This window comes from Hibiscus syriacus, unplaced genomic scaffold, assembly GCF_006381635.1.
Source record: "Hibiscus syriacus cultivar Baekdansim isolate YM2019G1 unplaced genomic scaffold, ASM638163v2 tig00002237_pilon, whole genome shotgun sequence".
In the NCBI taxonomy this organism is placed as follows: domain Eukaryota; kingdom Viridiplantae; phylum Streptophyta; class Magnoliopsida; order Malvales; family Malvaceae; genus Hibiscus; species Hibiscus syriacus.
Window position 1 is genome coordinate 2,068,701 of NW_024061918.1, and position 72,089 is coordinate 2,140,789.

The 72,089-nt window shown below is 34.7% G+C and overlaps 1 protein-coding gene, 2 long non-coding RNA genes and 1 pseudogene across 4 annotated transcripts; 2 read left to right on the forward strand and 2 right to left on the reverse strand.

The window, feature by feature from the left end:
- The first annotated feature begins 3,407 nt into the window (after nucleotides 1–3,407).
- LOC120139139 lies at nucleotides 3,408–3,985 on the forward strand. Its single transcript, XR_005517597.1, has 3 exons — nucleotides 3,408–3,460; nucleotides 3,536–3,640; nucleotides 3,856–3,985. It is a non-coding gene; the product is annotated as an uncharacterized LOC120139139 (long non-coding RNA).
- Nucleotides 3,986–5,209: 1,224 nt separating this feature from the next.
- Nucleotides 5,210–38,058, forward strand: LOC120139145. 2 transcript variants are annotated; one of them, XM_039154470.1, is made up of 6 exons: nucleotides 5,210–5,213; nucleotides 12,621–12,631; nucleotides 20,013–20,015; nucleotides 25,037–25,856; nucleotides 25,953–26,037; nucleotides 38,047–38,058. In XM_039154470.1, the coding sequence occupies exons 4-5, from the start codon at nucleotides 25,041–25,043 to the stop codon at nucleotides 26,025–26,027; spliced, it is 891 nt and encodes a 296-aa protein (XP_039010401.1). In that variant the 5' UTR covers nucleotides 5,210–5,213; nucleotides 12,621–12,631; nucleotides 20,013–20,015; nucleotides 25,037–25,040; the 3' UTR covers nucleotides 26,028–26,037; nucleotides 38,047–38,058. The 2 variants fall into 2 exon arrangements, with proteins under 2 accessions (XP_039010401.1, XP_039010398.1); XM_039154467.1 differs by lacking the exons at nucleotides 5,210–5,213; nucleotides 12,621–12,631; nucleotides 20,013–20,015 and having other exon boundaries at nucleotides 24,972–25,856.
- Nucleotides 17,810–25,876, reverse strand: LOC120139160. Its single transcript, XR_005517598.1, has 3 exons — nucleotides 25,719–25,876; nucleotides 19,191–19,194; nucleotides 17,810–17,820 (listed from the first exon to the last, which is right to left on the reverse strand). It is a non-coding gene; the product is annotated as an uncharacterized LOC120139160 (long non-coding RNA).
- A 20,566-nt stretch (nucleotides 38,059–58,624) lies between the features above and the next one.
- LOC120140036 lies at nucleotides 58,625–59,182 on the reverse strand (annotated as a pseudogene).
- Between the last annotated feature and the right edge of the window lie 12,907 nt (nucleotides 59,183–72,089).

Consider the following 72,089-nt stretch of genomic DNA (forward strand, 5'->3'; position numbering starts at 1 on the left):
AAACTGTTTGTAAGTCATCTGGTATGTCCCACTCAGAAGGATGTGGAATAGGGTATATAATCTCGGCATAAGTCTGTCGATATACTTCTGTAGTGTAGCAATCCATAGCGTATGCGCTTGAATCATCTTGGTTTAGATGAAGAGCAACTTTTATAACATGGCCACACAGATAACCAGATGTTTGCCATTTCATACAACTACACGTCTTTGCATTTAGATTGACAAGCCCATTTAAGTTATTATCCAATAATTCAAACAAAGTGTTTGAACATGGTTCAACTCTCCATGACGTTGACTTCACAACACGTTTCGTTATCTTTTTTTCAGTCCATGGTATAACACGATGTTCCAATGTTCCTGTAAATTTAAATAAATAATACTTTGTAAAATATATGATAAGTTACGAATTTAAAGAAATAATACCTGTATGGTTTCTTTTCTTGTAGTACCACTGTTGAATAGAGGCTCGAAAAAACTCCATTAACATAGTAATGGGTAATTTCCGGGAATGACGACTTAAAGCGTTGATTGATTATGCACTATTAGACGTCATGAAACTATATCTTGCTCCAAGTTGATGTACTCTTGACCATCTTTCAAACCCGACATCTTCTAGTGTTTGAGCACACTGAGGCAAAACACGTCTTAAACAATTTATATGCTTATTAAAATCCACTTCCCGATAAGCTTTTACAGCCTTCCAGTATGTCCATTTGTGATTTTTTATACCAGCAGACCTTGATTTTAGATTTCTATACAAATGAACACCACAAAGTCCATGAAAAGCATCTGGGAAACACCTTCTAACAGTGTTGTCAATTGAGTTTGCCCTATCGGATATGATTGTCAGATTGCTAATAGGACTTATGCAATCCCTAAGATGCCCCATAAACCATGTCCATGAATCAGAGGTTTCAAATTTGCCAACCCCGTAATCTATTGGCAATATCGCATTGTTAGCATCCATGACTACTGCTAATAAGTTTACTCCAAGGTATCAACATTTCAAATATGCTCCGTCCACTATAATAACTGGGCGCATGCATGTAATAAATGAACGAATCTACAAAATAATATACACAAAAAAATAATCATTTAAATGTGAATGCATGTACCTAACAAAAATGAGTCAACAAAATATTGATTTACTAACCGCAGCACCAATGGCGATAAACAACAACTCAAAGCGTCCATCTCTATCTGTTTTGATATGAGTTACCGACCCAGGATTTTTCAGCTTTAAATTGTGACAATAAGCCGATAGTTGGGAAACGATGCTTCTGGCGACCCCCTCAACAATTCCAAGGAATAACATTTGGCTCTCCAAGCTTGAAAATATGAGATACTAATCTTGAACCGAGCATTCATGTCAGTCATAATTTCATGTCCCCGATATACCCTGTCATTCAAAACATTAACTCAGCCAGAAAACCACCCAACACCTTGTTTGCCTGTCTATGGTGAGGAAAAACTTGGGTTCTTGAACATGTATGTTTATCAATAAAGTCCTATGAGATACTAATCTTGAACCGAGCATTCATGTCAGTCATAATTTCATGTCCCCGATATACCCTGTCATTCAAAAACATTAACTCAGCCAGAAAACCACCCAACACCTTTTTGTTTGCCTGTCTATGGTGAGGAAAAACTTGGGTTCTTGAACATGTATGTTTATCAATAAAAGTCCTAACTTGAAACATTTCACAATCTTTTATCCTCTTTGCAGTCATACGCCACGTACAGTTTTTGTCAATCATACACCTTGTTTCGAAACGATCTTTGCTTGATTTGTTAACTTTTAGTTGATAGCCATCTTCCACACATTTCGTATACAAAGCTATCTTCAAGTCTTCCTTTGTATCAAAACAATCATCTTCCCCGATATACCCTGTCATTCAAAAACATTAACTCAGCCAGAAAACCACCCAACACCTTTTTGTTTGCCTGTCTATGGTGAGGAAAAACTTGGGTTCTTGAACATGTATGTTTATCAATAAAAGTCCTAACTTGAAACATTTCGCAATCTTTTATCCTCTTTACAGTCATATGCCACGTACAGTTTTTGTCAATCATACACTTTGTTTTGAAACGATCTTTGCTTGATTTGTTAACTTTTAGTTGATAGCCATCTTCCACACATTTCGTATACAAAGCTATCTTCAAGTCTTCCTTTGTATCAAAACAATCATCTTCCAATCATCTTCCTTTGTATTAAAATTGCTTATTTTGATGCTGATAATGAATTCTGTTCAAGTTCGGTTAAAGTAGAGATTGTTAAGCCAGAACCCGGGAAAGTTATATGCAGAAGCAAAATAGATTCAGGGAGGGGCTAACTCGGATATTTTAGAGTGGCCTGTCTGCTGATTGAATTTTTTCTTATTACCTTTAGGTGTGAAATAAGCGTCTATTAAAAAGGCAAGACTCAACATGAAGACCAGGTATACAATAGAATAGTCTGGTTCTTATCTTTCTTTGGAATGACATGGAATAATTTTGATTTGTTGCGTCTGATTGAGAAAAAAGAAGTTGCTGCCATATAAAGACAGATAGTTTTGTGCTGGATGCAAAAGCATGTTATGGGATCAAAATGAGCAGTTCTATTATATACAACCAGTTCTCTTTCTACCCAAATTGAGTACAGGACCAGTGCATTAAAAATGTCTTGAGTTGTTTTTTTTAAGTTAATGATCACTCTCTTGGAAAGAGGTGGGAGAAGGAAATAGAAGGAAGATTTAAGAGAGGTATTTATGGGCTTCGTTTGAAACTTGCCTTGGAGACTTCTCTTGATGGAAATTCTCCCCTCTATAAATATCTCTCCAGATCACCAACTTATGATCCCGTCTTTTATTTTCTTTTAAGGTTCCCCTCCAGATTACCAATTGAAACTATGAAGCCGTCAGTTTTAAGTTTTAACTGTTCTTTGTTATCTCTACATAGTTAGTTGATCCCCATGTAAGTTGAGTTCCCAAAGTGTTGCCAACTCCTCCACTTTCTTTCAAATCCCACTGAATATTTTTGTTCAACCTTGCATGACTGACTAAAATTTGAAGAATCTATATGCATTTATCGTTGATGACGGTATTTTTGTTCATAGATTTCCTTGATGATGTTAACTTAATATTGCATTCATTTTCCTACTACCATATTTCTTTAAGTTTACAATTTTTATTTTCTAACAGAAATTTGTCAAAACCTAATATTTTCTCTTTTTTCAACAAATGTTATAAGGCTGTTGAAGACTCGATGGATATGGAGATTGATTTGTCCAATCTAGGAAATGTTAATACAATTTTTGCAGCGTTATTCAGGTAGGCTTAATATAAATGTTAGAACTTGTTTGCATAATTTAGTTACTTCCAGGTTCCTGCTTCTAAAATATATATCTTCAGGAAGCTCTAAATGGAACTGTTACAGTTAGACCCCTTCCTATTGGAAGTTTGGAACATCAGTTAGTGGAAAGGTGTGTACTTCCTGTCTATTCAATGCACCGTACACTTCCAGATATTTTCCCAAGTTCTCATCCATTTTGCTGCAGGTAGAAAAGCAACGTGCCCACTTCTTTGGTGTAACAATAAACGATGAACAAGCTGAGTCTGGGATTGTTGTTAGGGTAACTTCAACAGCACAAAGCAAATTCAAGGTGCATTCTCTGTGAAATTTCTCTTTGAACTGAATGTCTTCTTTTCAAAATATAGTTTAGTTGTTCGCTAACCCATAACATCTCCTCTCTGAAGCTCTTCTATTGTATGTTTCTATGTGCACGTCCGTTATGCATGCTCATGTATGCATATCTTCTAAGTGAGCATTATTTCAAAATCCTATATTAACTCAGTGTTTCTTGTGTAAAACTTTCAGTTACTTTACTTTGAACAGGACGTCAATGGTGGCTACGGTTTGGCCTTACAGGTATTAAGCACTTGTCTTTGATTCTTGTCATCGCCGTTGTTTTATTTGCTTATAATTTTTGTATTAAATGATTGACTTTAATTTCTAGTCGTCAAGACATGATTATTTTTATTGCATTTATTTGTTGAATGATGGTAGTTGCTATACCATTCTATTAGCTTGGGTGGAAACATGGAGTTACAAAAAAATAAAGTGGGAAGCCTAGAGGAAACCTCATGAATGATTTTTAAAGAAATTTCTACCTATTGGCAATGCTATCATTCAGTGCATGATCACGATGAGTTTGGTCATACATAAATATTATATATCTAAAATTTTTCTATTCTTGGTCATGTTGGTATTAATTCTCTGCTTTTGTAGGAAATATCTCACTTCAAGTTCTTGTTGTCAAGACGTGAAGTTTTATTACATCTATTTGTTGTTCAATAGTCGTGGCTATATCATTCTATTAATATAGGTGGAAACATATAGTTAAAAAAATCATAAAGTGAGAAGGCTAGTGAAAACCTTATGAATGATTTTTAAAGAAATTTCTAGCTATTGGCGATTCTAACAATCAGTGCATGATCGTGATGATTTAAGTTTTGTCTGATTGATATATATATATCTGAAAATTTTCTATTTGTGGTCAGGTTGGAATTTGAGAAAACTTAAAATTAGTGGTCCTAGAGTCCTCTTTCACCCTTAAAAGGCCACCTTTGTTTTCTTTTTTTTCCCTATCCACCCTTAGTATTTCATGTGTGATCTACTACAGTGAATTATTTAGACATGCTGCTAATATTTAAACAACTTCTGTCGAAGGTCAAATTTGTCATCTTGGCTGTAAATAATAGTTGTTAGCAGTTGGATCGGTGGTCATGATAGTTCAATCTCTTGTTTTATTGACTACCTAATTCTCAGAAAATAAAATTTCAGACTTGCAAAATTCTGAAGTGTTGTTATTTTCTTTTTATATTATATTCATCAGTTACTTGTATATGATATCAATGATAACACTGGTATTATGTATTTATTCATGCCATTATTTTCTCTGAATTGGCTGGTATTCTTGACCTGTGTTGCTCTTGTTTTTCATTTTCCTTGAAATATATATATCTAAGACCTGTGTCAACAGATATTCGGACACTAGTGTGTGGATATTACCTTTTGAAGACCCTCCAAATATAAAAATAAAAATTTTAAACTTGTGTTGGACACATTATTTTCTTTGAAGATGACCCGACATCTATTAATGTGAGGTCAGCCATCAAGCTATCCACCGATAAAGTCATATTTTGGAACTTAGATAGGAACCAAGCTGCCATTTTGTATCTAATTAAAAAACATAGAAAAACAATATCTAACAACAACAACAACAACAAAACCCTATTCCCATATGCAATGGGGTAAGGGGAAGGTGGGGTGGTAGGCTGCCCCCAACGCCAGGTTGAGAGCAGCTTCCGTGGAAGACCTCCAGCAGTAAGAAAATTAAAAATAAAGATAAAATATAATGCATAGATAAATAAGTCAATAAATACATAGTTGAAATAGTTGAACAATTTTCATACGCTGTCTTCATATGTGCGTCTGTAATTTGAAGTAATCCCTGCGTGAAAATCTCTGCTTATAGACAGAAACGTAAGTCCCGGCTAAATTTAAAAGAGGAAACATGAAGAGAAGGATAAACAGAAGTCAGCGATAGCAAGCTGCGATAAAGAATAAAGTTAAAATGGTTAAAACCTAAACTAAGGTAACACTACTCCGCCACCCTAATTCTAAGCCTACATAAATTCCAATGACAGAAACATATAAAAAGTAGAATTCATGGAAATTACTACAAAAGCATTAAAAAAGAAGACTGAGATGCCCACACTACTCAGCTACCCTGGTCTTAAGTCTCCATACTTTCCTATCGGATGTCATGTCCTCGGTAAGGGCTAAATCCTTCAAATCAGATCTCAAGCAGTCTACCCACTTCCTCCTTGGTCGTCCTCTCCTTCTGGCACCGTCGACTGTTATCGACTCTACCCTCCTGACCGCATCCGACGGTTGTCGCCTAAGAACATGCCCAAATCACCGTAGTCTTCCCTTCCTCAATTTTTCGGATACAGGCACCACCCCCAAAGACAATTTCATTTCTCATCTTCCAAATTGACCAGAATATTGCCCCTGGAATAAAAGTCCAAACAGTCGAGTATGGCACCAGCTCAAACGAGGTTGCAATTAATGAAGCAAGACTTTTTGGGACAACAAAAGAAATATTCCACATCATCAAGAAGCTCATCCATATCCCCATGATACATTACATGACACAAACTAGTGGTAAACAGTTTCAGGATACATGCCACACAACAGATAATATTAGACCACGATTCCAAGTACCTTTTTCTTAATTAACTTCGTTTTAACTGCCAAATTTTTATTTACCACATGCCACACGAAATATTCCACCCGGGGTGGAGCAACCCCTAGTCAAACACTCCTCGATCAAGAAAAACTGACAATCGACTTATCAAACATTTGTCGAACGTAAGACTTCATTGAAAAACTTCCATCCCCTTTCCCTTTCCAAACATAGTTATCCTCCAACCCATTCGAGGAATGTAAATTACTTAACAAAGAATTAAGTTCAATTTATTATTCCATCTCCCATTCTGCAAGGTTTATTCTCATTTGGATATCCTAAAACCAACCAAAAGACACAATTCTTCCTAAAATCTACGATCATCCCATCCTTATTAGTCGATAGAATGAACAAGTGAGGAAAACGAAATTTCAGTGGAACACCATCCAACCAAGCATCGTGCCAGAACGAGATAGAATCACCATTGCCTACTCTGAGATTAAGGTTTCCCCTAAAATAGTACTCAAACTCGTCACTAGAAAAATAGTTTCTAAATATCCCTTTCCAAATCCAAGAAGCTCTTGATGAGACCAAATTATCCAAAGCAAAGGATCTTGGGTTTAGATTGTTAACACAACATATAACCTTCTTCCACAGTTTATTTCTCACTAACAAACTTGCACATCTGCTTCCACAAGAGAGCTCTATTCAAGAGGTCCAAATTAGTCATCCCAAGACCTCCAATCTCTTTCGATTTACACACCAAAGACCATTTCACCCAATGCATGCTCTTCCTCTCTTTCGAACCTCACCACAAAAAATCAACCATAATGGAATTCAACTTGTTCAACACACATGAAGGAATTTTGAACACAAACATAAAATAGATAGGCAAAGAACTAAGGACATATTTAATAAATACTACTCTCCTAATTAAGGACAAAGTCACAGATTTCCAGCCAACCAATTTCTTCTGAAACCTCAGAATGACAAGCTCCCACAACAACGTCGAGTTCCTCTTAGCTCTTAGAGAAAGTCTCAAATATTTCGAAGAAAACGACCCCACCGAGCATCCAATAATATGCGTCCATTCATTGAGGGTTTCTATTTCTAAATTAATCCTGTAGATCTTGCTCTTCACCAAATTCAAGTTCAACCCAGACATCATTTTAAAATATTAAGAACCCTATTGACATTCCTCAATTCCCCTATATAATCTTTACAAAATATTATTAGACCATCATCAAATTGTAGATATGACAGGATAATGGATCGCTCATGATAGCCAATCTCAAAACCTCGAAATAACCTAGAATCAACAACCTTTGATAATAATAAATTCAACAACTAGTCTGTTGAGTCAATCGAATTGATGAAATAGCCAATAGGGGTGAATTGGTAATTAAATTTTTTTATGGAAGCTTGAGAGAAAAATATAAAAATTGAACACAAGAATTTAGAGTGGTTCGACTTTATCAACCAAAGTTTACATCCACTACCTTAGCTAGCCACACTAAGGATTTCCACAAATTCACTAATTTGTATATACCTTTGAGGATAAGGTGTATCCTTATAACTCCCTTAAGAATTATATCTCAAATTCTTGAGACACTTTCTCAAAGAGAAAATTACTAATTGCAAACTAATAAAATCAGCACTAGGAATGTGTTTGCACAATTTAAGATCAAATAAGAACACTTGAGAAAGAATACAAATGAGTACAAAGAGTGTTCTTTGAAAGCAAAAGGAATATAGAAGAATGTTGATTTGATTTGCCTCAAATTTGTTGTTTTTGGCTTTCTCTTTTGTCTCTTATCCCTCAATCAATTCCAAACGTTTGAGTTATTGTGAGAGTGAATAGAGCTGTTGAGAGGTAGTTTCCCGCATTAAATGTTGTTAAGAAGATTGTAATATCGGGTACTCAGTTTCTCAGTATCGATACTCACTGAATTAAATACAAATATTTAACCATTGGGAAGCTATAGTATCGATACTGCCACAAAGGTATCAGTACTACTATATTCAGTAGTATCATTAGCTTAATTTGGTTGATTGATTTATGAAGATGTCATTTTTTCTTTGTTGAATTTGAAGCCTCAAGAAAAACGAAAGCTCCCCCCATCATGCTCATCTCAAATTCACATAGCATTAATTTAGCAAATTCTTGGCAAAGAATATCATTAGTAGAACAAAATATTATATCATCAACATAAATTTGAACTACTAATAAATCTTTGCCTTTACATTTTATAAACAAGGTAGTGCCAATCTTTCCTTTTGAAAAACCTTTTTCAATAAGAAAATTTAACAATCTTTCATACCAAGCTTTAGGAGCTTGTTTTAAACCATACAAAGCTTTTGTCGGTTTGAAAACATAATTTGGAAATTTTGAATCCTCAAAACAGGGAGATTATTCTACATACACTTCTTTTATAAAACTATTTAAAAATACACTTTTAACATCAATTTGAAATAAAGTAAATTCATGATAACATGCAAATGCTAATAACATGTTAATAGCCTCCATCCTAGATACGAGAGCATAAGTTTCATCAAATTCTATTCCCTATTCTTGAATGTACCCTTGAGCAACAAGTCTAGCATTTTTTCTCACTATATTACCACCTTCATCTACTTTATCCATAAATACCCATATAATACCTATAGTAGACTTATTACTAGGCTTTTTAACTAATGTCGACACTTGATTTCTCTTAAATTGATTTAACTCATCTTGCATAGCCATAATCCAATGTTAATCATTTAATGCTTCTTTGATATTCTTATGCTCTATGCATGAGATAAATGAAATATAATTATAAATATTTTTAAGAGAATATCTAGTGGTTACTCCTTTAGATGGATCACATAAAATTTCACCATCATTGACATAGTTGTACTCCACTATGTATGTGAATTCCCTTTCCTCTAGAGTTAGATTCTTGAAGACATCTTGAGTTTCTTCATTCTTTATTTCTTTTGATGATGATTCACCAACTTCATTTGGATTTAAGATACCTACATCATCATCAATACAAGAATCCTTCCTCAGAAGGGGATTATCATCGAAAACATGTATGGACTCTTCTACCATTAGAGTTTTTTTATATTAAAAGCTTGACAAGCTTTAGAATTTAAAGAGTAACCAAGAAAAATCCCTCTATCACTTTTTGCATCAAATTTATCAAGATTGTCTTTTACATTATTTAAAACAAAACTCTAGTATCCAAAAGGATGAAAATAACTAATGTTAGGCTTTTATTTTTGAAAAGTTCATATGAAGTTTTCTTTAAAATAGGCATAATCATTACTCTATTAATCACATAACGAGTGGTATTTGTGGTTTTCGTCCAAAAATATTTTGGCAAATTATTTTCACAAATCATTATCCTAGCCATTTATTCTAAAATTTTATTTTTCCTCTTAACAATTCCATTTTGTTGAAGGGTTCTAGGGTTGAAATTCCATCTGAATTACAAAAATACCAAACCTAAGATTTTCAAATTCGGTTCCATGAGAACTCCTAACACTTGAAATAGAGTAACCTTTTTTATTTTGGATTATTTTAGAGAAAGTGATGAAATTTTCTAAAGCTTCATCTTTTGTGCTTAAGAAAAAAACCCAAGTAAACCTAGAGTAGTCATTAACCAACACAAATGTATATTGTTTTCTACCCAAGCTAGTAGTTCTAATAGGCCTAAAAAGATCTATATGGATCAATTGTAATACTTTACTAGATGATACATCATTAATATGTTTAAAAGAAGTTCTTTTGTGTTTGCCTTTAGTACATACATCACAAATTTTATCAAGATCAAATTTTATATTAGGCAAACCTCTTACAAGATTGCTTTGAATAAGTTTTTATAAAACACTCATGCTAGCATGTCCAAGTTTCGTATGCCATAACCAATAATCATGCTCATCTTTAGCAGCTAAACATACATTAGACATGTTAATACTATTTAGATGCACCATGTAAATATTTCTAATTCTATGACCAATAAGCATAATCATATTAGGTGCAATGTTAACAATTTTACAACCATTTGACTCAAATAAGACATTGTATCAATTATCACATAATTGAATAATACTAAGAAGATTATGCTTTAACCTATTTGCATATAACATATTTCCAATAAGAACAGAAGAGTTGTTACCAATATAACCAATTCTTTCAATGTAACCTTTTGAGTTGTCACCAAATGTTACTACTTCTCCACTTTTAGCATTAAGCTTCAAGAATCGGTTCTTATCATCGGTCATGTGTCTTTAGCATCCACTATTAAGATACCATGAGTTTTAACTTTTGTTTTGTGTCTTGTAGCAATGCTCCTCCACTTACAAACATAAATTAAGTTTTGATTTTTTGTACTCAAATTCTTTTGGGTCCAAAGGCATTAGTTCCTAATAACCTAATCCCCCTAGGTATCCATTTTTCTAGGATATCATTGTATTTAGTAGTAATGAGTCCTTTAGGAACCCATAAGCTTTTAACAACTTTTCTATTTGAGGTTCTTTGGGGACCTCTATGATTGTATGTCTAAAACTATTTCTAACATAGTTGGATTTTGAATTTTGTCCTTTTCTAAACGATTTGTTTTAACTTTATTAAAAAAAGCTTTAAGATTATCAAGTTTCTTTTGATGATCATCATGAACCTTTGAAAGTAGGTTGTGCAAGTTATGATTTTTTTTTCAAACTCCTTTAGTTTGACTTGCATATCCTTGATCTTATTTTCAAGTTTATTGTTGGTCTTGGATAAGAGATCATTTTCATTTTTCAATTTTGAAATATTCTTCTTATGTTTTGAAAGTATGATCTCAAATTCGAGGCTAACTCATCATAAGCTTATTGCAACTCATCAAAGGAATATTTATATAATGTAGATGAGTTAGAGGTTACTTTAGATTCTCCCTCAATGGCCATGAGACACAAGTTGGCTACATTTTCCTCCTCTTCATTAGATGACTCGTCATCACTCCATGTAGCTATATGTGCCTAGTGTTTCTTCTTGGCACATTATAGAGTCATTCTTCTTGGATTCATTCTAGAAGCTTATTTTCTTTGGAATCTTCTTCCTTTGTTGAATTTCATGAATCTCTTGAATCTTTTTGGCAAACATTGTTATTTCTTCATCATCGTCTTCATCGTTTGAGTCATTATCTTCTTTGGTGGATTTGAGAGGAACACTAATATATTTTTTCATTTCCTTCTTTTTTTTTCATTTTTCTTTTCTTGATCTTTTTCTTCCTTCACCATCATTTCATGAGTAAGCAAGAATCCAATGAGCTCATCTAAGGTGAGAGTCTTTAGATTCTTTGCTTCAACTATTGTAGTCTTCTTGGATTGCCATGACTTGTGAAGACTATAAATAATCTTTCTAACGAGCTTCTCTTTAGGAATATTTTCTCTAAAGCCTTTGAGAACATTGTCAATAATCGAAAATTGACCGGTCATGGATTTAATGTCTTCATCTGATCTCATCTTGAAGTTTTCATAGTTATGATTAAGAAGATTAATTTTAGTTTCTCTTACCTCATTTGTTCATTCATGAGTAACTTCAAATTTATCCCATATCTCCTTGGCATTGGAATAAGATGACACTCTCCCATATTCATTGGGGCCAAGTGCACAAAATAAAATGTACATTACCTTTGCGTTAAGTTGGAATAATCTATTTTCTTCTTCATTCCACATATCCATTTCTCTAATTGAAGTATGGAGGCTTGTTGATGGGTTGAGAGTCACTAACAATGTCGAAATTTGATGTAGAGGCCATGGATGATTTAGATGACGATTGAACTCCTTTAAGATCTTCTCAAGAGGTGGTTAAACCTTTCAATGAGTCTATCTCTGATATCAATTGTTGAGCAATCGAATGGATGAAATAGCCAAGAGGGGGTGTGAATTGGCAATTAAAAAATTGTGGAAGCTCGAGAGAAAAATATAAAAATTGAACACAAGAATTTAGAGTGGTTCAACTTTATCAACCAAAGTCTACGTCCACTACTTTAGCTATCCATATTAAGGATTTTCACAAATTCACTAATTTGTATCTATCTTTGAGGATAAGGTGTAACTTTATAACTCCCTTAAGAATTATACCCCAAATTCTTAAGACACTCTCAAAGAGAAAATTACAAATTGCAAACTTATAAAATCCTCACTAGAAATGGTTTGAACAATTCAAGAACAAATAATAACACTTGAAAAATGAGTACAAATGAGTACAAAGAGTGTTCTTTGAAAGCAAAAGGAATATAGAAGAATGTTGACTTGATTTGCCTCAAATTTATTGTTTTTGACTTTCTCTTTTGTCTCTTATCTTCACAAATGACTCGAGATCTTGTTTTTATACTCTCTCTATCAATTCCAAACGTTTGAGTTGTTGTGGGAGTGAATAGAGCCATTCGAATGTAGTTTCTCGCATTAAATGTTGTTTAGAAGCATGTAGTATCGGTACTCGGTCTCTAAGTATTGATACTCCCTACATTAAATACAAAAATTTAATCGTTGCGAAGCTATAGTATCGATATTGTCACAAGAGCTGTAAGACTCTTTCGATTATATTCTTCTCTTTCTCTAGAAATTGTTCTTGCGTTGTTTTCTTCCTATGGCAGAACAACCAGAAAATCTTTTCAAATCTAAAACCTCAGCCCTTGTATCATCCAACACTTCATCCTCTACAGAAAATACCTTCGATGTCTGCCTAACTAAATCTCAACTCGAAGCCCTACACAAGATACTTGAAATACCTACTGCTCATGGATCCTTGGCTATTCAAGGTACTGCTTTTAATATTACTTCGGATTCAACTAATAAATCCGCTTGGATCTTAGATTCAGGTGCTTCCGACTACATGACAGGTAACTCATCCCTGTTCCACATCTACATGCCCTATCACAATCAATCTCGTATCCGAATAGCTGATGGTTTATACTCGCATGTTGCTGGGACTGGGGCAGTTCAACTCACTGAAAAACTCTTTTGACAAAGTCTTACATGTCCCAAGTTTATCTTGCAATTTACTGTCAGTTAGTAAACTAATTGTGGATAATGATGCTTTTGTTGAATTTTCTGCTCGTGGTTGTGTTGTACAGGAACAGAAATTGGGGAAGATGATTGGCACTGCTAAGGTTTGATGATAGACTCTACATATGGATTAAAGACAATAAGAAAGGAAGTTTGGTGTTATCTGTTTCACATGAGGACATAATTATGCTGTGGCACCAAAGGCTAGGACACCCAAACCTCTTGTACATGAAGTATGTATTTCCATTGTTATTTCGAAAAAAAATCCAAATTCCCTAAAGTGTGAAATCTGCCAACTCTCAAAACATACTCGTGTTCCTTATACATTAAAACCTTACATCCAATCCAAACCTTTCTCCTTAATACACAGTGATCTATAGGGGGCTAGCTGAGTGAAAAATATTACGGGGGCTAGATGGTTTATAACATTTATTGATGACCATACTAGAGTTTGTTGGGTTTATCTCCTCAAAGTAAAGTCCGAAACACCCAAAGTATTACAAAATTTTCATTCAATGATTAGAACCCAATTCAATTCCACCATACAAACGCTCCGCACCTATAATGGAAGAGAGTACTTCAACTCGATTTTAAGTCCTTACCTTGCACTACAAGGCATAATACACCAAAGCTCCTGTCCAGACACACCACAACAAAATGGAATTTCGGAAAGGAAAAATCAGCACCTATTAAATGTTGCTCGAGCCCTAATGTTTACCACAAATACCCCAAAATACCTATGGGGAGAGGCTATTCTTACCGCATGCTACCTAATTAACCGAATGCCATACAAAGTCCTTAAATTTCAAACACCTCTAAATACCCTTCAAAAAGCTTACCCTCTTTTCCATGTTTATACCTTACTGGTTAAATTATTCGGGTGTAAAGCCTTTGTCCATAACCATCAACTCAACCTATCTAAACTTGACTCTCGTGCTCATACTTGTGTTTTTGTTGGCTACTCCCCTACGCAAAAAGGGTACAAATGTTACTAACCTACTTTGCATCGTACATTTGTTTCCCGAGATGTAACCTTCTTTGAAACAGAACCATATTTTTCAACAACTCATCTTCAGGGGGAGATTCTCAATGAAGATGAGAACCTCAATACCCTCCTTATTACTCCACCACCCGATTCTAATCTACCACAAAATTTTCATACAAATGACATCATCATAGTCCCCTCACAACAACCACCTAATGACATCCTCATAGTCTGCTCACAGCAGCCCTCTTCCCAGTAGCCCTCTTCCCAGCAGCATAATGATGATCCTAGTTTGCAGAAACATCAACAACTTGCTCCACAGCTTACTCTTGAAACTCAACAACTTTGTGCTCCTGAACTCCGGGTTTATTCAAAGCGCCATTACTCTCCTGAAACTGACATAGAAGTGCTAAATTCATCTACAACCGTGGACTGTTCTACAATAAAGGTAACCCCTGATTCTCCATCTATCGATCTCCCAATTGCTATTCGAAAAGGTGTAAGGACCTACACCCAACACCATATCTCTCGGTTTGTGTCTTATGGAAATCTATCCAAGTCATACAAAAACTTTGTGACAAATATTGACCATGTAAAAACTCCAAGGGATGTGAAGGAAGCTCTTGAATCACCCGAATAGAAATATGCTGTAATGGAAGAAATGAATGCTCTAAAAAACAATGGAACATGGGAAATCTCGGATCTTCCTGAAGGGAAAAAATAGTAGGTTGCAAATGGATTTTCACCACCAAATTCAAAACTGATGGAACTATTGACGGGCACAAGGCTCGACTTGTGGCAAAGGGATTCACTCAGACATATGGGCTCGACTATGATGAGACCTTTGCACCTGTTGCCAAACTTAATACTATTCGAGTTCTTCTATCACGTGCTGCAAATCTTGATTGGCCTTTGACTCAGTAGGATGTTAAAAATGCCTTCCTAAATGGTGAATTGGTCGAGGAAGTGTATATGGACTTTACACCAGGATTCGAAGAAGAAAAAGGTTGGGTATGCAGGTTAAAGAAATCACTATATGGGTTGAAACAGTCCCCAAGAGCTTGGTTTAGTCGATTTGCCAAGGCTATGACCAGCAGGGCATATACCCAAGGACAAGCTGACCATACCATGTTCTACAAACATTCAAAGGAAGGTAAATGCTCCATCCTTATAGTCTATGTTGACGATATCATTCTAACATGAGATTATTCGAATGAAATCAGATGCCTAAAAGAGTTCCTTAGCACTGAATTTGAGCTTAAGGACATGTGAAATCTAAAATACTTCATTGGAATGAAAATAGCAAGGTCTCGAACAGGTATCTCCATCTCTCAACGAAAATATGTTCTAGATTTACTGAAGGATACTGGCATGTTAGGTTGCAGACCTGCAGAGACTGCAATGGAATTCAATTTGAAACTTGGAAATAATGAAGATGGAGAGGAAGTAGACAGGGGGAGATATCAACGACTTATGGGAAAACTTATCTATCTATCCCATACTTGTCCTGACATTTCTTTCAGTGTGAGTATTATCAACCAATATATGCATAACCCAAGAAAGAAACATCTAGAGGTTGTCCATAGGGTGTTGAGATACTTGAAGGGAACCCCGGGTAAGGGCTTATACTTCAAGAAAACAAATAACCGATATGTAGGCATCTACACAGATGCTGATTGGGCAGGTTCGGTGAATGATAGAAGGTCTACAAGCGGTTACTGCAGTTACGTGTGGGGTAACCTTGTGACGTGGAGAAGTAAAAAACAATCTGTTGTAGCCTGCAGTAGTGTTGAAGCTGAATATCGAGTTGTGTCACATGGTATATGCGAGGGAATTTGGATACAACGACTAATGAGGGAATTAAAAATGCCTCACACCAGACCTATGAAACTGTACTGTGACAATCAGGCAGCAGTGAGCATAGCATACAATCCGGTTCACCATGATCGTACCAAACATGTAGAAATATATCACCATTTTATCAAAGAAAAGATCGAATCAGGGGAAGTATGCATAAGCTACCTACCAACTAAACAACAAATTGCAGACCTGTTTACTAAGAGCCTAAACAAGGACATGTTTGAAGATCTCACTAGCAAGTTGGGTTTGATGAACATCTATACACCAACTTGAGGGGGAGTGTTGGAATTCCTAGAATCAAGGAACAATATCTTTTTTCTTAATTCTAGGAGTTTGTCTTATGTAAATAGTCAACTAATCTAATTCCCTGATCTTAGGAATTATTTCCTAACTTAGAGTAGTTATTCCTTATAAATTGTAATTTACGTTTAGAGCAATAAAGTAAGAATTTCATTTCTTCTCACATTTGTTCACTACCATATTCAGTAGTATCGATATTGTATATAGTACCGATACCATTTTAGTATACTGGAATTTTAACGGATTCAAAACCTAAAAGTAGTATCGATACCACCACTGAGAGTATCAGTACTACTATACTAAGTAGTATCGATATTGTATATAGTATCAGTACTATTTTAGTATTATGTTTTGACAGTATCGGTATTGGCTTAGCAATATCGGTACTACTTCATCATTTTTGGCTTTAATATTGATATCTGTATCAATACTTTTTGAATAGTATCGGTACTATGCTTAAAAATTATTTTTAACTTGATTAAAGTTTGAAACCCTTAGTAAAAAATATTTCAAAAATATTTTCAGTATAAGACTCAATTTTTTCAGTAGAGTGAGGAATAAAATTGACCTTTTAACTTTAAAGAATAATTTATATATTCGAACCTTTGAATTGAATATAATCTTAAATTTTGTAAAAACTATTTAACAATTTTTGGTATATCAAAATATCAAAGTGTTTTCCACTAAATTAAAAAGCATAGGAGAAAGAGAATACCCCTGGTGAAGCTCTTTAGAAATTTTAAATTCTTTCCTAGGAGACCCATTAACTAACACGGAGATGGATGCAGACGACAAGCATAATTTGATCCACGAACACCATCTATTACCAAATCCCCATTATCTCTATAATTTTCAACAAAATCCCCAATCAGTCGAATCACACGCTCTTTCAAAATTCACCTTAAAAACAATACCCTTCAACCCTTTCTTTCTCCAAAAATCAATCTCGTCATTCCCAACAATCGAACAATCCATGATTTGCCTAATCGGAATAAAAGCAAATTGGGTCGACCTAATAATTGCGTTTATACAAGCTCGTAACCTCCTCGATAACACTTTTGAAAGAATTTTATACAGACATCCTACAAGACTGATTGGCCTATAGTCCTTCAAGCTCTATAGGTTAATTTTCTTTGGAATGATTGTAATATAAGAGTGATTCACCTCTTCTTCCCATCTCTTTCCCATATAGAATTCAGAAAAGAATCTCAAAATTTCACTTTTCAAACTTGGCCAGAATCTTTTGAAGAACCATATATTTAAACTGTCTGGACCTTGAGCCTTGTTACTATCCGAAGAAGCTACTGCATTCCAAATCTCTTCTAAAAATGGCCTCTCCAAAAAACAGAACTCTGATCAATCGAGAGCTTCAAAAAATTCAGGTCTATGTATTCAACTTCAAGAGTTACTTTTTGATTATAAGCCTTTCTGAAGAAATCTACCACACCTTTTTTTATCAAGCCCGGATCCGAGACTAGACTCCGAATCACCTTCAAAGACTTGATACATCTTAATCTCCCTCTATTAGTAGCATATTGGTGAAAGAAGCGAGAGTTTCTATCCCATTCTAAGTGCCACTTTATTCTCAATTTTTGGAACTATTTCCAACTAATCCTTCTTACATAATTCCCACATATTTGATTTCTCTTTCGCTAATGAATACATATAAATTGGAGTTGACCCTTGCTGTATCGCCAACTCCATTTCGTGAATGGATTTCTCAAGGTCCTTTATTCTGCCCAGAATTTTCAGATGCTGATTTTTTTACCATTTTTTAATTGTTGATTTTGTACCATTTAACACAGTAGAAATGTTATTTTTCATTCTTCCCTCTTGAAGTTTCTTCAATTCTAACTCCATCATATCTTTAAAGCTATCATCTTCCATAATATAATTAAATAATGTGAACGGCTTAGGCCCCCAATTTACCTTGCAATTTTCCAACAGTATCGCATTATGATCAGAAATTGATCTTGGCAGCAGGCTTTGACTTATCTTAGGAAAATGAGATAAAAAGCTCTAATCAACCAAAAATCGATCCAGCCTAACAAAGGTCGTTAAATCCTTGTTGTTACACAAAGTAAACCGGCCGCCAGCTAAAGGAATATCGACCAGATTAGCTTGAGATATAAAATCTCTAAAGATTGTCATGGAAAAAACATTCGAACCCTTCTCTAATTTCTCCTCCAGCGATAAAATCGCATTAAAGTTTCTCCTACAAAAATAGGGCAATCAGATTGTTCAATAAAGGGAAGAAGATCACCAAAGAAAAGTTCTTTTTCAGAATCCACACATAACCCATAGACGTTTATTAAACGTCAATCCTCTGAAAATCCATTCAATTTACCCTTCACCGTTATAAACCTTTTGTGAATGAAATTCGATTGAAGACAGAACACGTTCTTGTCCCACATTGTAATCAAACCCCCTGCTAACCCCTCCGACGGAGAAGCTGCTGACCCTCGCAAAGCCTTTACCCCAATCTTTCTTAACAACGAAGGCTTGATTGATTCTACTTTCGACTCTTGAATAAACAAAAAAAAAAGTTTCTAACTGTTAACCACCCCTTTAAATACTATTGTTATTTCCTTCATACCCAAACCCCTTATATTCCAAGATATAATTGAAAACTTTACCATTTCAAGAAGTTACAGAAAAAACCTGTATCACCTGGGAAAGATTAACTTCCCCCTTTATCCGCATTTTCCTTTGCCAATTCCATAGCTCTCTTCATGAAAGCTTTTTTCCTTTTTCTGAAGGTAACACCGAGTAGACTACTGGTCTTGCAGGTTTCAACAAAGTTCCTGGTGAGCCGGAGAGTCATACTGCAGAAGACGAAAATTCTGAAGGGAATGATGAATATGTTAAAATGAAATGGTTCAATTTGAATCTAATGGGATTTGATAAAAAGCTTGGTTGAAATGGGTATTTTAGATAGGTTCTTGTTACACCCCAATTTAGGGGTCAAATTATAAGTTTCCGAAACTTATAGTCAGTCTTAGAAGTGCAGGAAAAATTCAGGGACTTGAACCTGAATTTTAATAATTTTTTTTACACAAGAAAAATAAACCCCTAATCGATTAACCCCAAAATTATCCCAAATTATCAAAACCTAAATCCCTAAACCCCCTAATCGAAGCCTCGTCGGGCTCTCAAGCCCTTGTCGTCCGGCCATCGTTCGACCTCCCACTACCCCGTTCGATTCGTCGATGACCGACGACCAAGTCCTAGGCATCACCGAAGTGTGATTCGACGTCAATCAGCGTAAATCGACGCTTGAAATCACCATCGCGAACCTCACCCGCTGTTATGTTTTATGTGTTTTCTAACCGATCCGATGACCGTCGTACCTCACCACCTTTCTCATTGAGTTCCTTAGCTCCGTGGGACCAAAACGCGATCGGGTTTGTCGTCCATCGTCGTCTTTTTCGCCGATCACCGGCGTGGGTAAGCATTTTGATAATTTTCTTTTAATTCCAATAGATTTTGGCTGATTTTTGGATTGATTGGGGTTGTAATTGGTGAGTGCTTGGACAGGGAGTAATCGGTACAACTAGAAGTGCAAGTGGGGCTTGTTCTCCTGTTTTGGTTTTTTTAGAGTCGGTCCAACCAGTCTGGACCGGATCAACCCGACCCGTCTAATCTGACTTGACCTGACCCGCATGGTACGATCCAGTCACTGAGTCAACCCGTCTGAATCAATTTGGTCTGAGTCAACCCGTCTGAGTCAACTCGTCTGAGTTAACCCATTGATTTTGACTAAAAAAGTTAAATTTTTTCGAAAAGCCATATTTTATTATTTTCGACGTCCTAAGTCCGAATCCGAAGTCCGTTCCGCCAAATTCGCACATGGTAAGCCATTTTTCAATGTTTTATCTTCGTATTCATATTGGTTATTAAGTTAAGTTTCTGACGTAAATTCATTTTCTTTGTATCTGATGAATTATTGGACGTTGAATTAAAGTTCGAGGACGATCAAATGGAGTTTAAATGGCCGATCTATATGACATAAAAATTGAGGTAATATTTTACTACCTTTTGTATGCTTTTTAAGAGTCACTGATAAATGGTAATTGCATGAATGTAAATGATTGGTTCATTAGGTTTGGTTAACTATCATTGGACTCAGACAAAAATTGGAATAAAGATATAACACTATATAAGACTCTAACGGCTCGAAAAAAAATTGATAGACTGGTCGGAAATAAATTTCAGTTTAATGATCTAATCAGTAAATCAATTAATCTCAGAACATGTATATTCTGATTAATCTCGTTAAATGCTGGAAATATTTGGATAAGAAACTGATAAAAATAACACTATGGGGTAAAATTTTGAAAATACCCTTGTATTGAGAAAGAACCAAGACTTCCCCTAGTGGTGAAAATAACCCCAGTGATCAATTGATCAAAATACTCTGAACTCTAATGGAACTAGAATACTTTTAAGCCTAATTTATTCGAAGTAATGCCATTGAAAGAATTGAATAAAATGACGATAATACCTTAAAGTGTAAAAAGGAATATGGATGACTATGATAATGGAGACGACCTGAGAACTTATATCATGATTCATTGGAATCTTGGAATCACCGATTAAACTCCTGATTTATTTGGAATGCCCTTGAAGTGTAATATGATTTGAAGCACGTCCAAGCCTTGGAATAATTAATTAATTCTCACCTCTGAAATGAATAAATCAACCTCGAATACCAAAATGATTATATTAAATGGCCAAATTACTCTAGAAACTCCGAAGTGATCGAGATAGACTTGACTACTAAATGATCTATCTACCCTCAATGACCTAAGGTTAAGTGAGTGACTTGGATAAGCCTGGAAACGCTGACGAATTTACATGATGTACTGTTTCTAAGATTTATTCCGCGATGATTCTGAAGATGATCAATTCGAAAAGAATTGTCTGTATTAAGTGAATACTCTGGAAGTGCAATGTTTTGACTGGTTGACATATATCATTGTTGTGACTTGTACAGTTCGGGTTAACTTGATATTCTGATAGATTGACACAAATCATAAATTCCCTGAATCTTCGTTTCTCCCTTATCAGCTCAAATCACTAAGAATTTTCCAAGGAACCTAATTCTCTAAATGCCTCTGATTTCCTGGATAATGAAATTACTCCTGTCATATCTGAAAACACGAGTAACTCTAATGCAAAGGATTCTGAACACCTATCTGATTACATAGTGCCTTCAAAAAATATCCGAATATTATATTATCTAATAAATCATATTCTGAATAATTAATGTTATGCCAACTATTGAATCTTTTCGATAGTGATTCTAATTTACGACATTCTATCGGTATACTGAATATCTGTGTTTCTCTTCCCGATAATATTATCATGTACCACTGAATAGTATTTGGAACCTCTAGTGTGTTCCATGAATACATGAATGTTTTCTCTTATTTCTATTTTGATCTCTGCTCTGATATCTCTGTTTACTGACTGAAATTATTTTTATACAGGGTACTCTGGGACTCTAGTATGCCTGAAGACTCTGGCAGGTTTAGTCGATGTTGGTAATTCCTTGTATAGGTTCAACACCTACTGGTAATTTCTTATGGACCTAAGGCGACCGTTGGGTAGGCTCTGAGGCCCCGAGAATTTTTTTAGGTAGGCTCTCAGGCCCCAAGGTTCTCCTTAGAATATGCAGTTTCTGGGGAGTTGCATATGGCGTTAGGTTGAATGGATTACTATGATACACACTATTTTAGGTCAAAAGGATGGAACCAGTACAACGATTGATATCAGTAAAGGAGTTCCACTGGCATTGCTTTGGAGTACGGTGCCTGTGTTTAGTGGGCATGTAGGTTGTATTTTGTTTTATATATATGATTCTGAAATCTGTTTTATTTTTGAATACTGGTAAATTTTATTTTTGTATTTATAAATTATTTTTATGATTTTAAATGTTTTAACAAAAAATTTAATTTTTTTGAGATTTTTACGGCGGGTTGTTCCGGTGACTCTAATGTGACACCCAAGATCGGATCGGCCCACCCATATCGGTCTGAGGGGTTACAGTTCTTGTGTTTATATGAAATATTTGTCAGTACTCTGCTGCCTGCTATAAGCTTTGGCTTGTATTTATTTATTTATTCAATTATTTTTTATGTTTATTGTTGTTCAGCTATGTTAAAGTACGATGATATCAATGCATGTGTTTTCTCCTATAGACTGACTTATTTATTGCTTGAATTCGAGCTCAAATTGAAGTTCTTCAACACTGATAAAAAAAATGGCATGGCTCTTGGAATTTCCTAAAAGAAGAGTCAACATGATGCTTTTGCAGAAATCAGTCAATAATTGAAGGTTGCTCTATATGCATTTCCATGCAATATTCTTAAACTTGATAGCCTAATTTTGGACTAATTCTATTCCCTCAAGCTAATTGGTTGAAGAGGCAAAATGACTCGGAAAAGTTTCAAAAGCAACCCTTTCTTGCAATAGTAGTATAATGGCAAAAGGTATGAAAAATGGTAAAGAAAATAGCGGCGGGTTTAAAAATATTTTTGAGGGTAAGTATATATATTAACAACATAATTTTTATATGTGGGTGAGTATAAATAAAATCTTAATGCAGACACAATTAATAAAATATATAACTGACAAAAAAATTGAATTTTAGAGAAGGAAAATTGAATTTCAAGATGGGTACTTCTCACTCTAAGCAGAACATGAATATGCAACGGTAAAGAATGTAGCTACTAGAAGAGGAACAAACTTACAGTATCAAACACTGGATTCAGTATTAATGTTTAGATTGCTTTTATATGAAGCACCTAACAATATGTTGTGTCCCCATTTTAATTGACATTGATATTTGAATTTAGGTATGATACTGTTAAGACAAAATTAACTCTCGATTTTAATATTGATATCAAAATCAACACTATGACATTAAATTGATTTATGGTATCTATATTCTTTGGGTAATATTGGTGCCTCATATTGAATTGATGTTGATAATTTTTAAATAATATTGATACTTTTTATTGATTTAATATCAATACCTCTAAGACAATATCGATATCATTTATATAAAATTGTTAAAATACTATTTAAAACATGCTTCTAACCTTTTAAAAAATCCACTAACCAAAGTATCATCCAACTAAGGTATTCCACCTCAAAATGTGATTAAACTCTACCAATAACACCTGAAATCAGTAGGGTACATTTGGCTATGACACAAACTAAGCTTGTTTACAATCATCTTACCATGTTTTTTTCATAAGAGGACACAAGGATCATATCATTGCCATCTTATCATCGTATCATACTTGGACTTCTAAAATCAGAGCAACCAAAATCATACGTATATAGTTATACAAAGATACAATCTACGTAAACTGAACGTGAATGGTGCATGTCCTTCCGATTCCGGTACTCTAGCTATTGGGGCCATTATCCGAGACTCAGATGGTTTTGTATCATGTGGTAGGGCTATCTGTATCACCGGATTCCATGATGCAAGTTATGTGGAAGCACATGCAATCTGTTTCGGTCTTCGTTTAGCTGTGGAGATGGGGTATTCTCGTGTAATATTGGAACGTGATGCTGCTAATATCGTTCAGCAGGTAATTAATCATCATTCTGACATGTAGGGCTATAAATGAGACGAGACAGATCGCGAGTTACTCGAGATCGACTCGGTCAAGGCTCGATAAATACTCGTATCGAATGGACTCGACTTGAATTCTTAACGAGCCGAAACGAGCTACTTGATACTCGACTCGAAAAGTTCATGAGCAGCTCGAAAATATAATATATTAATATTTTATTTTTTTAAAATAAATTATTAATAATATTAACATTTATGTGTTGATTTTTTTTAAAAAATATAGTAAGGTTTTCATGTATTTAAAGTTCATATTCGAGTTTGAGGCTTCAATCTAGTTAAGTTTAATTTTTTTTTCATTTCGAGCCTTTTCGAGCTCCTCACGAGCTTCGGTTCAGGATTTCGAGTTCATATCGAGCTTAAAAATTTTAAGCTCGCGAGTTTTCGAGTCGAGTCCAGCTCAGAAATACTCGAGCTCGACTCGGCTAGTTTACACCCCTACTGACATGTCAGTGCTTCGGTTTATTTCTGGACAATAACCCAACTTACACCATCTGCTCCATATGTCGTTCGACAAATGAAGCAGCTCACCAATTGGCTCGGCTCGCGTTTTCATCCTCAACTTCTGTGTCTTTTACTTATGATTATCCTTTATGTTTATCTGAAACTATTGTTCATGACACTATATGGGATTAATAAAGTTTGGACACCCTTTCCTCCTATTTAGGTTTTAGTAGGGATTTTTAACGAGGTCATTTTTAAGGGAAAAATACAATCTACTCCAAAACATGACTCAAATCCTCACTTAGCACACATAATATCACATCAGGCCCAAAATGAGTCCCCTAATCTTAAAACCAAGGCGCACTTTAGCAAGAAGCAGTCCACCGAAGAATCGAATTACTAAAACACCCCCAGAAAACGTTGGCATCACCATTTAATCAAACAATGATTCCTCAACGGGGTATAAACTCTCGAAACGTTTTCCGTCGGGTGTATAAAGATTGAGTCAGCACTTTGTTTTTTGTTTAATGAGATCAATGGTGTATTCTGATGAGACAAAGATGGCGATGGGATCCCACAGATTGAATCCTCTTCACAATTTCAAGCTGCCATGTTTGATGTGGGGGAATCAGAGGCACCTGAGGTGTATGAAACTAGGCAATGCTTCCACCGCCGCCGTCTCTTCCTCCTCCGTCGTTGATCGTCTTCTTCTTCGGCGTTTTCATGTGGTTCAGAGACGCCGATCTCTTCCGTCGTCGAAATTTGAGGGGTTAATGGTTGGTTTGACGACGCGGCAGGAATCGGAGTCGTATCCGAGATACGATTATGGGAGGGAGGGGCGGGTTATGGTGACGAAGGGAGATGCGGCGGAGGAGATCGAGGCAGTCAGGGAGAAGATTATGAAGGATCTTAAAATGGCGGCGGATAAGATCAAAGATGAAATTTTTAGAGATAAAGCTTCCGACGGTGATGAGGTGGAGGCCGGTGAGAACGAATTCGAAGAGCCTAAACTCAAACGGAAAGAGAAAGAGAGGGAAGAATCGCTGGCGGTGGAAGCGAGGCCGTGGAATCTCAGGATGAGGCGCGCGGCGTGCAAGGCTCCGACTGACGGAGGAGGAAAGAACAACAACTACAGTTCTGCGACGAGGAATGAGGTGATCAACTCACTCAGAGTAAGAGACGGAGGAGAGCTGGTGGTGTGGGCGGCGGCTGACAAGAAGAAAAGGGAACGGCCGGAATTCTCGGTGAGACTATCGATGCAAGAGATCGAGGAGGATTTCATGGTTATGGTTGGGCGTCGCCCTCGGAAGAGGCCAAAGAAACGACCACGTTATGTTCAAAAGGAATTGGATGTAAGTTTCAATCTTTCTTCTCCACTGGTTGCGGTAATGATTTTCCGATTTCTTCTGGCCTTCTTCAATTTGACTGAGCTTTTCTTGGGGTCGCAGTCGCTGTCTCCCGGCTTACAGCTGACGGAGGTGACGGTGGATTCTTACAAGGTTCCGGACTCCGGAGCTCATTGAAAACGGCAATGTAAGTTCGAATATCCTTTAACTCGATAACTTTCTTCTTCTTTTTTTTTAAAAAAAACACTTTCCCACCATTTTCCCTCTGTGTTTCCATCAAATTCTCTGGAACCAAACAAATGGTATTGATTGTAATATAATATGTGTGCAGATGGATTGTTTCAGTTATGGTAATTTTCTGAGCATCGGGAATATTTCCTGTAAATGTTGAATTTTCCCTGCATTTCGCTCTTCATTAATTTCTTTCTTTGTCTAAAGCTGAATAATAAAGAACCTAGTTTTCCATCTTTGACATTGAAAAGGTTGGGTGCTTTGCTGTTCATTCCCAACTTTCATAGGCTCCAGATTATCTTTATTAAGTATACAAATTTAATCATCTTGAATTTTTTCTCTGCATTTAGAAAACTCAGCGATCAATCAAAAATAAAATGTTTTAAGGACTTAATTGAATAACTCAACAAAATTTATTAAATCAACTCAAAGTAACTAAATTATCACCTAATTATATTATAAAATACATTTCAAAAATTGCATTAATTAAAACAGTAAGGAACTAATATGTAATTTGAAAATAAACATGTATAAGTTTTTTTTAGGAAAAATAGAAATTAAATTTAAATCTTAATATATTAAAATAAAATAAAATAAAATAAATAATAATATAAAATAATATTAGATGAAATTATAAAAATAAAATTATAAAATAAATTTAAAAGATTATCACTCGTGTTATAATCTTATTGGATAGAATTAATATATTAAATAAAATTAAAGAAATAATAATATAAAATAATATTATATTAAATTATAAAAAAAGTCATAGTCAATTTCAGATTAAATATTTTAAAAAAATTAAATTGAACAAAAATGAAATTTGAAAGATTTAATATACCATTTATCCTTTTCATTAAAATCAACCAGTCAAAATTGTCATGGTATGCCTTGATTGATCAATTCTTTTTAATGACTTTAAAAAAATGAAACAACAAAGATAACCTTTGATAATTTAGGAGAGAAAATATCTTTAAAATTAGTTAAGAGACTATTATATATATATTATATATATATATATATATATATATATAGGGTTAGAATTCACTTACATAATGTAAAATTCTTTAGTTTTACATAGATTTAAAATCGTTGGATGAGTGAAAATAGATGGTTGAGATTGACACATTATTTTCTCTCATTAAATATCTTCATATTTCTTAATTTTAATCCCAACTATTTATTTTCACTCATCTAGCGATCATTAATCTGTGTAAAACTAAAAGAGTTTTATACTGTGTAAGACAATTCTGCCCCATATATATAATATGAATTATGATTTATGATTTAAATTATAATATTTAAGATTTTTTGGATCAATCTGGGATAAGTACAAAGTAGTATATGTTCAAAGATAACTCTCATCCCTTTGACATTGAATGCTCACATTCCTGGTATCTATGATGCTCGAATCCGAGTCCTTAAAGAATAATAATAATTCCTTTACATCGGAGGACTTGATTTGTGCATAATATTTAAGATTTGAGCATGATATGTTTTTAAACATTTAGTATATTATATTATTTTTATACATTTAATTTATAAGGCAAATTATATCAATAGTAATCAACCATTATCACCTTTTTATTTTGGCCATTAAATTTTTCTTTTTTTACAAAAGTGTAACTAACGTTATATTTTTTATTTTGGTTAATGAAGGTTAAAAATTTAATGACGATATGATATGAAATTTTTAATATTCAACATCATTTTATCTCTCCTCAAATTGTATGTATTTTTAATAATTTTATTTAGATCAACAGGATTAGTAATCATCTTATTCAATTTAAATGAAAATCAAAATTTGACTTTGAGAGTGTTGAACCCAAGACAAATGGTCTAGCGTCCAGCCATTGAACTAGACCAAGAAACTGATAAAGTTCTACCAAGATAGACATAGGGAAACTATACATTTAGTACTTCAACTATTATTCTTATTTTGTTTTGTTCACCTAATTATTTTTTATTTCAAAATCATATTCAACGTTAAGTTTTGGTTTCATTTTGATCATTCACCGTTTATCTTTTAAAAGTGATGTTGAAAATGAAATTAAGGAAGATAACTTGACTTGTGAAGTTAAGGGGAAGATTATTGAAATGGATCATTCCGGAGTTGTGGAAGATAAGAATGATGTAGAAAAGCAAGAGGAAAGATGGTTTTGTTACAGTAAGGAAGAAAAGGAAAGGTTCAATAGAATACTGAATCACCATGCCAGGTCTCACACCTCTCATAACTAATAACTTGGTCACAAAAACAAAACCCGAAGATCCTATTGCACGTCGCTTTATAGTTTCATTTCATGTGAACGAAGTTGTTAACGTTGACGGCATTGATTTTGTCAAGTACTGTGAGGTTGAGGGACAGAGAGCTTCAAGCTTCATTAGATTAGAAAGACGATCGGTATGACTGTTCCTACAGCACCTGAGGTTGGATGAGTGTCTGTTTTTGTCTTATTAACCAAAAATGAGAAGATACTTAGTGGTTGGATGTTGGAATCTTTATAAGAAGACCGAGCTAAACATGTCATTTTCTGTCAAATATATGATGAGAATTTGATAAGTAAAATAATTCCATTTACAACAGTAAAAATGCAACAAAAAAATGGAACATGTTTGCATATTCATGTAAATTTTAACTTACTTGGCATCTGAGTTAAACAACAATAATTTCCAACTTTCTTGAAGGTCTTGTCGTAACCGTCCTTTGGGTGGATCCGAAATTGTATTTTGACTTAAATAAATGTATTAGAGTCGCCACCGATCATTTATTTTTAAAAATAAAAAATTAGGTTGATCGGATACCTCGGTTTATCCTCTTACCTGATCTGTGTTTTACCAGAAATATGTCGGGTTCAGGAGTCGATTACAGTCAAGGAAGGATTATCACCCTTGTACTGCCCTTTCGGTACAAATTTAATTTATCGGTTGTCTTAATTGCGAAAATTAAAAGTTAAATTAAAAATTAAAATTATCCAAATTACTTACCTTTGATCGATTAAAAATACCCCTAAAAAGGTAAAAAAGATGTTAGTTTGTAAAATAAAATATTGAGTGAGTCAGAAGGAATAATCAATAAAAGGTTAAATTTTAATGCTTTGAACGAAACAAAGAAAAAATAAATACATATATATACACATGTAGAGAAGTAAATGGAAATAAAATTAAAAGAATATAATATAAAAAGTAAATGGATAAATTCATGTCCAACAAGGGGACGGATCATGTATACTAAGAAAACGTGGAATAAAAAAACAATGTAAAGGAAAAAAATAAAAATTAATTAAATTAAAAAAATTGTAATACATAAATAAAATAAACAAAAGAAAGGGCAAAATTGACAAATAAAACAAAGTGCAGGAAAGATTTAGAAAGAAATCTTAATGAAATTCAGTAAAAGGGGTAAAATCAATTTTCAAGGAAAGTTTAAGGGACTAAAATTGTAGTTTGACCCTATCCATTGAAAACACGCAGATCTTGGGGCTTTTAGATGGGTTCTCGAGTCGAGTATAAATCCCAATAATGCATAAACAAATTTCATTTTTCACATCCCCACTTAAATGGATCAAAAACCCCTTTTTCATTTTCTCTGAAATATTCTTTGTGTTCTTCGTTTTACGAAGAACATTCCACAGGAGTTCATATGAACTCATATTCCGACCGTGCTCCGCCTCGTCGGCCGTCGTAGACTGGCGTCGGCCACCGTTCATCGGTGGTGAAACCGAGTGATTTTTACTCCCTTCGAAAGCTCTCCTCTCCCTCTTTCTAAATCCCAACACAATTTTCGTTGAAAAGCCTCGAGGAGATCTAGATATAAAAATATCTTTTGCAAACTTCCTCTTCCGATCATCGACTCTTCTCCAACAGTGGGTTTTTTGAATAAAAAAAGGAAAAAATAAAACCAAACACTCAAATATGCAACCACGTAAATGGCGAACTAAAAAATGTAATAAAAAATACCTTGTATATTGACGTTTATTTTTAGATTACAAGTGTGGTTTGCTTCCCTTCTTTCTTTATTTTAACTTTGCATGGATTTATAGGCTTTTGGAATCCATTATTTTCATTTCGTTTTAGAGTCCTATTTAGACTAAAATGCTACTTTTTTTTTTGTTTTTAACTTGATTCTTTAAAAATCTCTAAAAGAGGTTATCCACGATGGTGTCAAAAATTCTGGGATATGGGGTTGCTTGATGTGGTTGGAACGAGGACTCTCCAAGAGCCCTAGAGTGCTTTCATTTCGACCGTCAAATTACACGTTGATTTAACTTTCCAGGATGCGCGACGCTAAAGGGAAGAAGGTGAAACCGTAGCTCCACTATGTTGATCTAACAAAGATGATATATATATATATATATACGTATACAATACAATGCAATGCAATGCAATGCAATGCAATGCAATGCAATGCAATGCAATGCAATGCAATGCAATGCAATGCAATGCAATGCAATGCAATACAATACAATATATAATGGCATAATATATATCCACTATATCATATAGTATATTATAGTATATTATGTATATATTATATAATATAAACATAATATATAAATAAATATATAGTCATATAATACGCTTATACTTTCTAATATAAATGGACTAATATATAAATACTATATTAACAAGGTTAGACGAAAATGTATGTCTATATCTGCCACTCTTTGCCCATAGTCGTCTAACGGGAATAGGGTAAAGATTAAAAGACACTACTTTCATCCACCATGAATGGATCACCGGGCCTAACATCCTCCATCATGGGGGTCGATTCCTATCTTTATAAAATATTCTCCGTCGCAGAGTTGAAATTCGATCTGAAAAACCCAGGTTATGATAAGTTTATTATAGTTAATTTGGACCGAATTACAGATGACTCCCTCGCCGTGAAGTTGAGTCGATCTTGAGATAACTACTCGCACGATATCCATCGTCATAAAGTTGAAATCGTTGTTGACTCCTTCGCTGTGAAGTTGAGTTAAATTGGAAAATCTTGAGCACGATATCCTTCATCGTGAAGTTGAAATCGTGGACGTCTTGAGCGTGATAACCTTCATGTTGAAGTTGAAATCGAGCTCAAAGTTTTAGCTGGAAAGTAGCTCCTAAATCATCTTCTAACCCAATATTATTCGTTGTGAAGATGAAATTTGACCTGAAGGCTTCGGTATGAAAATGGTTCTTCATTGTTGAGTTGAGATGTGTTATATATGACTCATTCATCGTGAAGTTGGGTCGATCTTTTGGGTATAATATATTTCGTTGTGAAGTTGAAATCGTAGGTGACTCATTCAGTGTAAATTAAGTCAAGATAAATTTGTCTTGGGCCAGATATCCTTTCGACTTTTGAAACACTTGATTTTATGATTCTTGATTTTTGATATTTGATTTGACACATACTCTGGTAGTTTCTTAAAAGAAGCTTTAACTATATTCTTGATTTAATCAGCGTGTCTCAATAAATTGGAACCCATTATCTTGAGTATGGTGTAAAAACCTTTATCAACTTCCAGCTTCCTGTACCTTTCGAAAAACTTTTGTATAGTAATACATGATTATCTTTTTAAAAATGAATAAATAATTCTTATTTAGATTCAATCTAAGATATCTTAAGGGAATTGACTTAGAGAAATGACCATATTTATTTATAAGGAAAAAGAAACAAAAAATAAATGACAAACATTCTGAAAAGTCAATACATAAAAGAAATATAAGTAGATGTCGTAGATCTCAATGATGCAGACGCTTTTGAACTTATACACTGTTAGATGACTTTTGATATAGCCTTTGTCAAAGGAACTTCGAAAACGCGACAATGTTCAGGAGAGTGCAATGTTTCTCCGAATCGTTAAGTCTACAAAAGATTTGGATGCCGTGATATTTTACTGCCTTGATCCAGGACCTTTCCTATACTTGAATCCTGAATCATTATCCAAGTTGCTCTTTCGGGTTTTCAACTCGAATCCATCATTGGTTTTAAGACACCCTTTGCGGGTTTTCATCTTGGAACTACCTTATTTTTCTTTTTATGAGTTTTCACCCTAAACATTTTCTTTTCTTTTTTGCTTCAACTTAGGGCGCCTTCTCGGGTTTTCATCCTAAACGAAGTATTTTTTGACTGCATCTGAATTAATAGGGTTAGGTAGTTCTAGCCCGTCCATTTCCGTCAGGACTAGTGCTTCTCATGAGAAGTTCTTTTTCACGACATATGACCCCTCCCAATTTGGCATCCATTTTCCTCTGAAGTCTTTTTGAATTGGCCATATCCTCTTTAGCACAATATCTCCTTCGTGGAATACTCTTAGGCGCACATTTTTATTATGTGCTCGAATCATTCATTTTTGGTAGAGTTGACCATGATGAATGACTTTTAATCTCTTTTCTTCTATTAGGTTCAATTGATCATATTGAGTTTGTACCCATTCTGCATCATCTAGTTTAACTTCTGACAAAACCCAAAGCAATGGAATCTCCACCTCAATGGGTAGTACCGCTTGTATCTCATATGCTAATGAAAATGGAGTTGCCCCTGTCGAGGTTCGTACCAAAGTTTGGTAAACAAAAAAAGAAAAAGGTAATTTCTCGTGACAATCCTTGTATGTCTCAATCGTTTTCTCCACTATTCTCTTGATGTTTTTGTTTGCTGCTTCTATCGCTCCATTCATTTTTGTTCTATAAGTAGTAGAGTTTGATGCCTTATGTTAAATTGTTCACAAGCAGCATCCATCATCTTGTTGTTCAGGTTTGTTGCATTATCGGTAATGATTATTTCAGATAAACCATACCGACATATGATCTCTTTTTTCAAGAACTTGCAAATAGTGGACTGAGTGACATTGGCATATGACGCAACTTCCACCCATTTGGTAAAATAGTCAATTACTACCAGAATGAATCGATGACCATTTGAAGCTTTTTGATGGATTTGTTCAATGACATCCATGCCCCACATAGAAAAGGGTCATGGTGCCGTCATCACGTGAAGAGGGTAAGGCGAAACACTTATTTTATCCCCATAGATTTGGCACTTATGGCATATTCTAGCATATTTGATGTAGTCACTTTCTAATGCAGACCAGAAATATCCGCATCTCATAATTTGTCTTGATATCATATGTCCATTTGCACGAGTTCCATAAACCCCGTCATGTACCTCTTCTAGTATCATATTTGTTTCTTCTGCATCTACACATCTTAACAAGACTTGATTATGACTCTTCTTGTATAAGACTTCCCTATCAAGAACATATCAAGCCGCCATCATTCTGATTGTTCTTTTATCTGTTTTGGTGGCTTCTTCTGGATAGTTTTGGTTTTTAATGTATTGCAGAATATCATGGTACCAATGCTTAGTGTCTTTTACTTCTTCGATTTGGTAACAATGAGTTGGGTACTCATACGACTGCATGTCAATTGACATCATGTCAGACTCCTTGCCAGCCCTGAATACTGCTTCCAAGGTAGCTAAGGCATTGGCTATTTGATTCTCTTCTCTAGGCGCATAATGGAAGGTTAATTCATCAAACTCTTCGAGTATATCGAATATTAGCTTTTGGTATTCCACTAGCTTTACATCTTTCGTCTTATAATCTACTCGGAGCTGATAGATCACTAAGGCTGAATCTCCATATACCCGTAAGGTCTTCATATTCTATCCACCAGTAGCTCAAATCCCCAAAATACAAGTTTCATACTCTGTCATGTTATTGGCGCAATCAAAGTTCAATATGCTAGTGAACGGGTCGTGACTTTCCTCAGGTGAGACCAATATAGCCCCAATGTCGTGTCCTAATTTATTTGATGCATCATCAAAATGCATTTTCCAAGAATCACATGTAGAAGTACTTGCTTCTTCTATAGATATGGCCATCAAGTCTTCGTTTGGGAAGTCAAAGTCTATTGGCTTGTAATTTTCAGCATCTCTGCTTGCCAAGAAATCAGATATGACACTTCCCTTTATAACTTTTTGGCTCACGTATTCGATATCAAATTCAGATAATAGGATCTGCCATCAGACTAATCTTCCAGAGAGAGCACGTACACCCATCATGTACTTTAGTAGATCCAACTTGAAAATCAACCAAGTGGTGTGATACAACATTTATTGTCTAAGTATACGTGTATCCCATACTAAAGCGCAACAAACTTTTTCTGTGAGTGAATATCTAACTTCGCAATCAGTGAACTTCTTGCTCAGGTAGTAAATGGCTCTCTCATTCCTTCCGAACTCATCATGTTGGCCCAAGACACATCCCATTGAATTCTCAAAGATGAACAAATACAAAAATAAAGGTTTGCCTGGGATAGGAGAAATTAATACTGGAGTGTGAGATAAATACTCTTTTATTCTCGCGAATGTAGTCTGGTAGTCTTCATCCCATGTTCCAGAGTTGTTCTTTTGGAGAAGGCGGAAAACCAATTCGTACTTGTCGGTCAACTGAGATATAAACCTCGCTATATAATTTAATTTACCCAAAAAACCTCGAATTTATTTTTATATACATGGGAGAGGTAAATTCTGGATGGCTTTAACTTATATGGATCAATATCAATGTTTTTACTGCTAACCACGAAGCCTAGCAACTTTCCAGATGTTACTCTAAATGTACACTTATTGGATTCAACCTCAATTGAAACATTATCAACCTCTAGAAAAGTTTTCTTAAATTCTTGACATGTTAATCTTTAGTTTGTGCATTGACAATCATGTCGTCAACATAAAATTCAATCTCCTTATGCATCATGTCATTAAAGAAGGTCATCATGGCTCTTTGGTATGTTGCCCCAATATTCTTTAATCCAAAAGGCATCACCTTGTAGCAGAATTTTCCCCATATTGTGAAAAATGTGGTCTTTTCCATGTCATCAAGATGCATCTTAATCTGGTTATATCCCGAGAATCCGTCCATGATTGAGAAGAAAGCGTTCCTTGCTGTATTATCCACCAAAGTGTTTGTGTGAGGCAAGGGAAAGTTATCTTTAGGACTTGCTTTGTTAAGGTCTCGGTAGTCAACACAAATGCACACTTTCCCATCCTTCTTTGGAACTGGCACTATGTTAGCCACCCACTCCGGATACTTGGCCACCCGGAGGAAGCCAACATCGAACTGCTTTTTGAATTCTTCTTTTATTTTAAGGAGCATTTCAGGTCTCATTCTCCTTAGCTTTTGTTGTAAGGTTTGCATTCTGGTTTGATAGGTAGTTTATGGACTACCATATCCGTATCTAGCTCAAGCATGTGTTGATACGACCATGCAAACACATCTTTGTATTCTTGAAGTAAGTCTATCAATTTTTGTCTTGCTTCAGCCAAAAGAATTGTGCCAATTTTAACTTCATTTCTTTCATCTTCTGTGCCCAGATTCAAGACTTAGATTTTCTCTTCATGTGGTAATATTTGTTTGTCTTCTCTTTCTACTATACTTAATAATTCAAAAAGGTAAGTTGCACTCTTCTTCATTGTCACATTCATCAATGTCCCCCAGATAACTAAGCTTATCAAAATCCACCTCCGGGTCAGAATCATCATTGCCTACATCATTAATATCTTAGGACATGAAAGGGGAAGAAGAAATGAAATGTGTATATACGAGAGGAAAATATCTTATAAGGAATGAAAGAAAATTAAATTGAAAACGAAATAAAATAAAGTAGGAGGAAATATTTTTTGGGAAAAAACTGAATCTTTTATTGAGTGATAAAAAACCATTTATTCACCCTTACAAAAGATCATCTATTTCCCTGGGTATAGGAGAATAGGGAGAGTTTAAATATTACTCTGAAAGAAATTTAAAACCACAAGTAGTTCTTCAACCGTCCTGTTATTAAGCATGAACCTAGGTGGCAATGAGCAGATTCTAGATATATCTGCATCTTTATCATTCTCTGTGATTATGGTATTGATACTCAAATCTTTCAAAGCAACCTCCAAATCTGGTAAGGTGGTCTCAAGCTCATAACCACCATATTTAAATGAGTCATAAAGAGGTGGGAAAACCATTGGTTCCCATTGAAATTCATTCCCAGTCAATCTTGCCAACCTTTCTTCTCCGCACTTCTGAATTTCATTATTCTTCTGTTGGTGATTGGGCTAAAAATCAAGCCCGAATTGATCTAACTTTGTTACAGGAAAAATGAGGTTAATCATTCATTATAAAGGACTTCCAAATCCTCTTTCTACCTTGGCACCTCTTCCTAAAGTCTGCTTGATTTCTATTTTGGTGCATTCAGAGAGCTTGGGTTTGAAAATCTTTCCTCTTTCAGCCACAAATGTGGCATTCACAAACTCTAGAGAGCAGAACGAACACTCTATAGCTTCCTTATTCACTTTTATGTAAAGGGTATCAATGGTCACACTCGCCACTATATCTTCTTCAGCATTGATAATTAAAAGAGCCCCATCAATGACAAACTTGACTTTCTGGTGCAGTGTAGATAGTACTGCTCCAACTTGATGAATCCAAGGCCTTCCTAAAAGGCAATTGTATGAGGCATAATGTCCATCACCAAGAACTCTATGTTATAAATGACGGGTCTAATGGTTAAAATATTATCGATTACCTCCCTCTTGGTCCCGTCAAATGCTCAGACCATACTCTGGCATGCTCTCATGTGGGAATTATCCATTGGTAGCCTTTTTAAAGTAACCAAAGGCATCACATTAAGGGAATAACCAATTTCGATTAACACACTAGGTAAGGCATGCCCCTTGCAATGAGTGGTGATGTGTAACGCCTTAACTCGACCCCTTCCTCCAGATAAAATCTTATCATCAGAAAATGAGATGAGATTATCAGCTTGGATGTTGTTAACCAGTCTGTAACATCCCAAACACCGGGTTAGTGATCGATTTGAAAGATTTTAAAATTTTGTAATCAAATTAGATAAATTAGAAAATTCAAAAACTTAATTGAAATATCATTATGCAAGATTAAAAAGCAAATAAGGGAAGTTGGAAGGGCATATTGGTCATTAGACAAGGAAAAATAATTAAAAATTTGTTATGGTTATTTTATAAACACGTGGAGCTTATGGAGGGAAATACAAAGATTTTACAGAAATCTCTTCACCCTTCTTCCTCCTCTCTACGTGTGCTCCATAGCTAAGGTGAGTTTTGTTTTCAATTGATGATTTCTTAAAATTCATGAATGGTTTTGATTGTTGAAGCATTAGGAATGATTATGGAAACTTAAAGGGATGTAGAAACTAAAAGAACTGTAAGTTATGGAGGATTGAAAATAAGAGGTTTCTAAGTGAAATTGTGAGATAGAGTTAGTAAGTGAAGTTTGAGCTTAAAATTGACTTTTCATCAGTTAGAATACGAAATTTTAGTGGTTAGAAAGGCTTTATAACAAAGTTGAAAATTTGGTATATTTTTTATTCCAAGTATGCTATTGAGAATTTAGATGTTAGAATTATTAAAGTGAAATAAGTTGGTTTGGAAGAGTATAGGTGAGTTAAAAAGCTTTAAAGAAGTGTAGATGAGAAAGTTAGCCAAGTTTGGATAAATTTTCGGGTTAAATGAGTTATATATGGGCTAGGGGTATCGGTACTGTATGAATATATCGATACTTCAAAGAGAAAACAAGCAATATTTGGGGTATGAGTATCGATACTGTTAAGTTGACAAATTGTCCAAGGAGTATCGATACCAAAGGGGTGTATTAATATCAAGGGTACCGATACCATTATGCAAGTATCGATAACATTTTAGAAATATAATTCGATAATCAGAAAAGGGTATTGATACTCAAGCACAATATCTATACCACAGTAAAGGACGTATCGGTATTGTACCTTGGGTACCGATACTACTCAAAGTGAGAATGTGAATTAAGTACTTCTGTTAGCTTAGGTTATTGATGATTGATTCATAATGTTTAGAATTCTGATATTCACATTGAATTTACATTCATTTAGATATCGAACATAAGTAAGTTCCGGAACAGTCGACGAGTTAAGATCGATCGAGAGAAAGATAAAGAGTTATAGGAGTTGGTTGGACTAAGTGAGGCTAAGGTGAGTGCATACTTTTAGAATATATATATTGCTATATAGAAATTAGACATGTGACATGTCTGTTTCCGACATATTGAATACATGATTGCATGAGTAGAATCATGATTATGATTTGTACTGTGTGAATATATCTTGTTTGCATTACATTATATGATATATGACATGAACCTATATGATATGTGTTATAAGACAATGATCTAAGTGAACATATGAGAATGTTACATGAACTATGTGATAAGAATCTATGAGATTATATGTCTATATGATATAAATCGTGTGAATTGTGATAAATGGTAAAGCCCATGTTATGTGACATGAGAGTTGAGGGTATAATTGGCATGCCAAGAGTCGAGGGTTATACGCAGTCTTTCAGGTACATATATGTGGTTCTTTGGAACATATATACGGTCCTTTGGGACACATATTTAGTCATTTGGAATATATATGTGGTCCTTCACGACAATTCTAAGCGGTCATTCGGGACAATTCTATGCGGTCCTTTGTGACATATATATAGTCCTTTAGGATATTTTATGTGACACTTCGGTGCATTTTATATGAGCTATAGTGACATTATTTGTGCACAACCTCAATTCACTCACATACCTTAAGTTCTCGGTAATGTACCATGGGCTAGTAAAATATATAATATGAAATAACATTGAATACTGTGATAGGTTCTTATTTGTTAAATGCATGTCCATGTATGGTTTGTTGAATAAGTATATGATGATTATTATTACATTATGATATTATATGATTGTATGTTACAAAATTTCATTATTTCATTATTATATATTATGCCTCACTAAGTCTGTGACTTAGCGTGTGAGTATTTCACATGTAGGTTCAAAGAAACAAGAAGATCCAAGTTTGGGCAAGTGGGCAAGACATCACCGATCAGTTGAAGATAGAATTGATTTAAACTGTATGTATTTTGTTAGCATGTAAATGAATGTTTAAATCAAACATGCTCTGATCGGTTTTGTAATCTATTTGATTATAATTATCTAAATTATTTAGTTTCATTATAATGAAAGTCTAAAACTTTTATCTATGTTGTACAATCAATCATTTTGAAAAGTCAACGTGACATCTTAAATTCATATTCGGGTTGGATATGGGTCGAATACGGGTTGGGGTGTTATATTTAATGGTATCAGAGCTATGGCTTAGCTGATTCTAGGTATAAATCGAAGTTAAGAGTGTCTTAAAAGGTTTACATGCCAACAAAATAGTAAATATTTCTAATATGATAAGTAATTGATTATTCTGTCTTTCTAATAGAATACATTGGTTATATCTTATTAGATGTCTGACCACAAAAGTACCCGAAGTAAAGCAGGAGACGATAGACAGGAGGTAAATAGTAATTCACCTACCCTGGCTAGGTAAGGTGAATAGCAGGTACCTTAGGGAGTGCCTGTACAAGATCAGAGAGCGTTCTTTAGGACGTTGGAAGATATCTTGACGCGCTTCTAACCTCCTACTCCCTCAATTGTTAAAATGAATATCGCAAAGGAGTTGAAAGGATTAGAAGCTCCTGAATTTAAAGGTGGAGCAGAGGAAGGTTCTGTTGCGGTAGACCTTTGGTTGAATGATGTAAAGATAATGCTAGATGGTCTTCACTGTTCTAAGGTGGAGAAGCTAGATGGAGTGGTTTCATTACTTCGTGGGAAATCCATAAACGGTGGAAGAATGTCACTATGAGAATGACAAGTGACCAAGTGACATGGTCCTTGTTCTTGTAAGAGTCTAAGCACAAGTATATAGGAGATCAATTTATAAGGAAAATGAAACAAGAGTTTATGAGCCTGATACAGTTGAATCGCACTGTATATGAATATGAGTGTGAGTTTAGTAAGTTGAGTCATTTTACCGCGAGCTTATTCTAACTGAAAAAGATGCATGTGAATGGTTTGTTGAGGGCTTGTGCCCCAGACTGAAAGAAATGTTAATTATCCTAAATCTATCCTCGTTCCAAGAGGTGGTAAACCGTGCTAAAGCCTTTGAGAAAGCTCGGAATGAAAGGTTTAGAGAACAAAGAGTTCAGTCATCTAAAAGAACTGGAGCTTCATCGAGTTTATCACCATCTAAGAGAGATAGATTCTAGGTTTCGATCTCAGGCAAGATTTGAGTCAGCCGCATCCTCTGCCTAGAGGATCAAATCCTATGAGAGCTAGACATACTCAATCTGTAGGGTCTAGAACTAGGAGATCTAATTAGGGTCAATCAAGACAGTGTCAACATTATGGGAAGAATCATTTAGAAGTATGCCGGGTAGTCTCTGGAGCTTGTTTTTGATGTGGGGACACCAGAAGTTTTATTTAGGATTATCAATTGATAGTGGGAGAGACTGCACAGTTAGAGCGATCTGCTTCAGTATCTCAGAGAGGAAGATGAAGAGGTAGAGTAAAAAATCAGCCTGAATCCTCTACTCAACAGAAAGTACGTTCAACTGCTCAAGTGTACAACAAAAAGACCAATAAAGATCGCAATGATCCAGAGATTATTGCAAGTATTGTCCAATTACTGGATAAGTCTATTTTAGTATTGATTGATTCCGGTTCCACTTATTCGTATGTTAGTAAAAAATTGGTGAATGAGTTGAGAATTCAATTAGAAACAAGAAGTAGTGATGTGATAGTGACAAACCCATTAAGGCATAGTACTCGGGTAAATCAGGTGTGTCATGGGTGTCCCATAACAGGGAATTGAATTCCATGCTAAACTAATAGAATTGATTGATTGATTAATATGAATTTGAAGTGATTTTGGGAATTGATTGGATGTATCATTATCATGCCAATGTTGACTATAGAATGAAGAATGTAACATTGATAAGTCTAGAAGGATTCAAAGTTATAGTGTTCAATGAAAGGTTTAATCCGTTAGCAAATGTAATGTCTAAAAAGAAATTATTGTTACAAGGATGTCAAAGTTTTATCGCTAATGTGATTGATACTCGGGTTAAGGAAAGTGGAATAGATGATATCCCGACAGTCAGAGAGTTTTCAAACGTTTTTCCAGTGGAATTGTCGGGATTACCTTCAAACAGAGAAGTTGAATTTTAGATTGAGGTAATGCCTGGAACTGTACCGATTGTAATGACACCTTATCGAATGGCTCCTAAAGAATTGAATGAGTTAAAGATTCAATTGCAAGAATTGTTAGATAAGGGATTTATCAGACCAAGTGTGTCACCTTGGGGAGCTCCAGTGTTGCTTGTAAAGAAGGATGATGGTTCAATGCGTCTCTGCATTGATTATAGATATCTCAACAAGGTGACTATCAAGAACAAGTATCCCTTACCAAGAATTGATGACTTGTTTGATCAGTTAAAGGGAGCTTCAGTATTTTCTAAGATCAATTTGTGTTCTGGGTATCATCAATTAAAAAATCAAGAAAGAGATATTCCAAAGATGACTTTAAGGATAAATTATGGTCATTAAGAGTTTATTGTTATGTCGTTTGGGTTGACTAATGCACCTATTGCGTTTATGGATTTAATAAATATAGTATTTCATCCATATCTTGATAAGTTTATGGTTGTATTCATTGGCGATATTCGGGTATATTCAAAGTCCAATGAGGAGCATGATGCGCATCTCAGGATAGTTCTGCAAACTCTACGAGATAAGAAGTTATATGCCAAGCTATCTAAATGTGAGTTTTGGTTAAATGAGGTGGCATTTCTTAGGCATGTGATTTCTGTAGAGGGGATTTGAGTTGATCCTCAAAGATCAAAGCTATTTTAGATTGGGAAATTCCAAAGAATGTGTCTGAAGTTCAGAGTTTCTTTGGTCTTGCAGGTTATTATCTAAGGTTCGTTAAGAACTTTTCGATGATAGCCTTGACTTTGACAAGATTGATAAGGAAGAATGTACCATTTATATGGACCTCTAAATGCCAAGAGAGTTTTGAAGCATTGAAGAGAATTTTGACAGAAGCTCCAGTGTTGGTTCAACCTTAATCGGGTAAGAACTTTATGGTTCATAGTGACGCATCCTATAGTGGTTTAGGATGTGTACTGATGCAAGAAAGGAAAGTATTGCTTATGCCTTCAGACAATTGAAATCACATAAGAATAATTATCCGACACATGATTTGGAGTTAGCTGTAGTAGTGTTCACTCTCAAGATATGGCGTCACTACTTATATGGTGAACGATGTTACCTTTATACGGATCATAAAAGCTTGAAGTATCTGCTGACCCAGAAAGAGTTAAATCTACGACGACGAAGGTGGATCGAGCTTCCTAAAGATTATGATGTAATTATTGATTTCCATCCTGGAAAAGAAAATGTGGTAGCTGATGAGCTAAGTCGAAAAACATTCGCAGCATTACGAGCTTTGGACGCAAGGTTATCATTTGATGGAGATGGTGCATTATGTGCAGAATTAAAGCTTAGGCTAATATTGTTAGTTCGAATCAAAGAATTACACAGTAAAGATGAAAAATGTTTAAGAAGAATCGATCAATTAAAGAATGAAGAAAAAAATGATTCTAAAGTTAAGCCTGATGGGAATCTGTATTATCGAGTGAGACTGGTAATTCCAGATGATAAGGAATTGAAGAATGATCTGTTGATAGAATATCATTGTAGTTCGTTGACGATGCACCTTGAAGGAAACAAGATGTATATGAATCTTAAGAGTCGGTATTGGTGGCCGTGAATGAACAAAAGCATTACAGAATTTGTGTCTAAATGTTTGACGTGTCAGCAACTCAAAGCTGAGCATCAAGTCCCTTCAGGATTATTGCAACAAATCTCTATTCCTCAGTGGAAATGGGAGAATGTGACAATGGATTTTATGACAGGGCTACCTTTGACTGCAAATAAAAGAGATTTGATTTGGGTAATAGTTGATCGATTGACTAAGTCAGCATATTTCATTCCTGTATAAAATGATTTCTCTATGGAAAAGTATGTTGAACTGTACATTAGAGAGATAATTCGACTACATGGTGTCCCTATTTCGATCTTTTCTGACTGAGATTCTCGATTTACATCCCGATTTTGGAAGACTTTACATGAAGCATTAAGGATTCGAATGAACTTTAGCACAGTGTTTCATCCTCAGATGGATGGATAGTCCAAGCGGAATATCCAAATTTTGGAAGACATATTAAGAGCATATGTAATAGAGTTCAAAGGATCTTGGGAGAAGTTTTTGTCACTTGCCAAATTTGCTTACAACAATAGTTACAAGTCAAGGATTAAGATGGCTCTCTATGAGGCATTATATGGAAGGAAATGTCGTATACCATTGAATTGGTACGAGCTCAATGATCAGGAAGTACTTGGTCTTGAATTGATTAGGGAAGTAAAGGAGAAAGTTCAAGTCACAATCTTAAAGTAGTCTTCGACAGACAGAAGTCATATGTTGATCTTAAGAGAAAAGAAATTGAGATCGATGTGGGAGATAAAGCTTTCTTGAAGGTCTCTCTTTCGAAGAAAGTGCTACGGTTTGGTAGAAAAGGGAAGCTGAGTCCTAGATTCATTGGGCCATATGAGATTGTTAAAATAGTAGAACCAATAGCATATCAATTAGCCTTGCCACCAGAAATTGAGAAGATTCATAATGTTTCCATGTTTTCATGCTTCGCATATATAGATTTGATCCCTCCCATATCGTTGCATTGGAAAAAAAATAGAAACTCAATCTGACTTGACCTATGAAGAAGAACTGGTACAAATATTGGAAAATGAGCTTAAACAGTTACATAATAAGATTATTCCATTGGTTAAGGTTTTGTGGAGGAATCACAAAATAGAGGAAGCAACTTGGGAACGTGAAGAGGATATACGTAATCAGTACCGCCATCTCTTTGTGCAGTGAAAATTCGAGAATGAATTTTCTTAAGAGGGAGAATTGTAACATCCCAAACACCGGGTTAGTGACCAATTTGAAAGGTTTTAAATTTTTTTGATCAAATTAGATAAATTGGAAAGTTCAGGGACTTAATTAAAATAACTTTGTGTAGGATTAAATAGCAAAGAAGGGAAGTTGGAAGGGCATATTGGTCATTAGACAAGGAAAAATAATTAAAATATGGTTATGGTTATTTTATAACCACGTGGAGCTTATGGAGGGAAATACAAAGATTTTCCAGAAATCTCTTCACCGTTCTTCCTTCTCTCCACGTGAGCTCCATAGCTAAGGTGAGTTTTCTATTCATGAATGATTTTGATTGTTGAAGCAATATGAAGGATTATGGAAACTTAAAGAGATGTAGAAACTAAAAGAATTGCAAGTTATAGAGTATTAAAAATAAGAGGTTTCTAAGTGAAATTGTGAGATAGAGTTAGTAAGTGAAGTTTGAGATTAAAATTGACTTGTCATCAGTTAGAATAACAAATTTTAGTGGTTAGAAAGGCTTTATAATAAAGTTGAAAATTTGGTATGATTTTTGATTCCAAGTATTTTATTGAGAATTTAAATGTTTAGAAATATTAAAGTGAAATAAGTTGGTTTGGAAGAGTATATGTGAGTTTAAAAGCTTTACAGAAGTGCAGATGAGAAAGTTAGCCAAGTTTGGATAAATTTTCAGGTTAAATGAGTTATATATAGGCTAGGGGTATCGATACTGTATGAACAATATCGATACTTCAAAGAGAAAATGAGTAGTATTTGGGGTATGTGTATCGATACTGGTTGAACAATATAGATACCATAAGCCAAAAGTTGACAAATTATTCAAGGAGTATCGACACCGAAGGGGTAGTATCGATAGCAAGGGTACCGATACCATTATGAAAGTATCGATAATATTTTAGAAATAGAATTCCAGAATCAGAAAAGGGTATCGATACTCAAGCAGAGTATCGATACCACAGTAAAGGAAGTAACGATACTATACCTTGGGTACCGATACTACTCAAAGTGAAAATGTGAATTAATTATTTTTGTTAGCTTAGGTTATTGTGGATCGATTCATAATGTTTATAATTCTGATATTCGCATCGAATTTACATTCATGTAGATATCAAACATAAGCAAGTTTTGGAATAGTTGACGAGTTAAGATCGATTGAGAGAAAGATAAAGAGTTATAGGAGTTGATTGGAGTAAGTTAGGATAAGGTGAGTGCATACTTTTAGAATATATGTATTGCTATATGGAAATTAGACTTGTGATAAATCTGTTACCGACATATTGAACACATGATTGCATGAGTAGAAGCATGATTATGATTTGTACTATGTGAATATATCTTGTTTGTATTACATGATATGATATGTGACATGAACCTATTTGACATATGTTATAAGACAATGATCTAAGTGAGCATATGAGAATGTTACATGAACTATGTGATAAAAATCTATGAGATTATATGTCTATGTGATATAAGTCATGTGAATTGTGATAAATGGTAAAGCCCATGTAATGTGATCTGAGAACTGAAGGTATAATTGGCATGCCAAGAGTCGAGGGTTCTAAGCAGTCCTTTGGGACATATATGTATTCCTTTGGAGCATATATGCGTTCTTTTGGGTCATATATTTGGTCATTTGGAACATATATGTGGTCATATGGGACAATTCTATGAGGTTCTTCGGGACATATATTTGGTCATTCGGGACATTTTATATGGTACTTTGGTTCATTTCTACGCGGTACTTCGGTGCATTTTATACGAGCTGTGGTGACAACATTTGTGCACAACCTCAATGCCCTCACATACCTTAAGTTCTCAGTAATGTACCATGGGCTAGTAAAATATATAATATTGTTGGGAACGTCGGTGCACCCCATGGCGCAGCGGAAATAAAACTCGACGGTCTCACCATCGATCTAAGTACGAAAAATTGAAATCGGGAGGAAGGGATGTGAATACTTACAGCGGGTTCCTTGAAAAATAGCAAGGACAACAGTGAATCTGGTGGTGTAGATCGGTTCGAATTGTAAGCCTCCACGATATCACGTCTCAACCTCTACTCAGTTCACCCGATTAACAGCAATAATTTTCTTCCTCAAACCCATTTTGAGAGAAAAACGACTGAAGGTTTTGTGTGTGTGTTCTAAAATGGCTTCTAGACCTAACACACCCTTTTATAGCCAAGTTACCCTAATCATATTAGGGTTTTTATTATTTCAAATTAATTAATTCTATATTTAATTAATTGAAATTTAATAATCCTTTTATATCCAAGTTACCCTAATCATATTAGGGATTTTATTATTTCAAATTAATTAAATCTATATTTAATTAATTGAAATTAAATATTCGGGATTATTAAAATATATATTTAATTAACTCTAGATATATTTTAGTAACGTACAACAAATTATACATCTTTGCTCGTTTCAATCCTAGGGTATGAACCTGTAGGTTCTTGTAACGTTAGCAGTAATTATTAGAACAATTCTAATATTACATACAATGAGTGACATCTAGCAATATATCATTGTCACCTAAATTACAATAAAATGTGATTCGACATATCATCTTGGTGATTAACTCTTTTATGTATTATATCCTTATGTCCTTTATATCTAGAATAGGCACAAGTCTTGGAATAGTAACACTTGTATAACCCATCGATTATTTCTTGATATCTAGAGTAGACTTTAATTAACGAATAGTTTATGATATCTCATATCAACTTATTCGAGCATGGCCATACATTTCTAGTCTTACTCAATCAAGTGGCGTGTGATATATTTCCTATTATGTAGGAAGGACAAATCATATCTTAATCATACACACCCACTACATATATTGAGATATATTCAATAATAGTCTTTATAAAGCAACCAGTTACGGAGCTTGTTTAGATGCATCAAAACATACAACAATATATGTTGGGATAGTATTGATCTCAAGTCTGAGGATCATACATATAGTCATCACCATGAGCAATGTTATGATTATCACATAATAATCCAATACATATGCTCATGGTGGGTCAATCTAATACATTGTTCTCTAACAATATAATCATGTATCAATTCTGACATCTCTATGTCAATGGCAACTCGTTGTCATCAATCAATAACATGTTAGTCTTAAGCGTATTATTATTGTCCATGCCCATAATAATACTTGACTAGGGATTTTTTAATAATAACAATTATGTCATTATATGGACTTTATTATCTTCCAATTTATGTTAAACACATATATATAACTGAAAATAATAGTGGCAATGCCTTTATTCAATAAAATCGGTAAATAAAAGTATTATTACTATCATCATATGATTGGTCTTTGGGCATACTCTAACAAATATGAAATAACATTGAATACTGTGATAGGTTCTTATTTGTTAAATGCATGTCTATGTATGTTTTGTTGAATAAATATATGATGATTATTATTACATTATGATATTATATGATTGTATGTTACAAAATTTTATTATTGCATTATTATATATTATGCCTTACTAAGTATGTGACTTAGCGTATGAGTGTTTCACATGCAGGTTCAAAGAAACAAGAGGATCCAAGTTAGGGAAAGTGGGCAAGACATCACTGATCAGTTGAAGATCATATCAGAATTGATTTAAACCGTATATATTTTGTTACATGTTATTTTGTTGGCATGTAAAGGAACGTTTAAATCAAACATGCTCTGGTCGATTTTGTAATCCTTTTGCTTATACTTATGTAAATTATTTAGTTTTATTATAATGAAAGTTTAAAACTTTTATCTATATTGTATAATCAATCGTTTTGAAAAGTCAATGTGATATCTCAAATTCGTTTACGGGTCGGATACGGGTCGGGGTATTACACAGTCGATCCATCTTACTGACAGGTATGTTTTGTGGCACAAATGTCTGATTTAAGACCTTCAGAAGTGTCTCCCTATGTGCCACTGAACTTACCAGTAGTGCCAATATTGAAATACATGCTGACATGCTATGTAATTGTTCCACAATATTGTACTCATTGTGTTTTATAAATTTAAGGAATTATATAGCTTCTTCATCCTTTATTGGCTCATTTCTTGCCAGCACATCCCCTTTGAATGGTTTAAGTGGTCTCTGGGGTGATTTAGCCTCTTGGGAGTAGTATTTACCCACGGTATGCCCTACTTCATTACATTTTCCTTCAAAGTACTTACTTGACATTCGTACTTCCAAGGCACTCTCTTGTCGTCCTTTTATGAAAAATATCTCGGTGCCTCTATCACCACCTTGGCTTGCGCTTTATCTGATATCCTTACTTTAGGGGTGATTACCAAAGAACGACCTCTGCCGTATCCGCTTTCGGATGAATCTCCATTCGCATAAATATAATTTTCTGAAGTGTCTTGGACTTCTTCGTAGAACTCCAACTCCTTCCTATCCATCATGAGCTGGATCAACGTTTTAACCTCTGAGCAATCTTCCACATCATGCCCTTCTTCATTGTGGTAACAGTAGTTATTACCATCTTCATATCTTGATGTATCGTAATATGGTGCAAGAAATCATGCTTTCACCATCTGTCTCCATACCCAAGATAAAGGAGACTTTTTTTTCTTTTCAGAAACACTAGTTTTAACTTTCATGCCTTTCTCTTTATTGACTGCATTAATCCCAGTTTCTTGATGATTAGGCAAAGGATTTTGTGCAATATTTGGTGCTCCTGAGTTGAAGTGGATCCAATTCTTATTGCGCATTCTCTGCACGATCCTCTTGAATACGAGGCAGTTCTCAATAGTGTGCCCTGGTACACGACCATGATATTCACAATGAGTGTTTTCATCATACCACCTGGGGTATGGGGGCTTCATAGGTTCCACCAGGTATGGTGACACTACATGAGTATCAAAGAGTTGTTGATATAGTTCTTTGTAAGTCATAGGAATAGGGTCAAAGTGTTCATTTTCTCTTTCTTTCCTAGGTTCCCTTGGATTTTGTCTAGAAGTATCTAACGGTACAACTGCAGTTGATTTTGAGTTAGAGATTGTAACACCTTTGTTGGAGTTGTAGATGTTGATGTTATTGATCTCTCCATTCATCTTCTTCATAGGAGGTTTTTTACTTGACTCCCCTCCTTCGATCTTGCCTTGTTTTATGGCCATTTCTATCATCTCCCTGACCATAATAAAGTCAGAAAAATTTCTAGAAGTGATTGCAAACAGGTGCCTGAAGTAAGGAGCCTTCAGTGTTTGCACAAAAAGCTTCATGGTTTTCTTTTCATCCAAAGGTAGATGAACTTGCACACCTAAATCTCTCAATATCTTTGCATATTGTCTGAAACTTTCGTTATGCTTCTTCTCCATAGTTTTCAACATAACTCGATCTGGTCTCATATCGTTTACATGTTTGTATTGTTCCAAGAATGACTTGGCCAGATCCTTCTAGATCTTTATATAAGATTGGTCCAGCTGGTTGTACCACCGGATGGCTAAAATAAAAAGACTCTCTTGGAAGCAATGAATCAGGAGTTGGTCATTTCCTACATATCCATTCATCTTTCGATAGGACATGGTAATGTGAGCTGAAGGGAAATTACTCCCATCGAATTTCTCAAACTCAAGAACCTTAAATGTTGGTGGAAATGCCAAATCTAGGACTAAGCTTAACTCTAAGACATCGACTTTATAGTAATCGTGGTATCTCTTAACCATCTTTATTTGGTCCTCCAACAGCTTGATTTTTTCTTCCATATTCTTTGCCTTGTCCTCTTCATCAAAATCCACTATTGGTAATCATCTGTATTATTCTCAGGGATGGATATAGAATTATGTGCTTTTACAGTAGACGAGGCTTTTGATTTTGCAGCGGATGAGTCCCCTTGAAGTTTTGGTAAGATTTCAGGTAAGATAACCACCTGCGGGGTAGGTGGCATAGCTACCCCTTTAGATGACCCTGGCCCAGATGCACTTGCTTGATTCAAACCAGATAACTTGGAAACAATTTGATCGACCAAAGACTCTTAGATTTTAGTGATCAAATCCAGAGTACTTTGATTATTCTGACTTATTTTCTCTTTCAACTGTTCTTGTAACCTCAGTATGCTCTCTTCAAGTTGAGCGATTTTAGCTTCCATTTACCTTTTCTTTGTACGAGTATTGTGAGGATGATATGTGTCCAATTCTTGTGGAGATAGACGATGTTTATTCCCTCTTTTTATGAGACATTTTCTGTTAGTTAAAGTGAATGTAAAGAAATGGAAAATAAAAATAAAATGCAAAGTATGAAAAAAATGCATGATGCATGAGAATTAGAGGCATTGATCCAAAAACATGTCTGTTATTATAAATAATATTTATTGAGACAAAAGTGTTATTTATTAAGAGAAAAAACATCTTAAAGGTACATTCTGACTAAGTCCTCTAAACCCCGAATGACTTCTAACAGGTTGACAAGTCTTATTCCTTCATTTGTCACTAGTTGAATACCCTTCCGGACCACTCCAGCTTCTCTTGCTAAACTGTACAAGTGACGAGAAGCTTTTTGTACTTGTTCCAAGAAATCTCGAATGATTGTATCTCTAGCTTTCACCCTTTGCTGGGCCTGATCCCAATAAAAACGCCACTGAAATCCTCCATTAAAGGGAACTATCTGAAGCTCAGCTGCTTGTTTCTTGAAATCATCCACAATGGCCTCTAACTCGGCTATGGTTTTGCCATACTATTCTTATTGTTTTTGAAGAGACTTCTCTAAATCAATTACCTTGATCCTCAAACGCTTATTCTGGTGTTGACTTTCTAACAAACGTCTTTGAGAAGTCTTTAACTGTTCTTTCAGTGTCTCTTTTTCATCTTGCCCTTCGAACTTCCTTTTTATGTTGTTGGCTTCACCTTTCCAGTATTCAAAAGATCTTTTTAGATTGGAATTGCTCTAGACTTGCTCTTGATATCCTTTTCTCAAATCTTTTTGCTCAAAGCTGATTTTCTTTTGTTTCCATAACTTGTCTGCCTGATCCTTCTAAGTATCCGCATTTAACTTCCACTGGAATCTTTCAGCCTCGAGTTCCCTTAGCCTTTGTTTCAACTCTTTATTTTTAGCTTCGAATTTTTTCTTTGCTATTTCTAGTTCAGAGGGAATGAGTTAAAATACTCTTTCATGTTCTGAGTGTCTTCATGATATGGCATGAGAATGGTGTCATTCTTTCTTAATTTCCGCCATTCCAAATAATCTAGAGTAAGCATGTCTTTAGCAGCCACGGCATCCATACGAAACATCTTCTTCCATGACTTAACTACATCTCTGACCTTTTTCTTGTAGTTGTCCCCAAGGTATGAAAATTCTGATCCAGATATTCCGTGTAGTTGGGAAAAACTGGCATACCCCATACTGTCAAAGTGCGAAAAGTAGAGAATATCTGACTCCTCCCCATAATCTGAGTAATTTTATGGTTTCTGAATCTCCACATCGAAAAAGGATGTCACTATGGGTTAACCAAGGGGCTCTCCAGACAATGTCCTTAACTTGAAGGTGTGTGAATACCTTTATCCATTTTTCTTTTGGGATGCCTTCATGCCATTTCAGTGTAATGAATTCCCCCAAAGGAGAGTAGGTGGTGCTGAATTGGGGGTAAGAGATCCCGTTAGTCTTCCAGAAGTGACTATGGGTCCAGACCTAAAGAAGTTGTGTACACCCTATAAATCCTCCTCTTCCAGTCTTTCTGCAGTGGTTGAGTGAACGAAAAGTTTTCGCTAATATTGTCGGTGTTGGGTTTACTTGCTTCGAGAGTTATTCAAACAATTCCACCACAGTTGCCTCAATGTATCCCAAAGTTTTTTGGAAGATAACCAAACCATAAAGGCCCAGCTCGAAAAGGTCTATCGCCTTTCATTAATCGGGATGATTCTTCATTAGTTATTTGATATGGGTCCAAGCAATTCCTTCTCCATCATTTTTGTGTTGAATCCAATCAGTTACCCACTTCTCATCTAGCCCCGCAATCTTTGCCAACCCATTCTTGAAATATGGACTTTTGATGTGCTTGGTGTAGACCTAATCCATTCTGATTCATTCGCAATGCAACAAAGTGGTATATTCTTTGATTTTGCGTACCATGTCTTCTTGGTTAAATGTGAAACAACTGTACCCCAGATTCTATAATTGTACTAAGGCTCGAATTAAGGGCTCATCTATCTTGACATAGAGAAGAAGTGCGATATCACCATACCGCTGGTAGAATCTCCGTTTCTGGTTGCTTTTCCAGCTGTCCCAAATGCTCAGCAATTATTGAACATCGTTCTGCTTAAGGCTGACAGAAGCATAACCAACTAGATCTGACACATAGTTTCCTTGCAAAATGTCTCCCTTTTCTTTTTGAGTCTTTTCTGACCATAGTCGGACCTCTGCGTTTTTCATCTCTTGCATTACAACCCCTTTGTCTATTAATACAAATTATTTGTGTGTAACGAACACTTTTTGTGGATCAATCACCTCTCTTTTATGATGTAAATGATAAACAAAAAACAACAAATGAAAGGGAAACCAATTAGTGAGGAAAAAATAATAATCAAAATAATAATGAAAATAAAAAGTGATCCTACCCCACATGATATCTACTCCAACCCGAACATGATCTCTATCCCTCTTGTTAATTTTGAACAAGTCTTAACCACATATACTTCAAGTTCACATAAATTAAACAGAAAATAAAGCAGAAGATAACTCAAACGACCTAGGTTTTGAAATGAAGTTTTAGGGTGGGCTCTAATTCCTTGTCTCTCGGTTTAAATTCTAAGAAAGGTACCCGAGTTCTCCTTGTTGCTGCCCCCTTGAACTTGCTAGAACCTCAGTCCTAATCCCATTATAAGCTTATGTGAACCGAGTTAAACTCGAAAGGACACATTCCCTTATGTCTGTACGGAGAATAAATTCACACAAAGACATAAGGTATATGAATCCCGAAGGTTACTTGTTAGGCCTATACGGAGAATAAATTCCCATGAAGGCGTCGCTTTCACCTCCACTTATAAAAAGGTGTAGAGCTCGGGTATAGAGCCTGAGATGAATTTTTAAAAAGCTGAAATCATTGAAAAAGCGTCAGTACAACTATTTACTTGAAAAATAATCAAAGATAAATAATAAAGATCGAATAAATAAATTAAAATTTAGCCTTATAATTTTCTCTTAAGAAGATAACCAGAAATCAATTTTAGCCTGACTCACTTACCTGTCCCCAACAAAGTCGCTAAACTGTTGTAACCGTCCTTCGAATGGGCTCGAAATTGGATTTCGACTTAAATAAATGTGTTAGAGTCTCTACCGATCATTTTTTTTAAAAAAATAAAAAAAATTAGGTTGATTTGGTACCTCGGTTTATCCTCTTACCTGATATGTGTTTTATCAAAAACATGTTGAGTTCGGGACTCGATTACATTCAAGGAAGGATTAGCACCCTTGTACTGCCATTTCGATACTAATTTAGTTTCTAGGTTGTCTTAATTGCAAAAATTAAAAGTTAAATTAAAAATTAAAATTTGATCCAAATTACTTACCTTTGATCGATTAAAAGTACCCCTAAAAAGGTCAAAAAGATGTTAGATTGTAAAATAAAATATTGAGTGGGTCAAAAGGAAGAATTAATAAAAGGTTAAATTTTAATGCTTTGAACAAAACAAAGAAAAAAGAAATACATATATATATACACATGCCGAGAAATAAATGGAAATAAAATTAAAAGAATATAACATAAGAAATAAATGGAAATAAAATTAAAAGAATATAACATAAAAAATAAATGGAATAACTCCATGCCCAACAAGGGGACGAATCATGTATATTAGGAAAATGTGGAATAAAAAGAACAAACAATGTAAAGGAAAAAAAATAAAAATTAATTAAATAAAAATAAAAATTGTAATGCAAAAATAAAATATAGAAAAAGGGCAAAATTAACAAATAAAACAAAGTGTAGGAAAGATTTAGAAAGAAATCTTAATAAAATTCAACAAAAGGGATAAAATCAATTTTCAAGGAAAGTTTCAAGGACTAAAACTATAGTTTGACCCTACCTATTGAAAACACGTGGATCCTGGGCTTTTAGACGGGTTCTTGGATTGAGCATAAATCCCAACAATGCATAAACAAATTTCATTTTCATATCCCCACTTAAATGGATCAAACCCTTTTTCATTTTCTCTGAAATATTCTTCGTGTTCTTCATTTTACGAAGAACACTCCACCGGAGTTCATATGAACCCAGATTCTGGTCGTGCTCCGCCTCGCTGGTCGCCGTTCATCGACAATGAAACTGAGTGATTTTTACGCCTTTCGAAAGCTCTCCTCTTCCTCTTTCTAAATCCCAACACCATTTTCATCGAAAAGCCTCGAGGAGAGCTATATCTAAAAAAGATATTTCACAAACTTCCCCTTCTGATCATCGGCTCTTCTCCAACAGTGGGTTTTCTAATAAAAAAAATAAAAAAAAATAAAACCAAACACTCAAATATCCAACCATGTAAATTTCGAACCGAAAAAGCTAATAAAAAATACATTGTATTAACGTTTGTTTTTAGATTACAAGTGAGGTTTGCTTCCCTTCTCTCTTTGTTTTAACTTTGCATGGATTTATAAACTTAAAAATCCATTATTTTCGGTTCGTTTTAGAGTCCTATTTAGACTAAAATGCAACTTTTTCTGTTTTTGACTTGATTATTTTGAAATCTCTAAAAGAGGTTATCCACGATTGTGTTAAAAATTCTAGGATATAGGGTTGCTTGATGCGTATAGAACGAGGACTCTCTAAGAGCCCAAGAGTGCTTTCATTTCGATTGTCAGATTACACGTTGATACAACGATCCAAGATACGCGACGCTAAAGGAAAGAAGGCAAAACCCAAAGCAAATAATACATTTTTAAATGGGGTGTTACGTGAAGAGGTGTACATGTCCCAACTATTTGGATTTGAACAAACTGCCCCCGATGGTTTACAAGCTTAAAAAGGCCCTATATGGTTTATACCGAGCTCCTCAGATGTGGTACTCAAAACTTAGACAATTTCTTCTTGATGAAGGGTTCAAATAATCAACGGCGGATTCCTCACTATTTGTTTCTTAAACTGGTGAGGGATATGTTTATATTCTCATCTATATTGACGATATCATAATCACGGGAGAATCCACTTCAACTATTAACAAAATTGTTCATCTTATAAGCCAACATTTTCCCTTAAGGATCTTGGAGACCTAAGTTATTTTCTGGGTTTAGAAGCTGTCGCAATCGGCCCTTTAGGTGGGGGTGTTCAAACAGGTAATTCGGTTAATCGACCGAACCTAATTAACCAAATTTCATTAATCGAATTTTTTCTTTAACCATTAACTGAATAGAAGTAAGTTTGGTTAGTTGACTGGTTAACCCAATTAACTGAAATTTATAAATAATATATATATTAAATATTTAATATTTTTGTTTATTCATTTACAACCGAGTTTAAACACCCCTAAAGCTAAATAATATATATTTAATAATTTCGGTTAATTCGTTTAATTAACCGATTTGAATTGAATTAGCCGAAAGCAAAGTTTAAAAAATTATTAATAGACCAAAATTTCAGTTCGATCGGTTAATTCGGTTTTACCCAAACAATGAACACCCATACCTTCGAGGGGAAGCCGACTAGTTGCAACTATGGGGTTTTTATTTGAAAATATTTTTGAAATCTTGGAAGTCATCACCAATCATTTTTAAAGTGCAATTGAAACGCCTAAAATTAAGTAATTTTAACAAAACATTTTATTTTATCAAAAATACCAAATTTTGTCTGTAAAAACCAGAAATCAGGTTTGGGAGTTAGTTACGCGTTGGGAAGGGTTAACGTAAAAAATTTTGTACCTAGTTGATTACCTTATACTTAAAAATTTGCAATTTTGAGTTCGAGATTTTATTTAATTTAAAACCCACTATGGAGGCAAATTTTGGATAGAATGTCAGTTTACCAAGACTAATAACAACCACCCTCGAACATTTATGCGAAAGCTTCGTTATCAATCCCAATAAACAAACATTGTCTCGATAATTAGGAAAACATGATGAGGGTTTTTGAAAATGATGTCTACTTACTTTGGGAATTACCAGTGGTCACCCCTTCATCATAATACAGATGACACACTATTAACTCCTATAAACATTGCCTTGTCTTTCAAAATCAAATGCAACCAAACAATTTATTATTAGACTTAATTATACTATGTAGGTTAAGACTTCTCCTAACCTAAAGTGTCAGATTATGTAATTTAAGAACCTAGAAGACTAAACTTGGAAATGGAGGCTCTATTATTAAACCTATTTGATTTATCCAATTATTGATTCGAATAATCGAAATAGACATTCGAGCATTAAGGCGAGGGCTAAATTGAATTATCCCTTAAATTAGATGACTAAAGTGAAATTAGGCCTAAGGTGGAGGCTTTAATATTAATCCTAATTAGTTTTAACCAATTAATGATTCGAATAATCGAAATGGACCCTCAGACATTAAAGTGAGGGTCAAATCAAATTTTCCCTAAATTAAAGGACTAAATTGAAATTAAGCCTAAGGTGTAGGCTATAATATTAATCCTAATTGATTTTAATCAATTATTTATTCGAATAATCGAAATGGACCATCTGGCATTAAGGTGAGAGACAAATCGAATTATTACCTAAATTAAAGAAAGTTTGGGAGTCTAATTTTAAATAGTGCTAAAGTTTAGGGACTAGATCTAAAGAAATCTAAATTTAGGCACTTAACCTAAAAAGAAAGGACTAATTAGGGACTAGGTTAAAAGAATCTAAACTTAATAGTACCAATATGCTAGAGCTAAAATTCAATTAACTAAAACATATTCATATTCATATTAAAATAATAACATGATAGTGACCTAATTAAAACAAGGGCAAACAACATGCCAAAACTAGAAAAAAATAAAACCGTGAGGATATAACGACTAAAATATAAAATATGGTAGGTTAAAGGGACTAAAACTAATTTTTTTTATGCCATCCTAAGAACATAAAATGAGAAAATATTTCCCCTGGTGTCCTAATTTGAAATAAAGTGGCAAATAAATCTACCATAGGACTAAATTTATTTGAGAAAAAATTACAGGGGCCAAATACTACATTTCTTTTTCTTTTTTAAGCTAACATAAAAATGGAAAAATGCAATAGAGGTCTACACATTCGAATTAAACAAAGAAATAAATGAAATACAGGACTATTGTAAAAATATGCGCTAAATATCTAGTGGCATAAACACAAATAACCCATAAAATAGAATCCTAGCCAACCAAAAACACAAAAATGAGAAATAACAGGATTAGTACTTCGAAATTTAAAAAGAAAGAAAACGCAAAGATTAATGGCAATTTGTAAAAACAAGGTAAACCTATGGTGACTTATGCGTGGTTAACCTAAAAAAAGCTATAAAAGACTCCTTTTTTTCCATTTCAGGATAAAAAAATGAACCTTAGCCATTCCTCTCATTTTCTCTCTTTTTTTTTGACATCTCTCAAATCATCTTCTGTCCTCTCTTGGCCGAAAACCAAATTTCCCAGACCAGAAAAACGGCCGCTGTAGATCTGTGGCCCCTCCTCCCTTCGACCACCACCAACGGTGGTCGGGAAACTCAATTGACCAGAAAAGGAACCTTAAGCACTAATGTAAAACACTTGCACTTCACTCTTTCCCTATTTGTACTTTTCTTCCTACCAAACACACACAAACAGAAGGAAATGTCAAAAGGAAGAAAGGATACCTCAAAAATGGTATTTTTACTCTTTGATTTCAGTGTTGTTCGTGAATCCTACAAATGGTGTTGTTGGGGGTTGTTATACCCGATTACAAGAAAAGAAAAAAATACAAAAGAAAAAGTTTCTAATTGCTATTTGTTTTTTGCATGTTCAATTCTCTGTTGTCTGCCAAGCGGTTTTTCTCCGCGTCGACATTGTCGGGGAGCGCCTTACTACGTGAAAATAACCCTTATCTAGATATTGTTTTGTCACACGATCGACTGGAAAATGACCCTGCTCACGTGCATAGGATTGTTGGCGCGTGTTACCCTCTCACTTGATTCATCTTACGGTTATACGGTTCTCTCCAAATTGTACGATTGAGGTTTGAAAGCGCGAGGGTCTGTTGTTTGGATGTTGTATAAACAATAAAGGCTCCTTGATCTTCGACCGTTGGATTGGGTTAGATTCAACGGTTGTCCATTGGCTGTGCGTGTTTACATTTGGGGTTATGAGAACCCTAATACAATCTTTAATCCAAACCGTTGAATTGAGTCAGATCCAACTAATCTAATGAAACGACACCAGAAAAAAGAGTATGAATCCCTAACCAATTCCCCTTTGTGTTTAATTTTGGCCCTCTAATCTTCCTCAAATCCAATGAATGATGGTTGAGGTGTTAGGAGGAGGTACGAACCCTAATAGCATTAGGAGTGTGCATTATCGGATATTATCCGATCCGAATTTTCGGATATCCAAAAATTTAAGATACCTAAAGTAATGATCCGTATTCGATCCGAAAAAATCGAATATCCAGATCCGAATCCAATTTTTTTTTGCATAAAATAAAAAAAAATCAACATAATAAAAGCATTAATCAAATAAGAAACACTTAATAGCTCTTATGATTTCCCAGTTTAGCTCTTATGATTTTTCGGTTCTTCCTTCTTCGGCTCCTCTTCCTTCTTGGGCTCCTCTTCTTTCTTTGGCTCTTCCTTCTTCTCCGGCACCTTCGCTTGCCCGACCGATACTATACTGGTTGATCAGTTCTTGCGTAATTTGCTCACCACGTTCACAGCATCAACCGTTCCGATCACTGTCAATTGCTTTGCTTTCATATCCATGGCAATGGAGTCAATTCCTATCAGGCAAGGCAATGAGAAAACATGCTAACCAACATGGCCAGGTCAAAAGAACAACATAACATGTAGAAATCACATGAATTAAGGATCAATCACTGACGAGTTGAAGAATTTGTTGTCATCAAGATCCCCAAGTCATTGACAGAAGAGGGTTTTTTTAACAAATAACAACCCAATTAACAAGTCCCATAATTTTCTGTGTTTTACTACAAGTAAATGCATAATAATAAAGACCATGTATGTACCTGAAAGAGTTGAGACTTTTTTGAAAGCCTTGTGCTTGGCTTTGTCGTCATACAGATCCAGCTTCAACACAATCTTCTGCATTAACAAAAAGAGATCAGTTTCAGTAAGCATTAAAAAATTAGTCCTTATTTTACTTGGATCACCAAATAAGATTGCAAAAAACCAAAGATCCTATGGATTCGTAGGAAAAAAATTACAGCCCACAACAGAGAAATGAAATGAGGGTTTGAAACAATCGAATTTCTTGACAAAATTTCGGGCGAGAAGCAAAAAAAAGAAATGAAAGAACAAGGTTTGAAACCTACTAATGTCTAATATAGCCCAACCAACTCTGGGCTAACAATATAGTCCAATTTTTTTTGGGTTTTCGGATAATCTAAAATTAGATTTTGATCGATCCGTATTCAATCCGAAAATCTAAAATTTTTTTGGAAATCCGATCCGAACTATCGAAAAATTGAAAAACAGATCGGATATCTGAATTTTTAGATCGGATCAACGGTCGGATTAATCGGATCGGATTTTTTTGCACACCCTAAATGGCTTACGGGTTGTTGGTTTGGGCATTGTACTCATATGGTTCCTTTGCAGTGCTTGGGTATGTTTATAATCTATAGCTAGCATTCCGGCCTTTCCCAGTGGATCCACTAGACTTGTTTACTAGACCGTGACCTCAGATGGACTTGGACCTTGACCTTGGACAGAAGTGATCCTGAAATAAATAAAATAAAATTAATAATAATAATAATAACAAAAAAAAATAAAGATAAAGATAAAAATAATATAAATAATACACTACTTTTCAAATTATATAAAATATATATACTATTTTCAAAACTTTATATACATTATTTATTTTCAAAACTATATAAACTATTTTTAAAACTTTATATACATTATTTATTAAAATTATATACTATTTTCAAAATTATAATATATATATATATATCGGTGTGAGTACTATAATACTAAGGAAAACCGAGATAATCCCCGGGCGAAAACGGGTGTGTACAGATGTTCAGCGTGAAAATGGCTCATTACTTTTGCAACAAACGAAGTACATCAAGGAGCTCTTACTTAAAACAAATGCGTCAGAGGCAAGTTTGTTCCTATGTCTAAGTTATCGTCCCGAAACTTACTCGTAATGGTGGCCAACCCCTTAAAGATCCTAGTGTTTATCAGAGTATAACGGGAGCACTCATATACCTAAATCATACTTGCCCTGACATCGCTTTTAGTGTCAATAAGGTCACCCAGTTTATGCAGCAACCGTGTGAAGAACATTGACAGGCGGTTAAACACATTCTAAGGTACTTGAGTGGTACCTTATATCATGGGTTACTGTTCGGATCAACACCCGAACCACTTAGCATTGTAGCCTTTACTGATGCGGGCTAAGCGAGTTGTGCAGAAGATCGATGCTCGACCACGGGTTATTTTGTTTTCCTTGGTTCGAAAGTTGTAAGCTGGTGCTCTAGGAAACAAAAGTCAATCTATCGCTCTACTACTAAGGTTGAATAACGTAGTATTATGGACGCAACAGCTGAGGTCACGTGATTACAAACTCTTCTTCATGATCTTGCAATCACCTCTATTACCACATCAACAATTTGATGTGATAACACCAATGTTGTTGCTATTAGTGTCAACCCGGTGTTTCACGCAGGAGTTGGACGTGCACTTTCTTCGGGAAAAGGTTGCTGATCGTTCTATCCAAGGTAACTATGTTCCAGACAAAAAGCAAGCTGCCGATGGATTCACTAATCCCCTTTCTAAACCATTATTCGCTGCATTTTGAACAAAGGTGGTTGTCACTGACGACATTGGAGAAGGGAGAAGAAGTCGAGAGAATATTAGACTATGAAAACGTGAGTTAAAAGAAATATTGGTTAGCAAGCTGTTAAAAGATGCTGCTGACTCAGCAGTTTGTTAGGGTCTGTTAGCATAGCTATTCACGTGTCTAGGATACATTTTCTACTACTTTAAATAGTGCTCTCCTGTGTATTGAAAAAAACAATTTAATACAATGCCTTTTTGAATTATGTTCTCAACATATTATCTAATAAATAGAACAAATTACCATATTTATTAGTGACCAAAACCACAACATCACCATTGAAAGATCCTTCAATGCATGCTTGGTTATTGACCTAAAATTTGAGCCTCCACCAAAGACAAAAACTGCTAGTCTCTTCGGCCTAACCCATGATTTTGAGCCTTCCTTCTCAGAAACAACATTACTTTTTTTTGCACTGTTTGTACATTGTAATCTTCTTACAGACCTTAAAATCTCAGACGCTGGGAAATGTTGGAGTTTAAAAGAGACCTGGTGTTTTGATCGAATGAAACAAGACGGATATGCAAGAGAAGGTAACGAGGAGGATAATGAATTTTGAATTTTTTGTATAATGAGGTTATTGAATTTAAGAAATACCCAGAAAACAAGTTTTGTGATTCCATTGAAACATATTTCGAAAAATAAATTGTATTTTTTAAAAAATCATTTTTAGAAATTATTTTTCGATGTTTGGACGATATTATGTAAATCATTTTTCGGTGTTTGATAAATTTTCCTTATCTATTTTTAGGGAAATAAACACACATTACGATTTTTTTTATTTTTTTATTTTACATTTTTAAAAGTTAACTTTATTGCTATAATATAAAAATTTAATATATTATTATATTTTTTAGATATATCAAATTAAAATTTAATATCATCTAAATATAATAAGTATTAAATTTTAAGAGTTTTTTTTATCTCAAACAAATTTTAAACGCGTGTATATATATATATATATATACACACATGATTCAAACTTTTTCTACAATACATTGACCCAAATTTATTTTCCCTCCAATCAAATTAGTTGTGATAACTATTAATAAATAAACTAAAATACAATTTTATCACCAGAGATCATAATAATTCTAATAGATTATTAATAATTATTAATAAGATAGAAGAAACAATAAATTTTGATAGAAAAAAAAATAATCTACTGGTTTTATTAATTGATTCTAACATTTCTCTAACAAGAGACAAATATTTATATAACTTATTGAATTTGGAATCCATTGACAAAAGGCTAAGGGATTCTAATAATTTATGAACTAGTTTTCTCATAAAACTGATTCCAAATGTTAAAAAAAAAAACCCTCAAGTGACTTGCATATTAGAATTGACCGGAATTAACCTATAGGCACATTTAACGATTTGAACTAAAGCTAATACACATACAACAATTTCTAATATTCATATAAATAAATGTATGAATATATACTAAAAACTAATAAAATAGATACTACCAAAAGACAAAAAAATAAAATAATAATAAATTTATTATTAAATTAGTTTGAACTTTAAGATTGTAAAAAATCTATTGGTTCAAACAGAAAAAGTAAACTTAAATTTCACTAAACTAATTTGTTAGATTAATACCACTTTATTTGAACAATCGTTTTCATTTTTTTTGGGTAAAATTATTATTTCTAAAAAGATTTATTGTAGTTTTGTTGAGTAAATCGAACCAAAGGAATGATTAAGAAGGGTGAATTGGCAATTAAAAGAATGATGAAAGCCTTTTGCAAGAAAATAAAAAATTTGACACAATTTTAGAGTAGTTCAACTTCTTCATTGAAGTCTACATTCACTACCTTAGCTTCCACATTAAGGATTTCAACAAATTCACTAATTTGTTCAAACCTTTTAGGACAAGGTGTAACCTTACAACACACTTAGACTTATACCCCAAAGTCTCAAGTGTACAAACCTTCCTAAGAAGAAATTACAAATAGCAAACTTTGAAAAATTCCTTACAAGGAATGTGTTTGCACAATTCAAAACAAATAGGACACTTGAAAGAATGAAACAAAGAAGTACAAAAGTGTTCTCGAAAGCAAAAAGAATATTTGAGGATATTGACTTGAATTTTGACTCTTTGTGATTGCTTTTGCTTTCTCTTTGATCTCTTGCCTTCACATATGACTTAGAATCTTGTTTTTATACCCTTCATTCAATTTTAGCCATTTGGGTTATTGTGAGAGTTGATAGAGCCGTTGGGATGAAATTTCCCGTAATAAATGCTACTCAGACGTCTTGAGTATCGGTACTACTTGCATTAAATAAAAAAAAAGTGACCGTTGAGAGGGGAGTATCGTTACTTCAACTTGAGTTTCGATACCAGTATCGATACTTGCACATTATCAGTAAAAATAAGAAGCTATTAGAATTCGCATTTGTCAAAAACATAAAGAGAGTATTGGCACTCCTATTAGGAGTATCAGTACTACTATATATTTTTAGGCCATTAGTATCGATACTGTTTCGGTACCACATGAACAATATCGATATTATTCTTACAGTATTAGTACTATATGGTTAAAAATTGATTTTTGACTCGATTAAAATCCGAAATCCTTTGTAAAATTATTTTTAAAATATTTCCAGTATATGACTCAATTTTTCAATGAAGTAGGGAGTAAAATGGAGGTTTTAACCTTAAAAAGAATTTTTATATTTGAACGTCCGAATCGAATATAATCTTAATTTTTTTAATATTAATAATATATCAAAATATCAAAGTATGAACAAGTTTCAAAACTATTTTTCTAATATCATGCATATAGCATCTAATAAAACCAAACCCCATTATTCAATAAACTAAGTTGAAATATTCAAATATGGATGAAAGAGTGCTTAACTTTAGCATAGCTCTTACCATATCTTGTAATGCACTTTGTCCGTTAACTTGGACACTTCAACCTGCGTGTTAGTGTGAAATGTGTTATACACAAACATAGAAAAGAAACATAGCTCACATAGCTTGGAAACTCTCACATGGGCAACCTTAATATACAGTTAAGGAAATGTGCGAACGATTTTGTTATTATTTTTTTAACAAAACCGATAAAAAATTACTGGAAACATTATTATTTTTACAGGTTTTGTTATTATTGAGCGTTTTACCGGTTTTGTTAACATATCTGGTAAAGCGCTATTAGTTTTGTTATTTTTTCTACAGGTTTTGTTATTATTAGGCACTTTACTGGAAATGTCAAAAAACATTAATGTTTTAAGTATAAATAATAATGTATTATATAATTTTTTATCGGTTTTATTAAAAAAATAATAACAACACCGATAGCGCTTTTCCTTAACCGTTAACTTGGACACTTCAACCTGCATGTTAGTGTGAAATGTGTTATACACAAACATAGAAAAGAAACATAGCTCCCATAGCTTGGAAACTCTCACATGGGCAACCTTAATATACAGTTAATGAAATATGCTAACGATTTTGTTATTATTTTTTAACAAAACCGATAAAAAATTACTGGAAACATTATTATTTTTACCGGTTTTGTTACTATTGAGCGTTTTACCGGTTTTGTTAACATATTTGGTAAAGCGCTACTAGTTTTGTTATTTTTTTCTACCGGTTTTGTTATTATTAGGCAATTTACCGGAAATGTCAAAAAACATTAATGTTTTAGGTATAAATAATAATGTATTATATATTTTTTTATCGGTTTTATTAAAAAAATAATAACAACACCGATAGCGCTTTTCCTTAACCGTATATTAAGACTGTCTCACGGTAGAACTTCCCCTAGCTAGTGTGTATCCATTTCAATTAAGGAATATGAAAATAAAATTCACTTAACAAATATCTACATTAATTTTTAAGCCATGAAATCCATAAAATTAATATTTTAGTACTTCTCATCTTAAAAAACAACATATACTGACTCAGATTGCTATTTATTCTCCCAAAAGCCAATATCAAACTATCAGAAAAAGATAGAAGAGAAACACTCTCAAATTAACGAGTTCTCGTTTCAAATAAATATTCATCTATATTATTTTGTTAATATTTTTAGAGTTATGTCGATATGCTCATATAAATCAGCTCTCATATTTGTCTGAAATTCATGATGTAACATATCTAATTCCTCCATTCAAAGAAAAAATTCTAATTTCTTTCATTTCAGATCAATTTAACAAAATAATAATTAGACCTTGATTTTTCAAAAAGAAAGAAAAAGAAACACACACAACAATTGAAAAAGGAAGAAATAAATAAATAAAAGTAGAATTACCTTGCGAATTATCTGAATGCAACATTGAATATGTTGTGCATTATTTGAATGCCACACTGACTAGTATTTGGTCTTACATAGCCATCAAACACTAGTTAATTGAGGGAACTCGGTGTCACATAGCATCGGTAAAATTCCCACTAAGTTGTTGAATGATCTTTTGGCCTTACATAGCCATCAGGTAGATCATGGAGGGAGAACCCGGTGTCACATAGCATCAGTACAACTCCCGCTCAACTGAAGCAATGGCTCAGTTTCACACAGCTGTCAATCCAAGCTCTAAGGGTATTTGTTGTATTAGATTGATGCAACTATACATGCATAGTTGAGGGTCTTAAGCCCGCATAACACTAACAATGACCCACTAGGGCAAGTAAGGTAGTCTGGCTACAACCTAACATAGCTAGACACACTAAAGTGGGGTCACCCTCTCACTAGTTGCTATTCTCACTCGTTCTATCATCTAGAACATTATGCATGGGTTTATTAATTTGTTACTACTATTATTTATTAAGTTGTTATATTCTAGTCGTTCGTTACTTAAGGACTTTTAGTCATTTTCTGTCTCTATAGAAGTGTTTATGTGATTCGTGATTTTACGACGATGATTGCGTTTGTTGTTCACTTATTGTAACATTAGCTAGCCTGATACTAACTCGGGTTCATTATTGGGTAGTAACACTCTAATCGAACTAGTCCTCAACACCCCTTGAAGTGGAGGGACAACTTATACGTTCTCGGTTCATTGACGTTCATGAAGCACATGCTTTCAACTATTACTGAATTTGACTTACTTATCATACCGCTTTTTGGTACATCATCTCTAACGATCCTTGTTCTCAATTATTTGAATACGTACTTGACTGAAGATTTGACGTATTACGCGTAGTATGGTTACATCGGTTGTAACCCACTCATGCGAGTGTTTTTAGTCTTTTTAGGTCCTTTATGTCCCTCACGGACTAAATTCCCTTATTATGGATCATCCTTAGCTCTTACAGGCCTTAAAAAGGTCAATTCTAACCTTCCAAAGTGAGTAGTATCGATACCCTAGGGTCAAGTATTGATACCCCTATGAGTATTGGTATAAAAAATGGCTTATGTTGCTGAAAATTTGGCCCATTATCGATACTATATACTCTGAGTATCAATATTGTAATATCCTATATATCAGGACAAGGACTTTATCGAAAAGATTTAAAATTTGAAGATTTATTTGAATAAATAGTAAAAGATGAGAAAATGATTTGGAATAGTGTTTAAGACTAATTGGTAATAATAGATGAATTAAGAGAGAATTTTTGGTCTTTTGGTATAAAATGAATTTAAAACTCCAATTTTTATAGGGATTTAAGAAGAGGGAAAGTTAAAAAGAGAAATGTTAAGTTATTTTTCTTATTCTTTCCCGTGACTTTGTGCCTCATCCATATCCAAGGTAAATCTTATCTAATTAGTTTTTCCTTTCAATTATGGTTTGTTATTACAACCTTAAGTGATATGTAAGCTTAAGGAAGTGTTAAATAAGGTTAAAACTAGGAGATGGATGAAATATTGGAGATTTAAGAAAATGGGTTTTGGAATGATATGTTGATATATGAGTTTTTATTGAGGTTTATTAGTAGAATTACTTGTCAAAGGATGGAATAAGAGATTAGAAGCATGGGATATGATTAAAAACATGCTAGAAAAAGTGATACGATTATTGAGTTGATATGTTCTATGGAAATTTTAGAGGTTATAAGAGGTTAAATGAAGGAAAGTTAGTTGGGTTAAGTAAAGAAGAGTTTAATAGTATTGTTAGAGGTTAAAGTAAGAGATTAGAGGGGGAAATTTACTAAAAATTGGGCTGAAAAAATGGTAAATCTAGGTAAGGGTATTGGCACTTATCGCTAGTAAATGTATATGCTAAGGCAAGCAAATCTGTACAAGTATACACAATCGATGCAAGTAATATAGTAGTGAGTGAGTATCGTCTCCACATGGATTGAATTAGAAATATATATTTTCACCACAACTAGAACTAATGTCACATGCTAAGTTCTACTGAGTATTATCCTAAGAACTAATATTAATGAACTAAGAAAATGATTCAATGATTTCAGAAAGATTTGGTTGAGGCAAAATTAATATGCAGACTAATAAAACAAGTGATGGTTTAAATATAATGCAAACAACCTCACATATTCAGATGCGTCACAGAGCACTTATACTGAACCATTGTCTTGACAACAAATATGCTCAGTTTAGAATGACTTATTATGACTCACTAAAACTGTTCGATAGGATTACTAGGTATTCTTAGATGGTTGCTACGACAACGCCTCTCAGTGTTACTATATACGTAGTCTCTCCTACTCTAGCATCTATCCTTTTTAGTTGTTTGAAACTCACTCCTTATCTCTAAGGCAGACAAGTTAGAACTTCACCTTCTCGGATTCATTTCATTGCTCACATTGATCTATCTTAATTCTCTCAAATTTAATAATCACTTATCTAGACAAAAGGCTATCTCTTGATGCTCTTACAATGCCAAGACATGTTTTACCAAAACCCAAGGCTATCTCTCGAATGCTCTTACAACGCTAAGGTAAAATATTTAAACTATGAACAAAACAGTCATAAGCGAAACATACTTCATCATTCATAAACATAAAATTATTGTTCAGGCAAAACAAAGTTTAACACCAAGTAAATCATTCATGGTGCTATCAAAGATCGTCCAAGATTCAACATTTAATACAACCTCAAATAGATAAAGAGTTAAAAAAAGGAAGAACGACTCCCAAAACTGGGGGCTCTATCGCGACAATCCTGATCAGCACTGCGCCTGCCTTGGTGATCACCCTCTCTCGAGGTCTGATCACCGCTCTGCTATCGTCTGGCTAATGAGGACAACAAGGAAGGTTTGTGGGTAGGGGAAAGCACTGCAGTTGCTTGCTCACGCCTTAGGTAAAGCTCTTCTCTCTTCTTCCTTGCCTTGTTTGTTTGGTGGCTATGGCTGCTTATTTATAAGGAAAGATCTCCTAGGTCTTTGTCTACTTTTGGAGTTTCCTTAATTAGCCGTTATTAATTACCCGGACTTAAAAAGGAAAGGCAGCTGACGGCTGTCAGAATAATTAAGGCTTGCTTGCACGTGAAGTAGATCATCTAGCTGGCGTGTGACATAGGCGATTTAGCCACACATGCTTCAGACTTCCTTAAATAAATCTTGCCTTGGCGAGATAAATCTGCTCCTCATGTTCTCATCTGTTCCTTTGGCCTCTGCACTTTTACATTGTCACGACTGAATTGTTCTTCCTCTGTAGGATTCCTGCACAAACACAACCCAAACAACCCTTTCTCTTTAGCAGCATCAGTCAAACCAAATAAATCTTACCTAAGCAAAACGTATCCATCACAATCTAATAAAACCTATATGCAACTAAATGTAACTAAAAATGCAGTGCATACTTTGTCTAGACGAGCAATAACTTAAGTGAAAAGACTAGGAATTAAGTCTTTTTACGGAGTTATCACACCCCCAAACTTAAGCTATTACTTTTCCTTAAGCAATGGATACTAGCTAGAAGAGAATTAAAATTGTCATGACAAAGCATTATTATGAAAATCACCTGGTTTGAAATTTCAGCCCTCAGCAAAAATTGTTTGGCCTCAACATGTTGACAGTCATATCGGTCAAGTCCCTTCCCTAGTCAGGATCCCTTACTATTGTGTGTGTGTGATTGTAACCATTATATGCATAGAGGTAATTTGAAAACTTAAAGTAAGCACTCATGGTTTGTCAAGACAACAAATTATTCATCAGGCTTAGTTTATACTTCTAGTTATTTATCAACTTTTATTCTCTTTATTCATTTTTTTCAGGGGAGTCAGCTCATCACAACTATCATTCCACACTCTAGGTGAAAGGGAGCATACCTTCCACCCCAAGCTAGTCGGCAGAGTCATCCTGTGACTAATTTCATTCACTCATATGCCTTGGCTACTCTTAATTTGTTTTGGAGTTTTTCTTGTTCATGCCTTTGTACAGAGGAGTGTCCCTTTGTATTTTCAGTTTTTCAAGTTTTTAAACACTAGAGTTTTAACTTTACCCTTAGAATATTTTTTGTAGTCTCAGCAAATAGAAAGTTTTTTCCTAAAATTTTTATAGATTACTTAGAGCAAAAACATCCTACAATTGTGTTTATAAATTTTAAAGAATCAAGCCTGGGGTTGGTTATCTTCTTTAGACAATCTTAAAAAATAATTCTGGCCTAGGCAATAAAATTCTGCATTTATCATTGGGCATCCCTAATTCATTCCTAACAATAATCTCAACCTGCTTATGTTATGACAACCAAAATTCTCAACCAATTAAAATCAATTGCTTTATATCAAAGTATAGCAGAATATGGTACAATACCTCCCCCAAACTTGAGGGATGCATTATCCTCAATGCATGAAAACTAAACTACATGATTCTAAATGCATATGCAAAAAAGAAAAAAAGTAAAGTAAAGACTCACTGTGGTGGGGTGGCTTGACTAGATGCCCTCGTTCGGCGTTGTTTGGGAGGAGAGGGACTCTCGGATCCAAATTCTACTACTGCTGGTTGAGAAGGAGATGGCTGAAGTATACGGCCTGGGGTTCTCTTGTAACGCTTCTTGCTCGATGAGGCTCGTGCTGGAGTAAATTACTCAGTTGTAGGAGATGGTTATGCTGGGATTGGTGCTGGACTAGTAGTTGCTGCTGGGACTGGCGGTATTGGATGGACAGGGAACTGAGTAGGATCATGCTCGGGTTGTTGCGGTGCTAGAGTAAGATCTTCATCGGAGAATAAGTGGGGTGGAGTATTATCAATGCTTTCGGAGGTTGAAAAGGAGGAGGAGCTGAGGAATTCTTCTGTGTCGCCTTTGCCTTCCTCTAGTACAGGTGGTACTTGAGTTGCTAGTGGTGGTACATCAACGGGTACTTTTGGGGAATGTCTAGAGGTGCATGTGATGTCGAGGCATGGAATGTGCTCTCGCCTACATTGTATTTGAGGATGACAGCGGGAAAGATTGGTAGTATGATGTTTGAGTTCGGGAGCAACTCCTTGAAGAAGGCATTGATTTGAATATCCTTAGCCTTGACATACTCGAAGTAAATTTCCATGTGGTCCTCTAGGCGACCGATCCTTTCACGTGTTTTTCGAGTGTGCGTGACCAGAACATCCATTCTAGCCGCGCCAATCAATTTTGCTCATCGCTCCAAACTTTCCTTTGGGTCGTCGTCATTGAAACTCATCAACTCGGGGACCTTTTTCTTTGTGATGCCATCCTTTGGTTTAATGTAATCTTTGAAGTGATCCTCATGAACCTTCTTCTTCTTGTATAATGCGGTTACCAAGTTGGGAAACAGAAGGTTACCCTGGTTTCTCTTGGCACAGTCATGGATCTGCTCAAAAATGAGTTCTCCAACGTCAATCTTCCTCCCTTAAATGATCGAGTGTAGGAGCATCAATCTCTTCATGAGGACAGTGGTGTTGTGAGACGTTGGCATCAGCTTGCCTTTGAGAAAGTGGTTCCACAGTTTCACATGTGGTTTCAGTGCTCGGTGATCAACTCTTTTCCTAGTTGGGGCACTCCTTTCAAACTTCACCCACCCAAAGCAAAGATCCTGCAGTACGCCACTGTATGTTTCTTGATCGACCTTTGGCACAAATATCTTATGTTGCTCTTCAACTCGAACATAAACTGTGTGGCTAGACGGGTCCTCGAGATGGGCATAGAATTCTAGTACCATCGTCGGTGCTACAACTTTATGATTGCGAGTAAACTTCTCCCAGTTGTGCTTCTTTATCACGTCCATCACCTCCAGTCCAAACGGCTCCTCTTTCTCAGCTGGAAAACGAATCCATCTTCCAAATATATACTTGGCGTTTCTAGAAGGTCTTGAAGCGTGCTTCTGCTTCGGTTGTTTGGAAACGTTCGAAACTTTGTGTTGGGGCTGGGGCTTCCTTGTTGTCATCATTATACTTGGCTGACTTTTGTGGTGGCGATGGGGAGGTATTGTTGAGAGAAAGAAAAGATTTTATTGTTTATAGAGAGAGAGGAAAACATGATGAAGAAGAAGAGGTTGGGTAATTTTTCTTGGGAAAGTGATGGGTGGTTTCAGGGTAATTCAGTCCTTTCATGGTGGGGAAAATATTTCTCATTAAATGAGAAATATTTGATTGGACGTAAAGGGGGAGAAAATGTTTCTTTCCCTCTTTATTATGCCGCCAAAATCGTGTACCCTAGGTCTTTTTCTTCATGCATGCTTCAACTCCCCATGCTGCCACGTGTTCCTTGCTTGCCTATAATACGAAAGAAGAAAATAATAAAATAAAACGGATTAAAGCATAAAATAACTTAAATTATTTATGTACACAATTCATATTTTCATTGACTAGGCAACGAATATTTGCTCAATTAAGTAAAGCAAATTCTTGGGCATCATGTGCCAATGATGTCGGTTTCTCGCGTATGATTGGGGCTCCTTTGTACTCCTTGAGTCTCTGCCTGTTCACCTTGAAGATGGTACTGTCGTTTTGGTTTCGAATTTTAATTGCTCTATTGTCATAGACTTGGTGAACGATAAACGATCCTGACCATCTTGATTTCAGCTTGCCTGGGAATAACTTAAAGCATGAATTATAGAGCAGTACTTGTTTTCCAGGATACAATTACCTCGATAATATTTTTCTTTCATGCCATCATTTTGTTTTCTCCTTGTAAAGGCTGCATTCTCGTATGCATGTGCTCTAAATTCATCCATCTTATTCAGCTCCAAGAATCATCTTTCTCCAGCAAACTGAACATCCATGTTTATTTTTTGATGGCCCAGTAGGCTTTATGTTCAAGTTCAACCGGTAGATGACATTCCT

What these genes read in the sequence shown, in the direction of transcription:
- LOC120139145 (XM_039154467.1), top strand. Translation starts at nt 25,032, where the DNA reads ATGAGATCAATGGTGTATTCTGATGAGACAAAGATGGCGATGGGATCC. An exon ending in ATGTTCAAAAGGAATTGGAT is followed by an intron (nt 25,857 to 25,952) that starts GTAAGTTTCAAT and finishes TTGGGGTCGCAG; the next exon opens with TCGCTGTCTCCCGGCTTACA.